Source organism: Ornithorhynchus anatinus, chromosome 4 (genome assembly GCF_004115215.2).
Source record: "Ornithorhynchus anatinus isolate Pmale09 chromosome 4, mOrnAna1.pri.v4, whole genome shotgun sequence".
In the NCBI taxonomy this organism is placed as follows: Eukaryota; Metazoa; Chordata; class Mammalia; order Monotremata; family Ornithorhynchidae; genus Ornithorhynchus; species Ornithorhynchus anatinus.
Genome location: NC_041731.1, coordinates 107,829,598 through 107,901,686, shown reverse-complemented (window position 1 = coordinate 107,901,686; position 72,089 = coordinate 107,829,598). Strand labels below are relative to the sequence as shown.

At 40.8% G+C, this 72,089-nt stretch overlaps 1 long non-coding RNA gene and 1 other non-coding gene across 2 annotated transcripts; one reads left to right on the top strand and one right to left on the bottom strand.

Annotated features, from left to right (window-relative positions):
• Positions 1-19,470: 19,470 nt before the first annotated feature.
• Positions 19,471-62,951, bottom strand: LOC114811082. The gene is made up of 3 exons (XR_003758784.2): positions 62,849-62,951; positions 24,010-24,158; positions 19,471-20,153 (listed from the first exon to the last, which is right to left on the bottom strand). It is a non-coding gene; the product is annotated as an uncharacterized LOC114811082 (long non-coding RNA).
• LOC114811456 lies at positions 44,310-44,447 on the top strand. Its single transcript, XR_003759159.1, has one exon. It is a non-coding gene; the product is annotated as a small nucleolar RNA SNORA7 (small nucleolar RNA).
• Positions 62,952-72,089: the final 9,138 nt, after the last annotated feature.

Below are 72,089 nucleotides of genomic sequence, written 5' to 3'. Positions count from 1 at the left end.
GCAGGAAGTGCTCAACTATCATTGATTGATGGATTGATGTGAAGAATGTAAATTTGTCATGGGCAGGGAATGTGTCTGTTATATAGATGATGATGGCATTTGTTAAGCACTTAGTATGTGCCAAGCACTGTTCTACGTGCTAGGGTAGATACAAGGTAATTAGGTTGTCCCAAGTGGGGCTCACAATCTTTCTCCCCATTTTACAGATAGGTAACTGAGGCACAGAAAAATGAAGTGACTTGCCCAAATTCACAGAGAGGACAAGTGGCAGAGCCGGGATTAAAGCCCATGACCTCTGAGTTTCAAGCCTGTGCCCCTTCCACTAAGCCACACTCCTTCTTGAAGTTGTGATGTGTGTTGTGTTGTACTCTTCCAAGTGCTTAGTACAGTGTTCTGTATATAGTAATTGCCCAAGAAATGCAATTGACTGAAATATGAGGAGATGAGGGCTAATCATGGAAGATTTCCTGGAGATGCTTTTCCTTCTTCCTCTTTCCTTTTCTTTATTTCTTTCCAAATTCTGCTCTGTCCCCAATTTTTGTCACAGTCTTCCTACTTCTCTCTCTTTCAGTCACTCTCATGATCCCATTCTGACCTATCCTGGGGAGAAATGCTATCCTTGGGAGATACAAAACCCAAAGGTCTGGACCCAGGGACCAATTTTTTTCTGTTCTCGATCACACACTTTCTTCTGTCCCATCTGCAGATGTAAGTTAATATATGCAAATAATTACTCATCAGATTTACACTGGCTCTGTAACTTACATGAACCCATTATAAATTTTTCAATAGCCACATTCCTCATTCCTAAACACCATAAGATAAAATATATTCGTTGGAAACAATAATCTAGCCGTGAAAGTAAAAATGGGTCCATATGCTCAGATTCAAAGAAAAATCAGAACAGGACTGAGGATGATTATACATCAGGACTTTCTGTGTTCTTTTTCTTTTGTACTAATGGTCGTTAATGGACTAGACTGAAAGCTTGTTACAGGCAGGGAACTTGTCTGCTACTACTATTGTGCTGCACTTTCTGAACTCTCTGAAGTTGCTAGTGATGCCTGTCTACTTGTTTTGTTGTCTGTCTCTCCCTCTAGACTGTGAATCTGTTGTGTAGGGACTGTCTCTATCTGTTGCCAAGTTGTACTTTCCAAGCACTTAGTACAGTGCTCTGCAAACGGTAGCGCTCAATAAATACGAGTGAATGAATGAAGTTCTTAATCCAGTGCTCCAAACATAGTCAGTGCTCAGTATAATTGATTAAATGGGTGGCAAGCCACTCCATGTTTTATTCAGCAATACCTTGTTGACACATATAGAATTTGAGTATTCAACCATGAACCTCTCTCACACTATTTTTCTTCCACTTGTGTTGACCTTAGCAGACTTTCTCTCCCTCTCAAATGTTCCCTCTCCTAAAGTTATATTATCCTAATAGTCCTGGGTTTGTAAGAGAAATATTAAGTATATTTTGGAAAGATAGATACACGTGTCCTCTCATTACTTTGATATTGAAACAATAAGAATATAGGGATGACTCAGAGGGTAAAAGAGAAGCATAAATTCACAGCACCAATAAATGATGACTGATAAATGTGAAAATGAATGCAAATGTTTCCAGGTGAAAATAATCTTGTTGAAAATTCTAGGGAGGATTGAGATATATAATTACAATTTTATTTGAAGGAATATAAATGCTATGACAAATAGAGGGAGAAAATAACCAAATGACCTCTGATGTTCAGTTGTATGGTTTTATGATCATATAATTTAAAACAATGACCGGATTCTGTAAATATGCTGCTGATCTGGCCATTCTTCATCTAGTTTATTGGCGAAGCAGAAGGCTGAGAGCTGAAACTCCAAACACAATTGTTTCGACATCCTTGTTTTTTTCCTTTTATTAAAACCAATTGCAGCATGTTAAAAGAAACCCAGATAAGACTGAAGGGAATAGAAACATTTTCTAACCTGGGTCACTTGTTCAAATGCCATCCAGATCAAGAGCATGCATCTGACACCTATTGAGCAATTGGGTGTGATTAATTAGGCTTCTTAGTTAAAGAGAAGTGCCAGTCATACTACAAAATCATTCCCTCACCCACATCTGCAACCCACTCTTTATGTTGCTGGCATAAGAAACAAAGAAAATGTGGGATGAATCTAGGCCTTTATTCGTAAATGCACTTAGGTTAGGATTGAGAGAGGGATGGGGCAAGAGGTAAACTTATCCTGACACTGCTTATGTTCTACCTTTCTGTGAGTTCAGTAATGTAAATATTCTAGGATTGCCAATCCAGTACCTTACTCCAGAAGTAAATTATTTTCTTAAACAATGAAAGGAGACCCTAATTAGATGGAAATAGCCTATTCATGAGTTTGGAAACAATTGTCTCTTCAATATCAGACTTGGCAATGACTAGAAATGACAGGATTGATTGATTGGTGGGAAACAACTCATCCATAATGCTCCTTCCAGGATTGGACAGCATTATGTAGATTGGCACAAGTCACTGAAAACAAAAAGTGTTTACAAAACTGCACTGTTGCAGTGAAAAATGAATAAAAGACCAGTGGAGATAGTTCCAAGGAAAGGAAGCAACCAAGGCCATGTAGAAGTCCTGAGTGGCAGTTACCTAAAATTAGGTTACCTCTGGCAAGAGGCGAGAGAAGGAAAGAGGCTCATTTTTTTCTAATATATACATTCCATTGTGCAGAGTCAGAAAACAGGATATAACCACAGTCCTTATTTTAAAAATTTGAGTAATTTTATCGTCAAATGGTATTTATTATGTACTTACTGTGTGCAGAGTACTACAGTAAAGGTTCGGGAGAATACAATATAACAGAGTTGATAGATATGTTCATTCATTCATTTATTCATTCAATAGTATTTATTTGGTGCTTACTATGTGCAGAGCACTGTACTAAGCGCTTGGAATGTACAATTCAGCAACAGATGGAGGCAATCCCTGCCCATTAACGGGCTCACAGTCTAAACAGGGGAGACAGACAGCAAAGCAGAATAGAATAAACAAGTAGTCTGGTGTAGATATCATAAAGATAAATAGAATCATAGATATATACACATCATTAACAAAATAGAGTGATAAATCATATATGCAAATATGCACAGTACTGAGGGGAGGGGAAGGGGGAAGACCAGAGGGTGGGAGATGGGGGAATGGAGAGGAGAGGAGGAGCAGCGGGAAAGCGGTGCTTACATTCTAGAGGGGAAGACTGGTATAAATAATTTATAATCTACAATTCATAGATATGTACACTAGTGTTGTGGGGCTGAGGATAGGGCAAATATCAAATGTGAAAGGGCACAGATCCACTTGCATAGATGATGCAGAAGGGATGGAAATCTGGGGAAAAGAGGGCTTAATCATGGGAGTCCTCCTGGAGGAGATATGACCTGAAAAAAGCTTGGAAGGTGGAAAGAGTGGTCATCTGGCATATATGGAAGGGGAGGTAGTTCCAGAATAGGGATGATGTGGGAAAGGGGTAGGCAAAGAGGTAGATGAGATGGGTCAAGGTAAGTAACTTGGAGCTAGAGGAATGAAGTTTATGGGCTGGGCTGCAGTAGGAGATGATTGAATTAAGGTAGGCACATCTCCTCCAAGAGGCCTTTTCCAATTAAATCCTTTTTTCCCTGCTTTGCTTTCCCTTCTGCATTATCTTTGAACTTCAATCTGTGACCTTTAAACATTTGATATTTACCCCACTCCTAACCCCATAGCACTTAATGTACAAATCTATAAATTATGCACTATAAATCATTTATTCATATTAATGAATGTCTTCACTTCTAGGCTATAAGCTTATTGTGGGCAAAGAATATGTCTGCTAATTTTGCGGCATTGTACTCTTCCATTCAGTTAGTACAGTTCTCTGCACATAGTATGTGCCCAATAAATGTAGAAAATACGAATGTAGAAAATACATTTTCTCCTGGTGCTCCTCTTATCTTTCTGGCTGTTCATTCTCGGTCTCCTTTGCGGGCTCATCCTCCCCCTCCCATCCTCTAACTGTAGGGGTTCCTCAAGGGTCAGTTCTTGGCCCTCCTCTGTTCTCCATCAAAACTCACTCCCTTGGTGAACTCATTCACCCAGTATCTACCCCAGTGCTTAGTACTGGTCTTGGAACATTCCTTTGTTTTTGCATTTAATAATTCCGATATTTGGTTTAGCAAATCAATTCCCCTTTATGCTACTGAATCTGTGAATAGTAAATATTTTTAAAACATTCAGAATTATGACACTGTATGAATGTTTTGATGTGCTTTCCTTTCCTTTTCTCCACAGCCTTCCTTCTCCCACAGTTCTGTCACTTTTGTTGTAGAAATTCTTTCTATAGATTTCAATTGTTTATTCTGAAAAATATTTTTTCCAAGACCCAAAATATAATAGTGCTCAGAGGCACAGTAAGTATTTTTTGGAAACAGAATCACTTCTCTCAGCAGGAAAGTTTACTCACCCTATATCCCCACAGTTCATTCAGAAACAAAAATCACAGTCTCATGCAATGCTGTAGAACACTTATTAGCTATTTAAATAAATCTAAGTATTCAATAACACAAAACATGGATTAAAAAACTACTCATATGTGACTCTAACCAGCAAAAGACTGTTTAGCAAACTTCAAATGGTAAAAGACAAAGTAAATAGAATTTCAGATTGATTGCTAAACTTGATCTTTCCACACATAGTTAGCAGCAGCATGGAAGATTTTTATCACTCCCTACCAATGTCAGAACAACAAGTCATCTATGGACAGTAAGCATCAACACCATACAGGGTGACAGATCAAACATGTAATTTTTTGGAAATATAAAGAAACCCTGATTGCTTTGTATTTGAGAATAAGTTCGGCTTCATTTCTCACCCTTCTCTAATCAATTTCAAAATTTGCACTGATTCTCTGAAATATCAGCTTCCACACTGACAGTTCTTCTGACTGCATCTCTCCCCCAGCCATTTGTAACTCAACTCTGCTTACCACCAGGTCTACGCTTCATGAGCCATGCCCTGACGTGGAAACAACCTGAGATTCACTCCCTATTTGCAGAACTGTCTCTGATATAAAAAATACATTCTCTTTTCTATAGTAATCATAATGATGATGATCATCATCATCATAATATTGTGGTATTTGCTAAGTGCTTACTGGGTGTGAAGCATTATGACAAACTAGGGGGTAGATAAAAGATAACCAGGTTGAATACAGTCCCTTAGACTAGGGCTAAATCCAAGTTGGAGATGAACAGGTACTTTTAAAGATTAAAAAAAAAAACTGAGTCAAAATGAAGTTATATCTTCCCTTTAAACTGTAACCTCCTCATGGGAGAGAATGTGTCTACCAGTCAATTGATCAATCATATCTGTAAAATGGGGATTAAAAGTGTGAGCCTCACATGGTTATTTGGTATTTGGTATTTGTTAAGCGCTTACTATGTGCCGAGCACTGTTCTAAGCGCTGGGGTAGACACAGGGGAATCAGGTTGTCCCCTGTGGGGCTCACAGTCTTCATCCCCATTTTACAGATGAGGTAACTGAGGCACCGAGAGGTTAAGTGACTTGCCCAAAGTCACCCAGCTGACAAGTGGCCGAGCCGGGATTTGAACCCATGACCTCTGACTCCAAAGCCCATGCTCTTTCCACTGAGCCACGCTGCTTCTCTAGTTAGTTCTCTAGTTCTCTGGTTAGAGAAGCAGCGTGGCCCAGTGGAAAGTGACCGGGCTTGGGAGTCAGAGGTCATGGGTTCGAATCCCAGATCTGCCACTTGTCAGCTGTGTGACTGTGGGCAAGTCACTTCACTTCTCTGGGCCTCAGTTACCTCATCTGTAAAATGGGGATTAAGACTGTAAGCCTCACGTGGGACAACCTGATTACCCTGTATCTACCCCAGCGCTTAGAACAGTGCTCTGCACATAGTAATCACTTAAATACCAACATTATTATTATTTATTAAGCACTTACTATGGGCAGAGCAATATACTAAGTGCTTGGGAGAGCACAATATAACAGAGTTGGTTGACATGTTCCCTCCCCACAATGTCTACCAACCCTACTGAATCACATGAAGGGCTCCCCTGTTCTTAAAATCTGATCTCTCTCCCAGCAGTGACCTGACCCATCCTTTCTCACTTCCTAAAAATGCTTGTTATCCACCCACTACCTAAAACCTCACTCTCCTCTGTCTACTTCCCCTTTGGTTTCAAAATAAACTCAAGTCTCTGCATTCATCAACACTATCACATTACACCATTTTCAAGAGTCATTCCTTGTTCCCAATTATATCCTCAAGTGATTTTTCCAACTCCCTGCCCACATTCAGGTCCAAATTTCATGAATAGGCTGCCTATAAGTACTGCCTTCAATTCATCTTTTTCAATTCTGTTTTCTGCCCCCTTTAATCTAGCATGGCTACGTGAAAAGAGCACTGGCTTGAGATCCAGAGGACGTGGGTTCTGATCCCTGCTTCTCCACTTGTCTGCTGTGTGACTTTGAGCAAGTCATTTAACTTCTCTGTGCCTCAGTTACCTCATCTGTAAAAATGGGGATTAAAAAATGTGAGCCCCACATGGGACAATCTGATTACTCTTTATTTACCCCAGTGCTTCAAACAATGCTCAGCACATAGTAAGCGCTTAACAATTCCATAATAATTAATAATCTCCACTAGCCTCCTTATGGTTGTTTCTTTTGCTGGTTCCTCTTCCAACTTTCAGTCTCAGTGAGTGACACTGAAAGGCTTTGAGTTGAGTCCCTTTCTATGTCTCTCTTTAATCACTCTCTTGGGTAACTCCAACCCATAAATTTCTTCAGGGGCTAAACGGCTGATTCTGAGCCAAGCAGAAGAGATCATGGTCCAAAGACTGGAAAAGTGACTGTTTCTCAAACTCACCTTCTTCTAAGGAAGTTCACTGCCAGGCCTTGACTTAGTAGAGAGGTTTTTTTCATGTGCTTCATTTGAGAAACAGCACAGCTCAGTAGAAAGATCATGGGATTGGGAGTTAGAGGTAATGGGTTCTAATCCCCACTTTGCCGCTTGTCAGCTGTGTGATTTTGGGCAAGTCACTTAACTTCTCTGTGCCTCAGTTACCTCATCTGTAAAATGGGGATTAAGACTGTGAGGCCCACGTAGGACAAACTGATCACCTTGTATCCTCCCCAGTGCTTAGAACAGTGCTTTGCACATAGTAAGCGTTTAACAAATGCCATCCAAAAAAAAATATTAAAAAACTGTCCCAGTTGATATCTAGCCTTTCTCACACGATCCCAGTTTGTCTGTCTTGTGGGAGCCTCTTCGCTCATCTTTCTACTCATTGCCCAATGGGGATATGTTGCCCAGGGAGGATATCCCACCCTGGAACCACCAGGCCATAGGCATCAGACTCCTCCCATCAAGAGATCTTTAATACTCACCCCAGACCCACAGTACTTACAAAAATATTCTTATACTCTACTATTTCCCTGCTCCCTAATCTATTACAATGTCTGTCTCCTCCTGTAGACTATAATAACATCTTTGTGAGCAGAGATCATGTCTACTAAATCTGTTATACTGAACTTTTTCAAGTGCTTAGTACAATGCTCTGCATAGAGTGTCAAGGTAAGTCCGGGTGAATGATAATAATGATAATAATTATGGTATTTGTTAAGCACTTAATATGTGTGAGGCACTATACTAAGCACTGGGGTGGTTACAAGCAAACTGGGTTGTTCACAGTCCCCCTCTCACATGGGGCTCACAGTATCAATCCCTATTTTACAGATAATAATAATGATGGTATTTGTTAAGTGTTCACTATGTGCAAAACACTGTTCTAAGCCCTGAGCACTGTTGAGATAACTGAGGAACCGAGAAGTTGTGGCTTACCCAAGGTCAAACAGCAGACAAGTGGCAAAGACAGGATTAAAACCCATGACCTAAACAACAGACAGAGGGCTGGAAGTTCCACAGAGTTGTTCCATAAGGCACTTATTGCCCCACTGCACTTGTGTATATATGTACATATTTATAATTATAGTTTTATTAATGATGTGTACATATCTATAATTCTATTTATTTATAATGATGCTACTGATGCCTGTTCACTTGTTTTGATGCCCGCTTCTAGACTGTGAGCCCTCTGTGGGCAGGGATTGTCTCTATTTGTTGCTGAATTGTACTTTTCAAGCTCTTAGTACTGTGCTCTGCACACAGTAAGCACTCAATTAATACAATTGGATGAATGAATGAATTATATATATGAAGGTCAAACACAAGCATTTCCTCAGTAGTGCTAAGTTCATCGATGCCAAGATTGATGAACAAAGTCTCAGATATCCAGTACTTTGAACAGATCAGCACCCTTCCCATGTTCAGTCAATACTGACTGACTGAAAAATCGTATTTATTGAGTACTTACTGTGTGCAGAGCACTGTATTAAGTACTTGGGACAGTACATTCCCAGTCCACAATGAGTTTAGTGTCTAGATGGGGAGACAGCCATTAATGTAAGTAAATTACAGACATGTACTTAAGTGCTATGGGGCTGTGAGAGGGGATGAATGAAAGGAGAAAATCAGGATGATGCAGAAGGGAGAGGAAGAAGAGGAAAGGAGTGTTTAGTCAGGGAAGGCCCATGCTCAAAGTCCTACTAAAATCATATTTCCTCCAAAAGACCTACCTGACAAATTCAGTTCCTCACTGTATTCACCCTCCCCTCTGCATCACCTAAGCAATTGGTGCTAAACCCCTCACACACATGATACTTACCCTCTCCCAGTCCCACAGCATGTCCGTACATATCCTCACGCTCTGCTGCTTCTTCTGTCTGTAATTCCTTTTAATATCCATCTCCTCCTCTAGACTGTAAGCTTCCTGTGAGTAGGGATCGAGTTTACTAACTTTATTTCATTGCACTTAGTACAGAATTCTGCACACATTAAGCACTTCAATAAATCCCACTGACTGATTGATTGACTCTGGTATCTCAGTCTATTGAATATTGCCTAATGCATGGTCTAGTGGAGAGAGCAAGGGCCAGGGGGGAATTAGAAGGACCAGTGCACTATTGCCGGCTCCACCACTTGTCTGCTGTGTGTCTCTGGGCTAGTCACTTCATTTCTCTGTGCCTCAGTTACCTCAACTGTAAGATGGGGAATAAAATAAACAGTGAGCCCCACGTGGGACATGGACTGTGTCCAACCCGATCAGCTTGCTTTTGCCATAGTGCTTAGTAAGGTACCTAGCAGCACATAATAAGTGCTTAACAAGTACCATAAAAATGTGCCTATTAAAATACTCTGCAGCCAGTAGGTGCTCAATAAGTACTGCTATTGCTGCTGATGGGCCTGTGAGTCTTGAGGAATGAAGGTTGCAGCCACTCAGAGAAGTCCAGAGCCACAGGTCCAAGTCTGTGCAAGTTCCATACTGGAGGATTCACATTATTGAGAGTAACAGTTTACAAACTATTCCGAGAAAATCAGGAAAGTCATAGTTCATAGAGGAACCTTATCGGCTTTAAAGCACTCAATCACCTTGTATCCTCCCCCTCCTTACCTTGTTACTCTCCAACTACAACCCAGCCCACACAGTTCACTCCCTTATTGCCCATCCTGCTCATTGTCAGCGTAGCTCGGTGGAAAGAGCCTGGGCTTGGGAGTCAGAGGTCATGGGTTCGAATCCCGGCTCAGCCATTTGGCAGCTGTGTGACTGTGGGCAAGTCACTTAACTTCTCTGTGCCTCAGTTACCTCATCTGTAAAATGTACTCTACACATAGTAAGCACTTAACAAATACCAACATTTTTATTATTATTACCTTGATTTCACCTATCTCACTGCCAACCTCTCTCCACATCCTGCCCCTGTCCTGAAATGCCTTCCCTGTTTATATCCGACAGATAATTACTCTTCCCTACTTCATAGCCTTTTTGAAGATACATTAAGCCCTGAATAAACCCTCTTTTCCTTTTCCACCACTTCCTTTCATATTGCCCTGACTGCCTCCCTTTATTCATCCCCCTACCCAGACAAACAGCACTTACGTAAAGATCCATCATTTATTTATTTATATCAATGTCTCTCTCCCCAGCTAGACTGTAAAGTCATCGTGGGCAGGGAATGTGTCTGTTAGATTGTTAAACTGTACTCTCTCAAGCACTTAGTTTGACATTATGCATACAGTAAGTGCTCAATAAATGTGATTGATTGTTTGATTGATCACCTCAGACCAGCATTGCTCCTACCACAGAGAAAAAGCAGTGGATATGACAAATGTGGCAAAAGAGATAAGAACAGTGGCAGTGAGATAGTAGATTGCTGACCTTCGGACTTCTCCCCTTGTCTTTTCCCATCTTCTCTTTGCTTCTCTGTCCTATAGCTAAAATCCTCCTCTTCCTCTCCATCCAAACTACTACAATTATAATACAGCACTTATCCTATCCCACCCTTACTACTCTATCAGCCTCTTTGCTGATCTCCCTGCCTCCTGTCTCTCCCCACTCCCGTTCATAGTCCATTCAGTTGCCAGGATCATTTACCTACAAAATTGTTCAGACCATGTGTCCCCACTCCTCAAGACACTCCAGTGGTTGCCCATCCAGCTCCACATTAAATAGAAACTCATCACTATCGGCTTTAAAGCACTCCATTGCCTTGCCCCCTCTTACCTCATTTAGCTACTCTCCTACTACAACCCTGTCCTGTGACCTCTTCATTCCTTTGATGCTTACCTTCTCACTGTTCCTTCATCTCATCACCTACTTCTTGCCTACATCCTGCTTCTGGACTGGAATGCCCTCTCTCCTCATATCAGACAGGCAATTGCTTTCCCCCTCTTCAAAGCCCTGTTGAAGACTTACTTCCTCCAAGAAGTCTTCCCTAAACCCTCCTCTCCTTCTCCCACTATATTGCCCTGACTTACCCCCTTCATTCATCCTCCCTCCCAGACCTGTAGCACTTATGCCTATATCTGTTTTATACCTATTTACTTATTCATCTATTTATATATATTAATGTCTGTCTTGCCCTCTAAACTGTGAGTATGTTGTGGGCAGGGAATGTGTCTGTTTATTGCTGTATTGTACTCTTCCAAGCACTTAAAACAGTGCTTTGCCCCCAGTAAATGCTCAATAAATACGACTGAATGAATGAATGAATTTTCTTACCTCTTGTTCTCCATTTCCTTCTGTCTTTCATTTTTCTTCTCTCACTTATTTTTCCTTTTCTCCCCCTCCTTCTTTCTGAACTCCCCACTCCCCTTTTCAGTGTCTTTCCCCCCCCCCCCACCTTTTTTTTTTTTTACTTCCCCAATGGTGATCAGGTTTAGTTTGACTTCCTGTATTCAATAGTCTTAGCTACAGCACTGTGCTTACAACCACTTAGTAAATACATGGTTATTATGTATTTACCTAAATCATTAAACAACAACAACAAAAAAAAACAACAAAAAAAGGCCCACTATCCTGACATAGGGCAACAGAATCAGAGTGAATAAAGCCAAACTCTTCTTAGACTTACAACTTTACCCAAGACATCCTGATCAGTGTAAGATTTAGAGGGGTCTTGCACTATATTGGCTAAGTTTTGGACTGAAGGGGAATCTGATCTACATCAAGCACACATATTAAAGATTTACTTTTAGTTAGTACAGCAAATTCTGTTCAGTTTATCGCTTCTGAGAGCATGTGGATAAAAAGTGAGCATCTCAACCTGAGGAACTTCCAGCTGCATGTGATCTAATTTTAGGCCATTGCCAAAAGTGTCAATTGGAGGCTGTTAATTCCATGAATCATGTCACCATTGGGGAGTAGCAAAGCCACTTGGGTTTAGTGATCCTTCTCCAAGTAATGACCACAAATTACTTTTAGAACAGAAAGAGCTAAAGAAAGACCAAGCATAAAGTGTAACATCTGGCTTGTAAGAGTTCAGCCTCCTTAAATCTTAAATTTCAGGACTATTTTATAGATTTGGTCCCTTCCTCCCTTAATCATGTGTCTGAGCTCGAATACTGGTTTATTTATTGGTTTTCTACTTTGGAATGGTATTCTTGTTAAAGTAGGGCTATATAAAATGAAGCTATATTTACCCATCCAATTAATCTGTGTGCAATTCTATGAAGAGCAAAGGGTTTCTCTTTTATAAATGGCGCTTATTTGATTTATAGGACACCTCTGCAGGAAGTACTAAGGCCTGGATAAATATGTTGCGATGACAGGTGAGCAGTACTGTTGGAATCCCCCTATGAAGTAGGGGTGTAATTTCTGTCTTAGGCCTTGGTTCTGTCACATGAATTACTCCATCAATCAGTCAATGACTATTTATTGAGCACCCCAGGGAGCGAAGATTTGCATTGGTCTAAAAGAAATCAGATTAGTGAGCCTAAAGTAAATTTAATTATCTCATCCACTCTATTCCTTCGCCACTTTGCTAGTCATTCACGAGGATTCATTTGGGGAGGAATGTATTTTAATTGGGGCCCAAGGGTCAAAGAAAAGACTGGGTGTAAGTAGCAGAAATAGTGGATGGAGTGGGTAATATGTGCATAGTGTCAGTGCTAATTGTGCAGCTGTGCCCTCCCAAGTACTTAGTACAGTGCTTTGCATGCAGTAAGTGCTCAGTAAATACAATTAACAATTAACAATAATAATAAGTGAATTTTTTTTGACGATATCAGGGATGAGCAAAATAATAGTAATGATGATAGTGATAGTAGAAACAGTCTTCATAAAGTATACATTATGTGCCAAGCTGCTGGTTGCTTGTTACAATGCAGATTCCACTTTGTCATCCATTTTTCCAAAGTCTCTGCATCATACAAGAGCTGTATATATGTTCAGAGGTGCTGAACATACACAATATTGCCCCATTCACTGTGCTGGCCCCCTCTAAAGTCCCAACATAGAAGAATTTGACACTGTCTGAGCCTGAACTGACAGAAATCATATCTAATAACTCTGTTACATTTTCCTGAGCGTTTAGTACAGTGTTCTGCATACAGTAAGTGCTCAATAAATATAATTCATCAGCATTGCCTTCAATTATATTTATTGAGTACTTACTCTGTGCAGTGTACTGTATTAAGCACTTAGGAGAGTAGAATACAACAGAGTTGTATGTAACCTTCCCTGCCTACAGCGAGTTTGCAGTCTAGGGGGATTACAGACATTAATATAATTTATAATACATAATTCATAGGTACATATGTAAGTGCTGTGGGATTGAGGGCAGGGCGAATATCAAATGTCCAAAAAAGCATTAATTGATTGATTCAATGAGTAGGGATTTTGTCTGGTCTGTTTCAATACAGTTCATACTTTGGGGACACATACTTTTGGGACACTCAGGTAATCTGTGTGCCAGACTGACTCTATGGCTGAGATCATTATAAAAATTCTAATGCAGCCATGGTAACTATGCCTTCAATTATTTACGGTAACAGTTACAATAATAATAATGATAGTAATAATAACATTTGTTAAGCACTTACTCTGTGTCAAGCACTGTATTTAACGGTAGGGTAGATATAAGATAATCCGTTTGGACACAGTCCCTGATCCATATGGAACTCACAATCTAAGTGGGAGAAAGACCAGTTATTTCATTCCAATTTTACATATGAAGAAAATTAAGGCACAGAGAAGCTAAAGTGACTTACCCAGGGTGACATACGGTGAAGCTAGACATATGGTCAAGCTAGAATTGAAACTCAGGCCCCCCGACTCAACCCCGTAATTTTCCAGAAGGCTTTTCATGGAGGCCCACTCCATGAGGACAATGGGGTGGAATTTATCTCCACAGCTGTTTGATCAGGAATTCCAAGTCAGTGACAAGACTTGAGACATTCCAGGCAGAGCTGAAAAATCAAAATATGGCTTATTTATTACCTCTTTGAAGTTTGTTCTATCCTCTCCCAGTTCCTAGCTCCTCTAAAATCACTGCCCCTTCTCATCCTGATGCTCAAAATTGAAAGTGTGCTCCATTTCCTTTGGGTAGGGGAGAGAAAAAGAATTGGTTAATCCTGAGAGAAATCTCATTATAGTGCATCAAAGATAATTTATGAGAATAAAAGAGACACATTGTGGCATGGCAGTAAAAGCACTGGCCTCAAAGTTAAGAGACCTGGATTCTAACCCTGCCTTTGCCACTTTCCAACTGCTTGACCTGTGGCAAGTCACTTAAATTCTCTGAGCCTCAATCTTTTAAATGGGGATTAGTATCTATTCTGAGCACTCAATACAGTGCTCTGTACACAGTAAGCACTGAATAAATACAATTGACTGCTTAACCTATGAGTCCCATGTGGGACAGGGATTGGGTCTGACCTTATCATCTTGAATCTACCTGAGACTTAATATATTGGAAAACCCTTAAAAATACCACTATTATTATACAACTTTTGCAAAGAGCATCTACATATACAGCTTCATAAATAAGGTTAGAGAGTGGACAGTGAGCTCAATCTTTCATTAAGAAATTCAAGTCAAAAGAATCTTAATAGTAGCCCCATGCCTAAATTATCCAGGCAATTGCATCAATTCCAGCTCTTTCTCTGAGGATGCTCCTTAAGGCTTGGATTCAAAAAGAAAGCTTCCATTATTAAGATCTCATGCCAATATTTTTCCTCACTTAATAAATAGAATACCAATCCACTGACAAGCTGGCTTTTTAAAAACTACTCAACATTTGTACTCCATATGTCTTCCACGAATATTATGTTCAAACTTGAAAATACTAATCCAAAACTGAAACCCATCAATTGCAGCTGGGCTCTTTCCTCCATGTAGAATCATTTTTATTTCCCTTTAGTTGTAGGAGAAAATTCTACTGCAAACTGTTCCTTTAATGTGCTTTAATACATGCTGGGTTATGGGAGGGAACAGGGAAGCCCTTTAGCTTTACTTAGATCTTTTCATTCAACTAGTGATACAAAATTACTTTCAACTTTTTGAATATGGTGGCCTTCCTGGGCAAAGCTTGCTTCCTCCAGTGTGCCATTTTATTTTTTGCAGTATTTGTTAAGTGCTTAAGTATTTGTCAAGCACTTTTCTGATCTGACTGCTAGGGTAGACACAAATTAATAACACTATATCTGGCCTGATTATCTTGTGCCTATTCTAGTGCTTAGAGCAATGTTGACAAAGAGTAAGCACATAACAGATACCATTAAAAAAAGGGGAGAAGTCAGGAGGAAGCATGATTCACCCATTATGGCCATTTTCTTTGAGCAAACCGAAGACAATTTCATATCCCTAGATGAGTGAAAATACGAGAAGCAGCATAGCTTAGTGGAAAGAGCACGGGCTTGAAAGTCAGAGGTCGTAAATTCTAATCCTGGCTCTGCCACTTCTCTGCTGTGGGACTATGGGCAAGTCACTTAACTTCTCTGTGCCTCAGTTACCTCATCTGTAAAATGAGGATTAAGACTGTGAGCCCCCCATGGGACAACCTGGTTACCTTGTATCTATACCAGTGCTTAGAATAGTGCTTGGCACATAGTAAGCGTTTAACAAATACTATCATTTATTTTATTTATCTAAGATTTAGAGGGTTCTCTGTTCCCTTCCACAATCCAGCATGTATCAAAGTACATTAAAGGAACAGCTTGTAATGGAATTCTCCTTTCAATCGGCATTTAAATCTTCAAAATATCTTTGAAGCCCATCTGCTGTAGTGTTTTCTTTAGAATGAAAATAGAATTAGAGAAACATAGCTAACTCTATACCGCAGGCCTTTTCTACAGTGCTGGCTTGTTGATCCTCAAAGGACCCTATTTAAATAGGACTGTTTTGAAAAGCCATTTATAAGAATATGAGTGAGTTCCAATACAGTTGTATTATAGAAATCACAGAAGTTGGAGAGGAAAGACCTCTTCAATGTATTGTCTCCTGTCATTGTCATTTTCTACAACATGCCGTCTAGTTTAATAGATGGCTGTCTCATTTACTTCAATATAAATATCTGTCCATTCAATATTTGTCATTGCTTCCACACTTAATGCTGTTTAACTCAGAAAGTCATTTGGAAACAATGTGACTGAGATTGTAGGTCCCGTTTTCGTTGATCATGCATATCATGAAGAGTCATATAGCATGCATAAGTGAATTTCAGTTACAGAAATATTTTCATGTACCAGTCAATGATATTTATTGAGCACTTACTATATGCAGAGTACTGTACTAAGGACTGGGCAAAGTTTGATATAGTATTGTTGGTAGACACAATCCCTGCCACAAGGATCTGCGGTCTATGTTGGGAGGCAGACATTCAAATACAATACACATAGGGCAAATATTAATCAATCGTATTGACTGAGGACATACTGTATGCACAGCACTATACTAGATGCTTCGGTAAACTTTGCCCTGTGTCCAAAAAGATCTTAAAGTTCAGGTAGAGACTAATAATATAAATGAATGAGTTAAAGATATGCATGTAACTCCTCTGAGGTTAGGGTGAATAAAGGGTACAAATCCAAGCACAAGGTCAATGCAGAAAAGTGAGAGACTATTCATTTATTCAATTGTATTTATTGAGCACTTACTTTGTGCAGAGGACTGTACAATTCGGCAACAGATGGAGACAATTCCTGCCCAACAATGGGCTCATGGTCAGGTTGATACCTGTCTACTTGTTTTGTTGTCTGTCTCCCTCTTTTAGACCATGAGCCTAAAAGAGGGAGACAGACAACAAAACAAGTAGACAGATATCAATACCATCAAGATAAATAGAATCATAGATATATACACATCATTAATAAAAGAGTAATAAATAATATATACAAATATGCAAAAGTGCTGTGGGGAGGGGAAGGGGATAGAGCAGAGGGAGGGAGTTGGGGGAATGGGGAGGGAAGGAAGGGCAGAGGGAAAGGAGGAGTTCAGCCTGGGAAACCCTCCAGGAGGAGGTGAGCTCTAAATTGGGCTTTGAAGAGGGGAAGAGAGTTAGTTTGGCGCATATGAGTAGGCAGGGCATTCCAGGACAGTGGTAGGATGTGGGTCAGGGGTCAATGGCAGGTCAGGCGAGAATGAGGCACTGTGAGGTGAGCAGCAGAGGAGCGGAGTCTACGGGGTGTGCTGTAAAAAGAGAGACGGAGGTGAGGTAGGAGGATTCCAAGTGTTAGACAGCTTTGAAGCCAAGAGTGAGGAGTTTTTGTTTTATGTGAAGGTTGATAGGCAACCACTGGAGGTTTTGAGGAGGGAGGTGACATGCCCAGAGCGTTTCTGTAGAAAGATAATCCGAGCAGAGGAGTGAAGTATAGACTAGAGCAGGCAGAGACGGGAGGAAGGGAGATCAGAGAGGAGGTTGATGCAATAATCCAGTCAGGATATTATGAGAGCTTGTACCAGCAAGGTAGCAGTTTGGATGGAGAGGAAAGGACAGATCTAGGCAATGTTGTGAAGGACTGGCAGGTTTTGGTGACAGATTGGATATGTGGGGTGAATGAAAGAGCAGAGTCAAGGATGACACCAAGATTGCGGGCCTCTGAGACGGGTAGGATGGTAGTGCCATCCACAGTGACGGGGAAGTCAGGGAAAGGCCAGGGTTTGGGAGGGAAGATAAGGAGCTCAATCTTGAAAATAATAATGATGGCATTTGTTAAGCACTTACTCTCTGCCAAGCACTGTTCTGAGCACTGGTGTTGGGGGGGATACAATATGATCAGTTGTCCCTCATGGGGCTCACAGTTCCCATTTTACAGATGAGGTAACTGAAGCACAGAGAAGTTATGTGACTTGCCCAAAGTCCCAATCCTGTGCTCTTTCCACTGAGCCATGCAGCTTCTCAAGGTGTAATGCGTAAGTCAAGGTGTAACGTATAAGTCAAGGGTAAGGTGTAAGTTTTGAAGGTGTAAATCAGTCAGTTAATTATATTTATTTAGTTTCTCCACTGAGGAGAAACAGGGGTAGAGAAGGCAGCAAGAAGGCTGATGGAGCAGTCAAGATGAGGTATATGTGCTTGAATAAGCATAGCTGCAGTTTTGATGAAGATGGAAGGACAGTTCTAGAGATATGTGAAGGTAGAACCAAGACAACTGTGTATACATATGCACACAGGAATTTATATATACAGACTCATATATGCACACTCATACATTAAAACATATGTTCTACAAGTAAAAATTAAGAAAAAGAATAAAATAATTCATTTCACAATCTTAGCTTTGTAAATATCATAGATATATTGTTGAGCTTGTTGTTCCAATTGTATAAATGAGCCTAAAACGTGAATTTACCATAGAGGAATCTGCAAAGATTTGTGATACTGCTGACTCTGCAAATAGTTGAACCAAGGCATTTTGAAACATATCATATAGTGAAAATGAATCTTTAACTACGGATAAACACTGAAAGAAAATGTTTTATTTCATTGAAAGGCATAAAAATAAAATTCACAGAAGTGTGACATATAGGCTAATCTTTTCCACATTACATACTTCTTTACCTTTTCCAGGGGTTAGAGTTCAAGCCTGTTGTCATTTTTCTTGGAAAAGGAGTGAGATAATGTGGAGAATGTCCCCGTTGTACTGATCAAACAAATAAAACAGCAGGGATAGCACGGGTATGACAATGATAACTCATGTGGCTCAAAAAAATTGACTGTTGATGGAAGTATTATAGACACTGAAGAATATGGGAAACTAAGCAGAAAGGCAAGCAATAACATTTATAATGTCTTCATTGCACAAGGTGAAGCCAAGTAGTATCTCTTGTATATCCATTTTGAATAGTTTCCATAAATATGTTTAAGGATCAATGCATAAACTTACTTTGGCCTGAATTTTCCAAGTAGGTTAAACTATACATGGCACAGAGACACATGAAAAAGGGGAGAATCAAGAGTTATAATTACATTCACATGTTGCTTAATTGGGCCCTTAGGGGCCTACTTCCTAATTATAAGAGGGCATGCAAGGAAGAAATATCACCGAAAAAGCTGGTGCATATAGAATGGGTATGAGTTTAAATGGGCTGTACTGGCTATATAAAAGCTGTAAAACTTGATAGGAAAGGAATGTTGTTACTTGCCAAAATCACTCATAAAGAAATGAAAAAATAAAAAATCCTAGCCTTACATTGGTGTCATTGAGAGAATATGGGAAAAGGTTGTATTTGGTCTAAGGAGAACAAATCTTTAATAGCAACACGTCTACGCCTTCACTTTCACTCCTACGTTTTATCGCTTTTACAGCTTTAGAGAAAAATTCTACACTCAGAGATGTCCTGGGGAACAGAGCACACATTTCTCCACAAACCCCTGCTAAATAAGAATTTGAAAGGAGGAACGTTTTAGAGACGATTCCTAAAGGAAAAACACAGCCTACAAAAGTGGTTGCCTGACACCTTAAAAAAAAAAAAAACAAAACCAAAAAAAAAATCTTTTAAGATTCATTTATCATCAGCTTCAATTCCAATTTTTGTCAAGCTGAGCAAAAGTTTGAAAATGGTATTTTAATTAGGATTTACTTTTACCTTGAAAATTCAACTGTTATCTTTCTCTTCCATACCTCTCAGGAATCTTGGGTGGTAGAGGTAAGCAGGCCCACATAAAAGTAAATTAGAGAACTTTCACAAGGTCATAATTCACTTTGTTTTCACATCAAGAGTTATCTTTCTGACATATCTATGAAAGTCTGAATGTTTAGAATAGATGTGTATGTAATATTACATTACACCTCATAACAGAGATAAACTGGAAAGACCCCTAAGGCTGAATCAGAGCAAGATTGTCTTTATCTCTTAAACCTGTCATTTTAATTTTCCACTCTGGATGATGGTGTATAAGCAGGCTGACTTTAAGTTTGTGGTGGCTGTTATATCACAGTCTTGTAATGTTTTGCATTTAGTACCTAATCAAATGGCTTTGCTTTTAGTATTCTTATCTTGATTTATATGGACGCGCTCCAAAAATACCCGAAGGAATAGTGTATTTTACAGCGTTCTAAATGCAAATTCCACTTTCAAATTTATGCCACGGACAATGTAACCATGCCATTTGAAAAGACTTGAAAATTAAATGCAGAAAAATTGAGATGACAATTTTAGTGTCAGAAATCTTGAGCCACAGGACCCATGTTCCAGTGAGCTGCTTGTGACTGATCCAGAAGTCATGAGCTGGGAGCATTCAGCGGCTTGCAATTTCAAAGTGTACTTTCTGTGGTGTTGAAATTAAATGCCCAGTTAATACAAAAGAAAATTTCCCTTGTGCAAAATCTAATCAAATCTAATATGTCTATATTATAACTACCATTCCTGTAACTATTATAATTCAAGTTCCTAATTATGAGCTCAGTTCATAAAAAGAAAATTGGCTTTTATTTCAACAGAATTTTCACTCAGAAATGGAAATGTACACTTAAGTACACAGGTTTGCAATTCATTAATTCAATGTCCATTATGGGTCCAATTCTACCCTCGGTAGGGATGCCCGATTCCAATCACAAGTCAGTGTGGCACAGGCATTTCTTAGGGACTAATCTGATAAAACTTAAGTAACAAGAGAAAGGAAAGGGGCAGGGTTAAAAAAATCATAACTGTCTAAACCTAGAGGCTTTGACTACTATTGTCTGAACTAAGGCTAAGTGTGTAAAATCCAGTTATGAATCTCCTTTCAGGTTTGGTTAAGAAAATAATCAGGTCCCTTATGTCAAATCTATCTCTTTGTATATTAGCTCAACTCTGGGTGAGTTCTGAGACAGGTGAATTTGAAAGGAGAATTTGCTTAGAAGTACATATTACATCAAGAGATCCACAGCTGTATAGGAGAATTAAACATGACCCCGTGGAACGAGCACAGGTCTAAAAGCTGGAGAACCTAAGGTCTAATCTCTGTTGCAGTACCATATCTTCTGTGTCATTATCAACAAACGCATTAATAATAGTGGTATTTGTTAAGTGCTTACTATGTGCAAAGCACTGTTCTAAGTGCTGGTGGAGGGGAGGAATACAAGGAGATCAGGGTGTCCCAAATGGGGCTCACAGTTTTAATCCCCATTTTCCAGATGAAGTATTAGAGGCACAGAGAAGTGAAGTGACTTAACCAAAGTTACACAGCTGGCAAGCAGCAGAGCTGGAATTAGAACCCATGACCTCTGACTCCCAAGCCTGAGCTCTTTCCACTTAGCCATGTTGCATTAAATTAGTCATTCATTCAATTGTATTCACTGAGTGCTTACTGTGTGCAGAGCGTTGTACTAAGGGCTTGGAATGTACAATTCGTCAAGAGATAGAGACAATCCCTGCCCAACAATGAGCTCACAGTCTAAAAGGGGGAGACAGGCATCAATACCATTAAAATAGATAAATGGAATCATAGATATATACACATCATAGAGTAATAAATAAATTATACAAATATACAAGTGTTGTAACAAATTCCCTGCCCACAACGAGCTTATTTGTGCCTCAGATTCCTCATCTGTAAAATCAGGATCAAAAAACCTGGCCCTTTTCACTTTTATAGGGTGGGATAGAGACTGTGTCCAATCTGATTATTTTTACCTACTCCAGCACATAGCATAGGTCCTGGAGCATAGTAAGTGCTCAATGACTACCATTAGTATTCTGGGAAAAAAAACCCCAAGACATTGTGACATTGCAAAGAAACAAAAAATGTTTAGTAGAGCTTTGGCACTGTGTTTGAATAAAACAATACATTTCTACTGTCTCATAGAGAATAAAGAATATATTTTGAAAAACTGTCCTATGGTTTGTTAATGACGGCAAAGCTGTCACTCAAATCTCACGAAGATCAGTCAGTGAAGTGCTGACTTCCTTAAAGGTGCCAGCGCAGTGTAAGTAATTAAATGGTATATTGGATAATTGGTCAAGAATCATTTTCTTCATGTTTCCTAATCACTAGATTTCACTTGAGGGCAGGGATTGTGTCTACAAAAACTCTATTGTGTTGCATTTCCCCTTAAGCGCTCAATAAATACCTCTGATTAATTGACTGATTAGTCAGATTCTGTCTACTTTGAGAAAAGGAATAGGAAGGCATTAACTTCTGTAAAAAGTATTTCCCAGTCATGCAATACTTGTTTGCTTGCACATTTATTTTGTTTACTTGGAAGTTTTTCAAGACTGTTGTCTTAAACCAACAAGGTCTCCAGGGCCTAGTCTCAAAGACATTGATAGGAGATATCATTTACTTCTAAATCAATTCAATTGGGCAACACTTAGTAGAAGAGCCTTTCTGTGCCTCTCTGTCACTCTCATTCTCTCAGGGCCCCTAGAAAATAGCTTGGCTTCCATTTGCAGACAGACATATCAATAAGCCTAAGGATGATCCCGGGGGGGAATGAAGAGTATACCTCCAAAAAACTAATGTAGGAAAATGGACTCCACTTATCCCTAAACCACTCAGGCCAGGTCAGTATTTGACTGAAGGTATGTTGAGTAGTTCCATATGGTAGGTCGGCACCCAAAGTCTCTTCTGAGAATACTGGTGTGTTTACTTAAGCCTGCTCTCCTCCCTTGTTCTTCTCCAGGGGAAGTGGGGGTGGGAAGTGTTGAGCTGATGATTACTGAGTTCTTTTCTTCCCTTTCAATGGACCCTCATCAGCTGATTGAGAAGAGAGCTCTTCCCCTTTGAAAGGTGCTCGGTAATCAGATAACTCCATATGGGGTGTGGAACAAGATGAGAAATGGTTTAATTATTATTATCATTATTGTTGGTGATGCTACAATTGAGAAAAACACTAATCGACAACAGTTATGATCAGGCTGCTGATTTTACTTGATTTGTAAAAGTTTCATCTTTGTAGCACATCTTCATGCTAACTTTTATTTGGGAGTCAGTGGGAAGAATTCACTGCAGTTAAGCAATGCTTAATTAGAGCCCTCTTCATTGTTGATATAAAAATGGATAACCTATTGCTGTCCAAAATCCTAAAGAAATCTTTTATTTACTCTTTCTTACTTGAAACAATTTCAAGTAATGCACTAGAAGGTCTGACATCCTCTCTAAATATATAGGTATGAATCAGGAAGCGTTACATATTTTTATAAACACATGTCGCAATTCTGAACTGAGGAAAAAAAAGAGTCTAGAAGAAATGTATCATCTGCTTCTCTTCTGCTGCCAAAATTCTCCCTGGGACCATGTAGAAAAGTCTCCGTGTGTGTTTGTGTGTGTGTCTGTGTATGTGTGTCTGTGTTTTCCCTGAGTCCTAAGTTTCTATAGAAGTGACAAATGTTTTCATTTTTAATAACATTCTGATCCTTTAATATCATTGTGATTCTTTAAGAAAATTCCATACGTTTGCATCAGATAGAAGAGGAATAACTAGCTTAGGTCTCACTCTTCCTGTACTTTGAATGATATAACAAAGAGTGTTCTTGTGCAAGATGTATCTATTACATGCCCCAGTGATGTACATCATTATGTGGGGGTGGACATAGGAACCAGCTGTGGACAAGGTATGGTGATTTGGCTTTTAGCAGACCTATCCCCTCTCCAGTACTGTAGTGATGATGGGGTCAGAGGAGAAAGAATATCAGCAGAAGGATGTCTGATCTTCTTCACTGCCAGCAAGGGCCACCCTGTTGCAAAGCGACTTCCTCCCTGGCATCTTCAACTGGTGCAGCCTTTACACAGCTCCTAATCCTAATTTACAATGCATCCTAATCCTGATCAAGCAATCAATGAATCATTGGCATTTATTATACCATAATTATCATCATTTTTTGAACACTTACTCTCGCACTGTATTAAGCACTTGAGAAAGTAAAATACACTAGAGTTGGTAGCTGTGTTTCCTGCCCACAGGGAGCTTACAATCTATGGGAAGAGTAGAGCTCATGAGCCATAGGCCCTGTGGAGGCTTGGAGAACTCAAATCTGTCAAGGGTTTCTACGCAGGCCTGCAGCCATCAAGGCATACTAGGTCCTTACTCTGTACAGAACACTATACTAAGCACAAGGAAGCATACAAGAGAAGCAATAGACACACTACCTGCTTTTGAGGAGTTAATCTAGTCAGTATAGTTCTGGACTACTCTCTGACCCACCTTCTCTTTTTAACTGCATGGATTTCTGGAAATTCTGGACAAGTTCAGCTGGAGCTGTATCCCCACAGTGCTGCATCTGAATCTATGATCTGGGGTGCCTAAGCCTGTGATCATGCTGCTGAAATCCACACTCGCCAACAACTCTGCAACTGAAAGAACAGTAAATTTGCTTCAGTCACAAAATCATAAAGGTGCGCAGTGAAATTGTGCAGCTTTCTGTGACACCGGGTGAGTAACTGGGGTACCTACCAGTTCCCCTCAACTTGAGTTAAGTAATACCATGCACTGGCAAGTGGCAAATCCCAAAGATGACCTTTCACTAAGGATAAAAGACACGGGAAATACTGTATACAGAAGCAAAGCTTTGGACAACGAAAGCTAAAACGGATGGTTGTTCAGAAGGAGTCTTCTGTACCTCAAAGCTGAAGTAGTCATGGTTAGAAATGTGGTCTATTTGGAAGAGAGAGGAAAAGCAGATAATGAAAAGGCTCTCACTCAGATGAATTGCATATCTTGGGAGTTCATATCTCAGTGATCATAGCTACTGACAAAGGGCCCTAGCCATGTGGGAAGATATAAGAGTTGCAGGACTAACACCGATGGTAATTTTGTGTCTCTGGGAAGGCCGCACATTAGGAAACAGGAAATAACAGGAAAGAAGAAAATATCACATTCAATAACTTCAAATGTTTTTCATTCCCTACACGTTGCTACAGCAAAAATTATGTGAGTTCTCTGAAAAGACGTCTGTGACATTACTTCTCAGAATCAGATGTGTTTTAGTTTTTTCTTAATAAAAGTTTGATTGAAATTTAATGTTATACTGCTCAGTAGAAATACAGCAAAGGCATCGCTTGGCACCCTGTGCAAAAAATTACCATCAAAATCTCTTCCCAAACTGTGACTTCGAGTGTGAGCCCCATTTGGGTCAGGGACTGCATTCAACCTGATGAACTAGTACCTACCCCACTGTTTAGAACAGTGCGTGACATATAGTAAGCACTTAAATATCCTGATTATAATGTGTCACAAACAGTAATTGTTATTTACTGAGTGCTTACTAAGTGCAGAATACTGTACGAAGACCTTAGGTGAGTACAGTGCAACAAAATTAGCAGGTATTCCCTGCCCATAATGATCTTAAAGTCTGGAGGTGGAGACAGACTTAATATAAATATAAGTAATTTATAACATATAATTCAAAAATATGTACATAAGAGATATGGTGATGGGGTGACTATCAAATGTCCAAAGGTCACAGGTCCAAATGCATAGATGATGCAGAAGGGAGAGGAAGCCAAGGAAAAGAGGATTTAATCAGGGAAACCTTCTTGAAGGAGGCATGACCTTAATAATGAGCTGAGCTGTAATAGATCTGTGAGGTGAATTAGGATAGGGCAAGATGATTGAGTGCTTTAAAGTCAATGGTAAGGAGTTTCTGTTTGATGCAAAGGTGGAGGTTCTTAAGGAATGGGAAGACATAGACTAAACGTTTTTGTTGACAAATGATCCACACAGTAGAGTGAGTAGGAGTTTGGATGGAGAGGAAAGGGTGGATTTTAGCAATGTTGTGAAGGTGGAACCTACAGGATTTGGTGACAGATGGAATATGTGTGTGGAATTTAAAAGTGGTAGGATTTACCTTTCATTCCTTAGGCACATTCAGCTGAGAGCAGTGAGAATTTCAGATTCTAATGGTGCCTCTAGTAGTTAATTTGAAGAGTTAAGACAAGTGCCCTCAAGGTATCTCCTAGAATACTGCAAATTGAAGAACAGACCCTTCTCAATTTGCTATGGGTTTGAAGAAAGCACATTTGTTTATCCAGTCAGTAACATTTAATCAGAATACAGATAATAGGGACTTCCACGTGAGCAGGACGGCAGACCAGGAACTGATTTTGCCAATGCAGTATTTCTATCCTGGTTTATAGGTATACTGATAAACACTGCACCTGTTTTCCATTAAAGTGCATTAGAAGAAAGACTTTTTAAACCTATATGGAAAATGCATTTTGTAAATGGCTCTGAATGGCATGAGGCCATTTACAGTTGGTCCCACATAAGGTAAAGGAATTTAGATGTGATGATCTATATCATCCTCTACATCACTCTAAAATTTTCTTCCTGTTCTTAGGAATTTTTGTATTCTGCATTTCCTTTAACTTTTTTTTTTCCTGTCTTCAGACGTCATTTAAGAATAACTAAAGTTATCAATTAATAGATATTTTTGATTTGGAAAAAAAATGTATTTTTCAGGCTTGACTATAAACTCCTTGAGAACAGGGCTCTCATCTCCTAACTCTATGATACACTTCCAAGTAATTAGTATTGATTGTTCAGCACACATTAGACTCTCAATCTATACTATGGATTAATTGATTGAGAAATGGTTAGAGTTCTTTTCAAATATTCATATAGCAATGGCTTTTACTGGGATTTTTCTGGAGTTTCAGCATGGTCTAGTGGATAGTGCGCAGGCCTGGGAGCCAGAAAGACCAGGGTTCTAATCCCAACTCTGCCACTTGTCTGCTGTCTGACCTTGGGCAAGTTACTTCCCTTCTCTGTGCCTCAGTTATTTCATCTGAAAAACAGGGATTAAGACTATGAGCTCCATGTGTGATAGGGACTGTGTCCAACCTGATTATTTTGTATCTAGCCCAGCACTTAGTATAGTGCTTAGCACATAGTAGGGGCTTAATAAATACACTCATTTTTATTATTATTCTGACTCTCAGGCCCGTCCTCTATCCACTCTGCCACACAGCTTCCCCATGGTACAACTACCACGTTAGTTCAATCACTATACTAATTGGATTACTGCATCAGCCTCCTTTCTGACCTACCAATCTCCTGCCTCTCCCCACTTCAGTCCATACTTCACTCCGCTGCCCGGACTATCTTTCTACAGAAACATTCAGGTCATGTCACTGCCCTCGTCAAAGATCTCCAGTGGTTGCTTATCAGCCTCCATATCAAACAAAAACTCCTCACTATTGGCGTCAAAGCTCTCCATCAATATGTCCCTTCTTACTTCACCTCCTTTCTCTCCTATGTCCCAGCCCGCACACTCCGCTCCTCTGTTGCCAATCTTCTCACTGTGCCTCCATCTCACCTGTCTCACTGTCAATCCATGGCCCACCTCCTACCTCTGGCCTGGAACTCCTTCCCTCCTCAAATCTGCCAAATAATCACTTTTCCTGCTTCAAAACCCTGCTGAAGGTGCACCTCTTCCAGGAGGTCTTCCCAGACTAAGCCCCCTTTTCCTCAGCTCTCCCTCCCTTCTATGTCACCTCAACTCCCTCCTTTTGCTTTGCCCCCTCTCCCTGCCTCACAGCACTTATGTATATATCTATAATTCTATTTATTTACTCTGTTCACTTGTTTTGATGTCTGTATTCCCTCCCCCCACCCCCTCCACCCCCAGACTGCAAGCCACACATTGGGTAGGATTGTCTCTCTTTATTGCTGTATTATACTTTCCAAGCACTTAGTACAGTGTTCTGCACACAGTAAGAGCTAAATAAGACAATGAATGAACGAACTGCCCACCTGTCAGTCCAGTTAGCTCCTGCTGGACCCTGGAGGCAGAGATTATACAAGACCGGAATTTAGGCAAGGAGGCACAACTATGTCCCAGTTACTCATCCACACACTGGGTTAAGCAGGATTCAGCCATTTACTATTGCTTGTGGAGACAGAAATTCATATACAAAAGTAAGAAGTAACAGGACAAAGGTCCCCAGAATGTTTTCTAAACTGCAAAATGGAGATTAAAACAGTTAAACCCACGTGGGACAAGGACTGCATACAACCTGATAACCTTGAAACTATCCCAGCGTTTAGAACAGTACTAGGCACAAAGCACTTAAATACCAACATTATAATTAAATGCATGATCTGTCAGAAAGATCATGGTTCTAGAAGTCAGAGGATCAAAGTTCTAAGCCCAGTTTCACCACTTGCCTGATTGTGTGACCTCAGATAAGTCGCTTAACTTATCCATGCCTCAGTTTCCTCCACTATACAATGTGGAGAAATTCCATTGTTCTCCCTCCTACTTATATTGTGAGAGTTCCTTGTGGGACAGGGATTGTGTCCAACCTGATTCATGTGTATCTACCCTAGTGTTTAGAACAGTGCTTGGCATATAGAAAGTGCATAACAAGTACCATAAAAATTGCCAACATGAAATAATGATGTATCAATCAATCGTAGTATTTACCGAATGCTTTGCTTACAGCGTGTAGAGAGCATTCATTCATTCAATCGTAATTACTGAGCACTTACTGTGTGCAGAGCACTGTTCTAAGTGCTTGGAAGGTACAATTCGGCAACAGATAGAGACAATCCCTGCCCAACAATGGGCTCACAGTCTAAAAGGGGGAGAAAGACAACAAAACAAAGTAAGCACTGCCCTAAGCACTTTGGACAGTACAATACACTGTAGTTAGTGGTCACATTCCCTGCACAAAAGGAGTATAAATTGCTATTTGCAAGGCAGCATGTTCTCATGGAAAGAACATAGACCTAGAAGTCAGAAGATGTAAATTCTAATCATGTTTCTGTCATCTGAAGGCTGTGACCTTAGGCAAGTCACATAATTTCTCTGGGCTTCAATTTCCTCACCTGTAAAATGAGAGTTAAATAGAAGCAGCGTGGCTCAGTGGAAAGAGCCCAGGCTTGGGAGTCAGAGGTCATGTGCTCAAATCCCAGGTGGGCCACTTGTCAGCTATGTGACTGTGGGCAAGTCACCTAACTTCTCTGTGCCTCAGTTACCTCATTTGTAAAATGGGAATTAAGACTGTGAGCCTCACGTGGGACAACCAGATTACCCTGTAAATCTCCCCAGCGCTTAGAACAGTGCTCTGCACAGAATAAGCACTTAACAGATATCAACATTATTATTATTATCCTTAGATTGTGAGATCTATATGGGGTAGGGACTGGGTCTGATTCAGTTGCACTGCACTTACCCCATGTTTAGTACAGTGCTTGGCACATTCATAGTAGGCATTTAACAAGTAACACACTTATTATTAAAGATTTCTCCAGTAACAACTGGAAACAGCATTGCATGTCCTGAATCTTCCTCTCCTTTATGGTCTGTAGCTTTCAGTTCAATTCTTCATCCATGCTACAGGGTGTCTAGGCATGTTCATCTTTTAACTTTGAATTCAGCCTTAGAGAATAAATCATCATCATAATCATCAACATCATGATATTTGTTATGGGAACTTGCAAAGACCAGAGATGGGAAGGATGGGAGAAGAGGAAGGAGTAGGAAAGGAAAGGACACCCCAAGACACTCTAAGGATTTTTTATTTCCAGTGGAAATGAGTAAGTGGGAAGGTGGTTATGACAGCCACATCATGACATTCACCAATACATTGCCCTAGACATTCTCTTGTTCACAGGGGATGAATATCCGCCCTTCATAGTGAATGCAATTTAATTTTCTGCTTTACTCACCTCTAAAGCACACGTGTTGCAGCTGGTTACTATTCATAGCTTTAACTCCATGCCCATTAAGAAATCCTATAATAATCCTAGTGGCATCTAAAGGTGTAATGTGTGCTCCGTCCTAGTTAACCATTTGCAAAGTATGCTGGGTTTATTTTTTGTCGGTTTTTGAATGGCATCTAGAATATGCTTTGCTTGATGTCAATATTTTTTCCATTAAAAACTATAAAAATTTTAAATAAAAGCACAGAAAAATAAAAAAAAAACTTCAAAGAGCAGAAAAACAAATGGAAATTATTGATAAAATATATACATCTTGTGGCCTTTGATGTCTATATTCAAGTTGTGAGCATGTGTGGGTGTGTGTGGTTATGTTCAAGCATCAAAGCAAAGGAAGGCATATTTGAGCCATAATTTTAATTTGCCTTTTGTCATTCTGAACTCTCAAAATTCTTGATTAAACTTATAGTTTAATTAATTTCAGATATCATAACAATCCACATTTGGAGAGCCTAGAGTCCCCAACACATGTTTTGTGAAGAAAACCTTTAAGGGCTAAGAATGAAAATATCCTTATTAAATGCATAGTATTCAAAAACTGAATAGACAGACTGTTGCAGCAGAGTGTGTCATATAAATGCACCAGGCCTCCTGAAAACTGCCGGCAGCTAGTCAGTTAACCCCTGACTGCATTGCCAGTGGCTGGAAGGTCAACCATCACCAGCCTTGGGCAAGACTCCAAACTCCAACCTCCCTAGGGATGGACTGGGACATAAACCTACCTTGGAGTTCAGAATGCCCAGTTTAGCAAAAACGTTTCCAACAGGACCAATGTGGCCCTGAGAGCCTGGGAGACAGCAGCAGTATCTAGACACTAGGGATAATAATAATAAAAAATAAAAACTGTGGTATTTGTTAAGCACTTATTATATGCTTAATTTTCTAAGCTCTGGGGTAGACACACATAATCAAATTGGACACAGTCCCCGACTCTCGGGAGTCTCCAAGTCTAATAGTGAGGTACAGCTACTGAATCCCCATTGCACAGATGAGAAAACTGAGGCACAGAAACATTTCAAGACTTGCCTAGGTCTCCCAGCAGGCAAATGGGAAGCCTGGAACTAGAACTCAAATATTCTGACACCTAGGCTTGTGATCTTTCAGGTAGGCAACACTGTTTCTCACTAGGTGACAAGAAATGGACACACTCTCTTATAAAAATAATAATGATGTTGGTATTTGTTAAGCGCTTACTATGTGCAGAGCACTTTCTAAGTGCTGGGGTAGATACAGATACAGCCCATGTGAGGCTCACAATCTTAATCCCCATTTTACAGATGAGGTAACTGAGACACAGAGAAGTTAAGTGACTTGCCCACAGTCACAAGCTGACAAATAGCAGAGCTGGGATTTGAACCCATGACCTCTGAATCCCAAGCCTGTGCTCTTTTCACTGAGCCATGATGCAGCTATCACCACACTGACATGTGTTAGAGAGTAAAGAATCAGATCAAGGGTACTTTTGGAATGTAAGTCCATGTTTTGCTGTAATACTTTAGAAAAAAGCATTAACATCCTACCATTTAACTGGGAAGTGTGATATATTGATGCTTTAAGGAACAAGCCCCTTGGTGATTGAACAAATGTATTTAAAAGGTTGTTTCAAAGTTACAGTTTTGAACACCACTATAAAAGTGTTAAACTGATTAATACACAATTGTATACAACTCCTAACTTTGAAATAGAACAACTCAGTATTGATGAGGCCTGAGTGAGATCTTTGCTTCTTAAATTCCAGTATCATGGGTTCCAAATTCAATGAATCAGTGGTATTTACTGTTCACCTACTGCGTGCTAAGCATTTGCGGCTGTAAAATAGAGGTTAAAAAAAACAATTCCTGCCCTCAAAGAATTTTCAATCTAAAGGAGAAGACCCAAATTAGGAGAAGGGTAGGGAATGGAAAGATGGATAGCTGAATAAATAAGTACATACATATTAGAATTACTAAATCAATACATATTTAAGTGCTACCGGTGGCTGTGAGGACATAAGAGCTGAAGGGGCAATTGGAAGGATTGTCCGGGGAGAAGAAATAGCCCTAAATACAAGACCATTGAGTCTATGGGGAAAGTTGTGGTAGAAAACTCACCAGCCACTGAGGCCAGAGAAGGAAGAGAGCCAAGACCCAGTGCCCTGTCAGATCTATACTCCTGCCAGGTCACCATCTTACTGAGAGGGACAAGGGGAGCCCACATACATCTTCCTGCCTTGTCCAAAATCCTGCGAAGGTGATGGCCTCCATCAGCTTGCTTAGAGTTGGTGCGTCTGACCAAGATCAAGGTAGGACTTCTAGAAATTGCAGAAGTTGATCAAAGTATAAAGGAGCTTTAAAATAGAATGATTAAAAAAAGGAAAAAGCAAATAATTTAAGATAGAGTCCACTTCCCACATGAAGCTCACGGTCTTAATCCCCATTTTACAGATGAGGTAACTGAGGCCCAGAGAAGTTGTGACTTACCCAAGGTCACACAGCAGAGAAGTGGCAGATCCAGGTTTAAAACCCAGGTTTTTCTGACTCTTAGGCCCGTACTATCAACAAGTTCACTTACATCTTGCTTTGAGCTATTGAAAGCCTTAAATTTATTTAAAAACTCAATACATTTGTTGCCTTTCCCATGTCCCACTGACTTCTGGGAAGTAAAGACAAACCAGTCCCTTAGTATTCTGGAACATATAGGTTTTCCCTTTCCTTCCCTGCAATTCCCTTGCAGGCTTTCAAACAGAACTGCCTAGAGGGATTTTCCAACAAACTACTTTGACAGTGACCTCGGCATTAACAGTAATATATTTTGTAGGAGGAAGAGACAGAAAGAAGAGAGAAAGTTTCAATTTCTAGGAAATTGGGAGTTAGCTTCAAACAATAATCCAGGACTAGTTCAGGAAAGAGAAATTGTCTCTACTGGGCCTCAGATTGACCTCAAATGTCACATACAAACTTCCCACTATGCTCTGAAATCGCCTCTTTCAGAATTTATTGTGCTTTTCCCTTCCTCTCAAGAGCAATCTATGCCTTTGACATTTCCGTCTTTCTCCCTCATATTGCCGATGCAAGGGATACCTGTCAGTCAAATTAAGAGCACTTTGCCTGATTCTGGTACCTGGCAAAGTAAATGAACAGATCAGTGTTCCCTGAACCCCAAATATCAGTCTAATATTAGAAAGGTTCAGACAGGCAAATTGATCTTTCTCTTGCTATGGGGGTTGGGGAGAGAGTGGAGGAGAATCACATATTTTCTACAAAGACTGAAACTCTAAGAAGTTATACAGCAGGTGCTTTAAATTTCCCTCATGTAAGAAAAGAGAGAATAAATGGTGGCCTCCTTACCTTCATGCCTCTTGTGTTCTACTACAACTCTGCTGTTAAGTGCCCAAATGTCACAAAGCAGGTCAAGGTCAGAGCTGGAACTAGAACTGAAAACTTGTAGCTTCCAGAACCATGTTGTTCATCACTAATAATAATAATAATAATGATGATGATGACAACTGTGGTGTGTGTTAAATGCTTACCATGTGCCAAGTAGTATACTAAGCCCTGGGATAGATACAAGAAAATCAGGTTGGACCCTATCTCTGTCCCATGTAAGTCTTAATCCCCATTTTTCAGATAAGGGAACAGTAGCCAGAGATGTGAAGCGACATCCAAGATCATGAAAAAGACAAGTGGCAGATTTGGGATTTGAACCCAGATTCTTCTGACTCTTGGGCCTGTGCTCTATCCACTAGGCCATGGCTGTCTCCTTTCATTTCCTCTCAGGATGACACATGGGCCTGATATCCCCACGTCACTCCCTTAAACCAGAAATAACCCACTGTGGGAGGACATGAGCCAAAGAATTGCCACCTTGAAGAATGGAAAGGTTAACACTCCTTTCCTACCTTCCTCCTCTCTGCCAGACCTGCTCTGGGATTATTCTGCATGGCTTCAAACTGGGGAACACCACTGGGAATAGGGCCCAGTCTTTGATTGTGTTTTCTCTCCAGATATGCAGGGCGCTGTGAGTTCCTGGACTCTGTCACAGCATGCTTCAGTCTTCCCTAAAACCACATGGTGATAGATTAAACCCACTAGATAATGCATTCAAAGCAATGGCAAGACACAAAGCTAGCTAAAATGGCACTGATTTAATAGAATTGAATGATGGGGTGAGATTGTGGCTTAGAAGAATTAAACTGATCCTTTCATTCCTGCATCCCCACCACCTTGAAAGAAAGACAGCCCCTACCACAGTTTAAACAAGAACCTGGATTATGTGCCAGATTGTTCTGAAAGGGTGGAGATTTTGCCTCCTAAACTATTCTTTGGTAATATTTTCTAAGAACTGAAGGTGGAAAAAGAGACAGTCTGGAAATAAAAAAGGATTTTAAACTGATCCATAGTACATGTGCATACCAAGGTAATCTGCATGACAATCTGAAATAAGACAAACACAGGATCTGTTAGGTTCCTATTAGTCAGTCAGTGGTAAGTAGTGAGTGCTTACAATGTACACATCAGTGTTTTAAACACTTGCACCCAAAGCCTTATAATCTAATCAGAGAGTTGGGTGTTTAATTACAGATGAGGTAAAGCAGAGTACAAAGGATGTATACAATAGGTGCTGTGGGGCTGGAGGTAGGGTATTAAAGTGCTTATGGGTCTATATAAGTGCCTATGTGGGGCCAAAAAAGAAGGTGAATAGAGTGGGAAAATGATTGATTAGTCAGGAAAGGCTTCCTGAAGGAGGAGATGTGATTTTAGTAGGACTTTAAAGAAGAGTGTTGTGCATGTCAGATATGAAAGGGGAGGGAGTTCTTGGAAAGAGACTGGACACGAGCAAGGAGTCGATGGTGAGAGAGGGGTGATCGGGGACAGAAAGTACTTTGGTGTTAGAGTAGCAAAGTGTGCCGGCTGTATTGTGGTGCAGAGGAGTGCAGTTAGGTAGGAGGGGTAGAACTGATAGAGCATCTTAAAGCCAGTGGTGATGAGTTTCTCTTTGAAAATTCAGTTCTCGGTGCCCTTCTGTTCTCCATCTCCATCTACTCCCTTGGAGAATTCATTTGCTCCTATTGCTTTTTTTTTAAAAAAAAAAAAAAAAAACAACAACACAAAACTGTGACCTCTATATGGATGATTCCCAAATCTACATCGCCAGCCCTGATCTCTTTCCCTCTCTGCAATCTCACATTTCCTCCTGTCTTGAGGACATCTCTATGTGGATGGACTGCTGACACCTCAAACTTACCATGTCCAAAAGATGGACTTACCATGTCCATCTTCCCACCCAAACCCTGTCTTCCCTCTGACTTTCCTGTTACTCTAGACAGCACCACCATCCTTCCTGTCTCACAAGCTCATAACTTTGGCATTATCCTTGAATCATCTCTCTCATTACACACACACACACACACACACACACACACACACACACACTCTCAATCTGTCACTGAATCCTGCCAGTTTAACCTTTACAACAACATCTTGATTATTCTATGAAAGCTCCTTGATGACTTCCCCACCTCCTGTTTACCCCCACTCCAGTCTATACTTTATGATATTTCCTAGATCAATTTTCTACAAAAGCCTTCAGTTCATTTTTCTCCACTTCTCAAGAACCTCCAAAAGTTTCCCATCCACCTCCACACAATAATAACTGTGATATTTGTGAAGTGGTTACTGTGTGCCAAGCACCGTTCTAAGCACTGGGGTAAATACCAGATAATCAGATTGTCCCTTGTGGGGGACACAGTCTCAATCCCCATTTTACAGATGAGGTAACTGAGGCATTGAGAAGTCACAGGTCACAAAGCAGACAAGTAGCGGAACCAGGATTAGAACCCACGACCTCTGACTCTTAAGCAGGTGCTCTTGCCACTTGGCCATGCTGCTCCTCAAACAGAAACTCCTTATAATTGGCTTTAAAGCACTCAATCCCCTTGTCCACTCCTAGCTTACTTTGTTGCTCGCCCACTACAACTCAGCCTGCACGCTTTGCTTCTCTAATGCCAGTGTGTACTCTACCTTGATATCGACTATCTCACTGCCTACCCCTTGTCGACATCCTGCCTCTGTCCTGGAATGCCTTCCCTCTTCAGATCTGACAATTACTCTCACCACTTTCAAGGACTTATAGAAGGCACATCTTCTCCAAGAGGCCTTTTCTAACTAAACCCTCATTTCCTCTCTCCCCATTCTCTTCTGCATCTCTTTTGCACTTGGTTTGCTATCTTTATTCATCCCTCTCTCAGTCCAACAGCACTTTTGTACTTAGCCTTAATTCATTTCTTCATATTAATGTCTGTCTCTACATCTAGACTTTAAGCTCATTGTGGGCAGATAAGGTGTCTACCAACTCTGTCTTCTTGTATAATAATAATAATAATGTTGGTATTTGTTAAGCACTTACTATGTGCCGAGCAATGTTCTAAGCGCTGGGGTAGACACAGGGGAATCAGGTTGTCCCACGTGGGGTTCACAGTCTTAATCCCCATTTTACAGATGAGGGAACTGAGGCACAGAGAAGTGACTTGCCCACAGTCACACAGCCGACAAGTGGCAGAGCTGGGATTCGAACTCATGAGCCCTGACTCCAAAGCCCGTGCTCTTTCCACTGAGCCACGCTGCTTCTCCAGTGGTCCCAAGTGCTTAGTTCAGTGCTCTGCACAGGGTAAGTGCTCAATAAATAATGATAATATTAATAATGGTGGTACTGTTAAGTACTTACTATGTCCCTGTCCCCATGTGGGAGTGACAGTCTCAATCCCCATTTTACAGGATGAGGTAACTGAGTGAAAAAGAAGTGAAATGACTTCCCCAAGGTCACACAGCAAACGAACGGTAGAGACAGGATTAGAACCCATGACCTTTTGACTCCTGGGTCCATGCTCTAGCCACTATGCCATGCTACTTTTTAAATATGATTGATTTAATGATTTGGAGATGGATGGGCAGCCACTTGAGGTTTCTGAGGTATAGGCAGATATGCACAGAACAGTTTTTAGAATTTTTTCTCTTTTATCAGTACAAACATTAGTAATCCTATTTCAACATAGTAACACATTGTTTCATTCAGTCGTATTTATTGAGTACTTACTGTGTGCAGAGCATTGTACTAAACAGTTGGAAAGTACAATTCAGCAATAAATGTGTTTGTTAACTGTTTGTTGTCCTATAGAGCACATTCTGATCAGACACAGTCTTCTATCCCAATGAGACTCACAAGCAAAGGGAGAAGATAACATATTTAATCCCAATTTTAGAGCTGAGGAAATTTAGGCATGGAGATTAAGTGATGTGCCCAAGGTCATACAGCAGCTACACATGGAGCCATGTTTCAGAACCAGGTCTCCTGACTCCCTGACCTATATGTTCTTTACACAAGGTCACCCTGCTTCTCTGAAAAGTTATTAATAATAATAGTGTTTGTTAAGAGCTTCATATGTGCTAAGTACTGTTCTAAGCACTGGGTTAGATACAAGCTAATCACGGTTGAAAACGGTCCATGTCCCACATGAGGCTAACAGTGTTAATTCCCATTTTACAGATGAGGCAACTAAGGCACAGAGAAGCAAAAAGAGGTTGGAAACGGTCCATGTCCCACATGAGGCTAACAGTGTTAATGCCCATTTTACAGATGAGGCAACTAAGGCACAAAGATGCAAAAAGACTTGCCCATCCAAGGTCACAAACAGACAAGTGGTGGAGCCAGGATTAGAACACAGGTCCTTCTGACTCCCAGGAGCATGCTCTATTCACTAGGCCATGCTGCTTTGTTTTCTTTCTTCCAGGAGGCCTGGGCTGGGTTAGAATGAGTTTAAGCAATTATGCTGAGAAATGACACCTTTACATGTTTCTCCTTACTGCAAGTGGACTGATGGACCTGTGCTGTCTGTACTGAGACCACCTTCAGCCCACCAGCGGACTTCTCAGATTGTCCTGAAGGAGGGTTTGACCCTGCATAGCTCTGGAAGCAATGGGAACTCCTCTGGGAACAAGGAGCACAAATTTCTAAACTTAAAGTGTGGAGGTTGATCAGTCGATCAATCCTTATTGATCGCCCTACTATGTGCCAAGCCCTTGGAAGAATACAATAGAACTGGAGGGTATAATCCCTGACCTCAAGTAGTTTACAGTCTATCAGTGCAGAAAGACCCAAAGTAATTCAAAGATGAAAAAAGAGAAAACATGAATGGATAGGTAAGTGCTAAATCAGGAGGCTATTTAAGTCAGTTCCTGCAGAAGTACTATGGGTGAGTGAGAGTGCATAAGTACTTAGGTGGAGAAGTGATCGGGTGATAGTGGGTGAGAATGACTAGGGAAGATTAGAAATTAATAAAGTGAAGCCCAGCCCCTGAAATAGATTAGATTTTAGAAGGGGTGTGCCACTGGGGAATAGTTTACATCCTCTTTTTTTATTTAGTTTAAGGTGTTATTTTCATTTAGAATTGTAATTAGATAACAGTGGGAGGGTTCATGTTTACCAGTAATGAGCATGTTGGGTGGGGTGAGGGTTTTCTATGGGCACTGGGCCTAATTAGTCTTCATGACATCAAGGGACTAAACATTTAAATCAGTCAGTCATATTTATTGATCACTTACTGCCTACAGAGTACTGTACTAACTGCTTGGGAGATTATACTATTACAATAAACAGACACATTCCCAATCCTTGTAATCATTCACCTTCATTTGTTTACACTTCCAGGCTCTCTAGTTTAGTGGGTGATTCGTTACTTCCCAGAACCAGGTTTCTCTAGCATTTTTCTAGCATTTTACACACATGGAACTTGGGGGTTGGTATAGTTCATTATATTAAAATCAGTTATCATTTAATTTTTTAAAATTAGACTTGGGTTAGGTACAGCTGTGAGGAGGGAAGATACCAAGGCCGAGAAAGGAGGAAACCTTGAATTCTGGATAGAACTTAGGCAATCAGTAAAATGTACTGAGTGCTTACTTTGTGCAAAATACAGTATGCAGTGCTTGGGAGGGTAGCAGCATGGCTCAGTGGAAAGAGCCCGGGCTTGGGAGTCAGAGGTCATGGGTTTGAATCCCAGCGCTGCCACTTGTCAGCTGTGAGACTATGGGTAAGTTACTTAACTTCTCTGTGCCTCAGTTGCCTCATCTGTAAAATGGGGATTAACTGTGAGCCTCACGTGGGACAACCTGATTACCGTGTATCTGCCCCAGTGCTTAGAATAGTGCTCTGTGCATAGTAAGCGTTTAACAAATACCAACATTATTATTATTATTATTATTATTACAATACCAGAGAGTTGGAGGACATGCGCTGTGCCCATGAGGAGCTTACAGATAGGATGGGGAGGCAACAATAAAATTAATTACAGATATGTACATAAACACTGTGGGGCGATTATCAAGTGTGCAAAGTGTTCAGATTCAAGTGCATAAATGATGCATAAGGGAGAGGGAAAGGAGAAATGATGGCTTAGTCTGGAAAGGCCTATTGGAAGAGATGAGATTTTAGAGGGGAAGGAAATTCCAGGCTAGAGGCAGGATATGGTTGTGAAATTGACGAGATTGAGGTACAGTGAGTAGGTTGGCATTACAGGAGCAAACCTAAAGGCCTCTACTCTATCCTAATCTTCCTCGATCTCACAGCTGTCTTCGACAATGTCAACTGCCCTCTACTCCACTAAACATGATCTGAACTTGGTTCACTGACACTTTCCTGGTTCTCCTCCTTTTTCTCTGGCTGCTTATTCTCAGTCTCTTTCAAGGGCTCCTCCTCTGCCTTTCACCCCCTAACTGTGGGAGTTCTGAGTGTCCTTCTATTCTCCATCTACACCCACTCAATTGGAGAACTCATTCACTCCCATAGCTTCAACTACCGTCTCTATGAGGATAATTCCCAATTCTAAAACTTCAGCCTTTATCTCTCTCCTCCTCTGCAGTCTTGCTTTTCCTCCTGCTTTCAGGACACTTCTACCTGGATTTCCCACTGATGCCTCCAATTTAGCATGTCCAAAACATAACTACCCACCCAAACCCTGTCCTCTCCCTGAAATTCTCATCACTGTTTACAATGCCACCATTCTTTCAGTCTCAGAAGCCCATAACCTTGATGTTTTCTTCTATTCTCACTCAACCAACCCACCTATTCAATCTGTCCTCAAATCCTGGTGGTTCCACCTTAATGACATCGTTAAAATCTGCCCTTTCCTCTTTATTCAAACTGCTACTACACTGATACAAGCACTTATCCTATCCTGCCTTGACTACTGCTTCAGCTCCTTACCGACGTCCCTGCCTTCTGTCTCCTCTCTCCAGTCTTTACTTCACTCTGCTGGCCAGATCATTTTTATACAGAAAGCTTAATCTATTTCTCCCCACTGCTCAGGAACATCCATTGGTTATCCATCCACCTCTGCATCAAACAGAAACTCCTGACCATTGAGTGCTTTTAAAGCACTCAATCAACTTGCCCTCTCCTACCTTAATCTACTGATAACTTACTACAGCATATCCTCTAGCACCAACTTGCTCCCTGTCCCCGATCTCATCTATTTTTCCATCGACCCCTTTCCCACAATTTTCATCTGACCTAGAATATCTCTCCCGCCATACAGCATGGTCTAGTGGCTAAGACATAAGCCTTGGAGTCAGAAGGATGTGTTGGTCTAATGATAACTCTGCCACTTGTCTGCTATGGGACTTTGCTCAAGTAACTTAACATGTGGGACAGGGACAGTCTCCAACCTGATTCATTCATTCATCCAATCGTAAGTATTGAGCACTTACTTTGTGCAGAGCACTTTACTAAGCACTTGAAAAGCACAATACAGCAATAAAGAGAGACAATCATTGCCCACAGAGAGCTCACAGTCTGGAGGGGATAGGGTGGGGGATGGGGGGGGGGAAGCCAGACATCAATACAACTAAACAGGCATCAGTATAAATCAATTTATAGATATATGCATGTATACATAAGTGCTGTGGGGCAGGGAGAGTAGGGAAGAGCAAAGGGAGGGATGCAGGGTGTTGCGGAAGGGAGTGAGAGCATAGGAAAAGTGGGATTAGTCTGGAAAGGCCTCTTGGAGGAGGTGTGCCTTCAATAGGGATTTGAACTGGGGGGGAGAGTGATTGTCTGGTGGAATTGAGGAAGAGGACGTTCCAGGCCCGAGGTGGGACTTGGGCCAAGGTCGGCAGCAAGACAGTTGAGATCGAGGCACAGTGAGACAGCATCAGAGTAGCAGACTGTGAGGGCTGGGATTTAAAAGGAGAGAAGGGAGGTGAGTAGGAGGGGGCAAGGTGATGGAGAGCTTTAAAGCCAATAGTGAGAAGTTTTTGTTTGATACAGAGGTGAATAGGCAACTGTTGGAGATTTGAGGAGGGGGGGGACATGCCCTGAACGTTTCTGTAGAAAGATAATCCTGACGATCTTGTATATACCCTAGCACTTAAGAGCTTAACAAATACCCATACTATTATTATTATTATTATTATAATACATCCCAGGCCACCACTCTTCCCACCTTCTAAATTTTATTGTCACATCTCCTCCAGGAGGCCTTCTTCAATTAAGCCCTCTTTCCTCCCCACCTCCCTATCCCTTCTATATCTCTATGAACTTGTCTCTGTGACCACTGAACATTAAATGTTTGCCCCACCCTCATCGCTGCCGAATTTATGTATAATCCTATAAATTGTATATTATACATTTATACGAATGTCTCTCTCCTCCTCTAGACTGTAAACTCATGGTGAGCAGCGAACATCTCTACAAACTCTGTTGCATTAACAATTATATGAATTGTATTTACTGAGCACTTACTGTATGCCAAACACTGTACTAAGCACTTGGGAGAGTTCAATATAACAGACAGACTTTCCTCCCTCTTCCAAGCACTTGCTCTGCATACATTAAGCACTCAACCAATTCCAATGATGATCTCGATGATGATGATAATGATTTCCACCAGCAGTACTCCTCAGCTCAAGCATTCATTCATTCATTCATTCATTCATTCATTCAGTTGTATTTATTGAGTGCTTTATTGTGTGGAGCACTGTACTGAATGCTTGGGAGAGTACAATGAAACAATAAACAGACACATTCCCTGCTACAACGAGCTTACAGTCTAAAGGGGGAGATGGACATTAAATAAATTACAGGTACTTTCATAATTACAGCTGAAGAATAGAGGAAGTATATTGGAGATGACCCAGAGTTGCAGATTAGTTGAACAAGATCAGTAAAGCACAATCTGCTGTCATAAAATATTTCTGGCCCTCTATCTTCAAGATCTGTGCTCTTTCCAAGGTGCATCCCTGATTCTGTGCCATTTAAAAGTAATTTTAGCTCTCAGAAATTAAGTACATATGCTTAAAATGAAAAATCTGACTTCTAAGCCCAATTCTGGTCCCCCGTTATGCATTGGGTAGGCTAAGGTTTCTTGCCATCTACCTTTCTTCCCTGTATAAAGCCTAACATATATGCATAAGCTTGTTAAGTTGCCATAAATTTCATCTTTCGAACCAATATGGTTGTTACATTTATTCATTATTAAGTAATAGAGATAGTCACATAAGTGATCTTATTCATTCAGAAGTATTTATTGAGCACTTACTATGTGCAGAGCACTGTACTAAGCGCTTGGAATGAACAAGTCGGCAACAGATAGAGACAGTCCCTGCTGTTTGATGGGCTTACAGTCTAATCGGGGGAGACAGACAGATGAGAACAGTGGCAATGAATAGAGTCAAGGGGAAGAACATCTCGTAAAAACAATGGCAACTAAATAGAATCAAGGCGATGTACATTTCATTAACAAAATAAATAGGGTAATGAAAATATATACAGTTGAGCAGACGAGTACAGTGCTGAGGGGATGGGAAGGGAGAGGGGGAGGAGCAGAGGGAAATGGGGGGAAGGGAGGGTTAAGCTGCAGAGAGGTGAAGGGGGGGTGGTAGAGGGAGTAGAGGGAGAAGGGGAGCTCAGTCTGGGAAGGCCTCTTGGAGGAGGTGAGTTTTAAGTAGGGTAGGTGAGTTTTAAGTAGGGTATAACCAAGTTGCACTGTTGCACTCATTTTTGAAAAATCAGCTCTATTAAAAGTTAGACCTTTTCATCCTTCAAATTATTTATGGAAAACAGGAAGGATGTGATATTTAGTGTGAATAAGTTAATTTTTGATTTGGTTATTTTGAAGTGCACTTTGCAGTAAAACATTATAGAGTAATTCATTTGTTGAGTAACAAAATATAATTTGCTCTGGCTGAAACTGATGTTACAATATTGAAGTTCAGGAGCAGTTTAGATTAAAAGCTGTTATATTCACTTAATCAGATATAAACCGGATGAATTAAAGGAACACTGGAATTCATGGCTGCAAATGAGATGTAACAGTGAGATGTATTGATCAGACAAAACATTAATTTTATCCTCAAACAATTAAATGAAGAAGAAATGATACAAATCTCTATAAATGCTTTGGTAAAGGATAAAATAAAAAGAAATATTAAGTATTAAAAACTAGTTAAAACTGTAAATTATGGGATATTTGGGGTTTAAGGTTTAAGATAGTATCATCCTCATTTAACAAAGAAAGAAAACGAGGAACAGAGAGTTTATGTGTCATCTCCAAGATCATACCTTAGGCTGGATGTAAATACCTTAGGCCGGACGTAAAGCTTTGATTTGAACTCAGGTGCTCTGACATCCTATCCACTACCTAATCTGTCCCAGGAATCAGCTAATGAATTATAATCTTCCCTACGTGGTCTGGCTGTATCTCATATTTAGAGAGGGTAACGTAGATAGAACTCAGATCATGTGAGTAGTTTAAACTATTATCTTGAACTCATTCACTAAATTTGTCTACAAGATCGAAGAATATCATGTTATTTGTCCCAAACTGTCTTTTTCTTAATTTCATTTTTATTGCCTGCACATCCCAAAGAAACCTACTGCGAAAATACAATTCAATTATCTTCCCATTGAATGCAGCAGCCAGCAATATGTTCGCTCTGAATCTGCTGGCATGCTGATGTCAGAGCCTGCCACTTGGTTGATGAAATTTTTTACCCTCTAAGATATGAACGGATGAATGGCAGGAGAATTGAGTATCCGTCCCAAGCACTGACCAGAACTGTTTAGAGAAAACTGCCCCACCGACATTCTTTTCTGTCAGATGATCATTTTTGCAAAAATCATTCCAGGTAGAGGATTTAAGGTCAGGGATTATGTAAACCAAGGACCATAAAGCAAGTCTTTCCTTGGGCACCACCACCAGGCTGACAGAGATGTTTTGTCCCAAGATTAACTCCACCCAAACTGCAGTCTGCTGACAACACACAATTCTCTCCTCCTGGCATTTTGTGCTAGTAATTCTTAATCCATTTATACTAATGTTGCCTGGGTATTTACCTTTGTCTGTAGTAACCCTCCAGTCCATATGCCTGGGAGACTGTTAAGCAATTCAAGGGCATGTATTACATATTTGCTGTCTAACTGTACCTCATTGCCCTCTTTCCTGTCCCCATCCCTTACTCGTGCTGTTCCCCAGTTTAGAATGTCTTACACAAATCTGAGAGACCGCAGTTTCCCCATATTCAAAATGCTCTTTAAATCACACCTCCTCCTCCATAAAGATAAGAATTTCCCAACGAATTCCCAACACTGATATAAAACCATCAGCCATCTCTAGCACTTAATCAATCAATAGTATTTATTGAGCTGGGAAGAGTACCCTACAGCAGAGTTGGTCCACATGTTCCTGCCTACAAGGAGCTTTTGAACTTATATTTTTAATGGTATTTATTAAGGGCTTATTACATGTCAGGCCCCTCTCGTGATGGCACCTGGAGAGTTTCCAGTACCCTACCAGTCTTGGCTATGGGAGGGAAAGTCAAGGAGAGCCATACCCATTCCATTCCTAGCTTGCATAGTAGCTAGGGAGTGGAAGGCAATATGCTACAAGTCAAAACTCACTTGTGCAGGGCAGCAGTGGCATGGGAGAGAGTCAAGGGTGGAGTCTCAAGTTTACTGCATGGAAGAAGGCAATGGTAAATCACTTGTTTTTTGTTTTTTGTTTTTTTTTTTTACCAAGAAAGCTTTATGGATGCACTCTCAGAACTATTGCAGATGGAGGTGGGGCATTTTCGGAGAGATGTGTCCATGGTGTCTCTTTGGGTCAGAGGTGACTTGACAGCATAAGACAAGACATGTCAGGAATTATACTAAGCACTCAGGTAGATGCAAGCTATTCAGATTGGACACAGTCTGTGTCCTACTTGGGGTTCAAAATATAAATCCCTATTTTACAGATGAAGTAACTGAGAAGCGAAATGACTTGCCCAAGGTCACACAGCAGGAAAATAGAACTGGTATTAGAACACAGATCCTCTGACTCCCAGACCCATGCTCTTTCCACTGTGCTCATGAACATTATCAGCTCTTGCTGCATATCATTCAGTTTCACATTCAAATATTTATCTTGACTACACTATTTGTACATATCTTTAAACCTAGGGTAATAAACTTCTGGGGAACTGGGAATGTGTTACTTCTTGGCACTCTAATTCCCAACTGTTTATTACAGTGCACTGCACCAAGAGGGTGCTCAAAAAATAATCCTACTGAATCTGTGCTTGGGGTGTGTTTTGCCACAAAGACTTTTGGTTGGCTTGAAAAATTGCCTGGGTGTCCTATCAATTCTATCAATCTGGAAGCGAAGGCATAGAACCGTTGTCGAACATAAGGCAGCTGATGTCAGCTAGACAGTCAGTCAATCATATTTATTGAGTAGAGACTGTCTGTCTTTTGCCAAGTTGTACTTTCCAAGTGCTTAGTACAGAGCTCTTTAAACAGTAAGCGCTCAATAAATACGATTGAATGACTGAAAAATTAATGAATGGAGCATTTACTCTTTGCAGAGCACTGTATTAAGTGCTTGGGAGAGTACAATATGATCAACAGACATGCTCCCTGCCCACAGTGAGCTTACAGTCTAGAGGGGTGGATGGACATTAACATAAATAAATTACAGATATGTACTTAAGTGCTGTGGGGCTGGGAAGGGGGATGAATACAGGGAGCAAGTCAGGGAGATGCAGAAGGGTCTTGAAAAATCAAAGAGGGCTTTGTCAGAAGAGGCCTCTTGGAGGAGATGTGTTCCCCAGCCCAAGTCATATGATGCAATTTGACATGAGCCTGGTACTGACCCCCCCGGCCCTTTGTGTATGGATGCAGTGTTCCTCGGTCTGGGGGGATGCGGTCGTCTCTGTCTTGGACCACAGCTGGCCTGGAACAATTCATTGTTGGTCTTTTTTTTTAAAAAAAGAAAACAAACATAAGCTTTCCAGTTTCACTTCCTCCACCTCCACCCACCCAGGAGGAAAATAGACATGGGCAGCGCATGCCACATGGAAAGTCCAGCCCAGTTCCCTCTCCCCTGGCAGTGCCAAGCATGGCGGGGATACTGGACTAGCAACTCTCTTCAAGATCATAGTGATCCGCTCAGAAAATGAGCCAGGTCAGAGAAGGGAAATACATGTTCCTGTCTCCCTTCCTACAACCACTGCCCCAAAGCCTGGGAAAATGAGCCAGGACAACAGAAGATTCCACCCATACCCAGTTAGCTTGCGTTCTTTCCTTCAGAGCTTTGCCTCCCTCTTCCTTGGCACCTCCCTCTGCTTGCTAGATTGGGCAAACCAGTAATCCCTACTATGCAGAGAGGCAGCCAGGAGGTTTCATAATGTACTCTTTATAAGATCAATCAATCAATCACATTTATTGTGCACTTACTATGGGCAGATCCCTGTACTATTCAGAATACAACAAAATTAGCATACATTCCTGCCCATAATGAGCTTATATCTTGAAGCATCATCATCATTATTTTACCTGATTAACATTTTGTAGACCAAAAATTGCCTCACTATCGTGGATCCCTCCTACCAGCATCACTAGTCCTACTTGCTTATGAAAATACTTTGTCTCCAAATTCAGAATTCAGTTGGAAAAAGGGAACTCTCTGCCAGATCTCTATTTCCTGAGCGGCAGAATGATTTGGTTCACACTATTTCTTCAACTTATGTGTTCAGGGCTCTCCAACAATCTAAACTTTTTTTTGGTCAGAGTTTCAGATAACTTTCAAATCTGATTTGATGAGAATAATGAATAGATCAAAGAGAAGCAAGAGCAGCAGCATCAGCACCTTGCAACTCACAAATTGGCAAGCATGATGGCTATAGAAACCTACATTATGGAATGGAGATCAATTAAAGCAACATAAAACTAATGGTGAGCCTGATGCTTCGCAGATGCCCCCATTAAAATAAAAAAAAAAACCCTTATACATCTCTCTACTGCCATGGTTCTATTAAAGTAGATGCTCCATCCGCAACACAAAGAAGGAATCCACTTGGATTGAGAAATTATACTTCAGTGATCTTCTTAGCTCCACTTCCACAAGTAGGGAGGTCCCATGGAAAATAGAGGACCTGAAGGGAAACACACATGACCTCTGGATCCACTGTTGGAGTCCTGAAAAGTGGCAGGGATCCAGATATGACAGTACACCATTCTGAAGTCTACAAACTGGAAGAGGTTGTTCTGTTCCTACACCTTAAAAGACCTTCCATAATGGATAAGACTTGGATGAAATGCCATACAATTTCAAAGGAGGCCTAAGTCATCATCGTTATCACTGACAAGAAGAAATAATGTCTTGGCCTCAGCCCCCTTCTACATGGTGTCCTCTATCTTGTTTCCAAATTTCAGAAGGGTGGAGCAAGGAAACACATAGTCACTCAGGCTGTGTCTTCTCGTACACCTCCCAGCTGGGATATTTCTTAATTTTATCAACTTCGATCCAGGCTCTGAAATGCCAGTATCCTAGTTTAACCCAAAATAAATGATAGAGCTATCTTTCTCTGCCTGATTTCAGGTGTCCTCTGGAAGATATTAGACTCCAATATTCACAGGACCCTTTAACGTTGTCTTGTAACAGTTTAGATTCATTTAGGATCTCATGTTTAAAAGAAACATTGGGAAGGAGGCATGGTTGCTAAATAAATTCTTACATGTGCTTTCTTTTCTACAGAGAAATGTTTTTCTTGATACTATGAAAATACGAAACAAGTACTACAAACAAGTATAGTTTCTGTTTTAAATTGAATCCATATAAGCAGGGAAACCATCTTTAAATCAACTCTTCATTTATTGTTATCATATGGGGCTCTTCATAAGGTCAATTTGGTCACACATTGAACAGTTATATATGGTGGATAGGATTAGCCTCTATAAAGTAGATTTTTAAAAAAATATTGAACACATAAATTGACCTAGTAGGTCACCATACTTCCTTATGAATCAGCTCACTCTGTCCACCTAGTACAAACATGAACATAATATGTATATGGATGAGGTTTTGTTGGAAAAATGTTACACAGACCTTTCTAAAATTCCCAAGTCTTCTTTGAACTCCCCTCCCTTATTTCCCCCAAAAGCATGAATCACTGTCTAGTGCCACATTTTATTTGAAACCAAGAAATTCATTTTTGAGCCTCAATACATCGGATACAATTGTTGAGATTGAATCATTAAAATTACACATCCTAATGTCATTTATGAAAGGGGTATTTCTTAATATTTCTATAAAGAATAAAATAAAACTAAAGTCCCTTTTCCTCTTTCTGCCAGATCCAAGTGACTTTCCCTTCCTAGGTACAAGCCAAAATTGCCAGTAAATTGAGGTTTGTGAAGAAGCATGCTTGCAATCTCCCAAATAGTATTACTGCTGCTTCCATGAAATGGGCTTTATTCACTGATACAAAACAAATCCATATCAAGAAATACTGGGAGGAAAAAAAAAACACACCAGAAGCATGATTTTGATTCATTTGGAAATGTTCCATTCTCTTTTACTGTAGCAAATGTTTGAGTTAAAAACAGCTCCAAAATAAGATTAGGTTAATAAAATCTGTATATAGTAACTACTCAATTTCTCTAAGTAGTTTTAGAGATTCAAAACCCTGTTGGTGTTTTTATCTGCTGGTAATACACTAAAAACTGCAAGAATTTTGCTTTTTTTATAGCAAAACTATTTTTGTGTGAAAACTCAGAGTATGACAATAAGAGTTTGAAATGCAGAACTATGTTAGCAGAAATTCAGCCACCAAATTTTTCTTGAGCAACAATAAAGTGTAGGACTTTGACTAATAAGAAGTTGTAGTCAACATCTTGATGAAATTGGTAATGAAGAATGAGGAGCTGTAGCCTGTAACCAGAGAATTATAAAGGTAGCAGAAAAGGACTAAATTTTGTGTACTCAGTACCATTTATGAGTGAAACAATTGCAGACGATGGGAGGAGGCTAGAGGGACGGAGATATCTCTATGGCTCACTAAGGAGGTGTGTCTATGGCACACTAAGGATTTTTCATCCTGTGTGTGCCTGGTGGAGAGCTGGCAGTTTAATTTGTAGATAAAATGTGTGGGCAGTGACCGCTCTGTCTCCCTGTTGAGTGCAGGGTGCTCTGTCTGTAGGCACAGCTTCGTCTGTCAGCAGGTTATGTGAGAGAGAAGGAGGGAAAATTCAGCACAGCGATTTCACAGTGTAGGGAAAAATCCACACATCAGGCTGAGGTGGCAGAGAATTTCAGTCATCACCAGGAGCACTATCAAGAAAAATGAAAGTGCTCTGTTGGATTGTGAGAAACAGCTTGAAGTGGCCTCCACAAAGACAGAGAATAACTCAAATTGTCTGCCTACGATGAATTAGACAAGTTACTCCTGTAATGGTTTCAGAACATTCAGTCATCAGGCCTTTTGGTCAGTGGAATGCTTTTAAAGAAAAAAAAAATGGGAGCAGTCATTGGGCATCTTAGAAAAGAACATTTTTACAATTTACGGAGGTTAGGTTAGTTCAGAAATAGTTGTGGAACTACAGGCCTCTGGTAGCTGAAAGTGCTTTTGTCATAAAATAAAACTCTGGAGGAGAGAGAAACAGGTGCCTCTATTCCTGATTTTACCATCCCAAATAAAGCCAAAAAAAAAAAAAAAGAATCTTAATGATCTTTGGAACAAAGTTGACTTCCTGAAAAAAAAGATGGAGTCTACTAATTTTAGTGTACTTTCCCAAGCGCTTAGTTCACTGTTCTGCAAAATGAAAGCACTCAATAAATGCTACCATTTGAGTAAAGAAACCAGAGCAGATTTCAAGCAAATCTATAGCTTTTTGTTCGGTTATGTGACATGAGCTGCTTATTAAATCAGCAAAGTTTCCCACAGAGCAAAATGTATTACCATCTATGGAACTCAGGAGCAGTGAAACTAAAGGTGAGGTTTCTGGATTGACTAATGAGTATAAATGTGGGGTTTTTCAGAGTGAATAGGTTTAGAGTAAGCCATAACAAATCCACATATATTGTTCCCTTTTACTTTTAATTCAAAAGGTTCATTACTCATGCATTCATTTAGCACACTCTATGGTGGATTTTGGTATTCTATGTTTTGCATGCTCCTAATACAAAATCAAGTAAGGATGTCATTAAAATTTAAAAAAAGTATTATGAAACCCATCAGCTACCTGACATTTAATTTAAATCAGACCTGCCATTCATTTTTAATAACATTTATGAATCTCTGAGGTGGAAGAAATCAATACACATTTTTAGAAAAACAAAATCAGCAGGAAGTAGTCCCTCAGCAATACTTTGATTTTCTTCTGAAAAGATGTTGTTTAGTTGTTCCTGCTACCTAATGTTCTGGAATGTGTTTAGGCATACATTTTTTTAATAGGGAAATATTTTACTAAAGGCTTCAAAGGGATTGTTATTGAAGTGTTTCCAAATTTCTCAGTTCCCCTCCATCTATCTTTTCTCATTTACACTCATCTAGAAAGACAAATGATATTATATTAAAAGTCTCAGGCCTTTATTTTTCTAAGAATGTTGGGCACCAACTAAGTGTACCAGCACTGATAGGCAGGAACTGACCAAAGGAATAAAAATAAGAGATCTGGTCAAAAGTAGACGTTTATCTTCACTGTGTAGCAGCAGTAAGTTTCTAGAAGAAGGCAGGTCTTGTACTGTGTTCTAAGGACTAAACTGAGGGTGTGCTGCACAGATTAAGAGCTCACTAAATGCCACTGATTGATTGATTTGAGTGGGACTAGTGAATTGAAAAAGATAGGTTTGCTGATACATAGAAAGTCTCTTCAGAGCTTTTATGGGGCAGAGATAAGAGGTCAGAGATTGCTTTTTAAGAGTTGACTGGAATAGAGGCTGGGTGTGGTGAAGGGTTGAAAGGAAAAGGGTGTTAAGAAAATATGACAGTTGGGTAAGAAGAGTCAGTGAAAAGCTATTTTCATTTGATTTAGACAGTCAATGAAAGCCACTCTGAAGAACTGAACCTGGTGTTGTAGATGGGGCATTGAAAAAGTGACTATCCCATAGTATTTAGGGGGATTAGACTAGAAATGGCATAGTGGATAGAGCATAGGCCCGCGAGTCAGAAAGTTGTAGGTTCTATTCCCAACTCCACCACTTGTCTGCTGTGTGACCTTGGGAAGTCACTTCACTTCTCTTTGCCTTGGTTACCCCATCTGTAAAATGGGAATTGAGACTATGAGCCCCATGTGGGATATTCATTCATTCATTCAATAGTATTTATTGAGCGCTTACTATGTGCAGAGCACTGTACTAAGCACTTGGGATGAACAAGTCGGCAACAGATAGAGACAGTCCCTGCCGTTTGACGGGCTTACAGTCTAATCGGGGGAGACAGACAGACAAGAACAATGGCAATAAACAGCGTCAAGGGGAAGAACATCTCGTAAAAACAATGGCAACTAAATAGAATCGAGGCGATGTACAATTCATTAACAAAATAAATAGGGTAACGAAAATATATACAGTTGAGCGGACGAGTACAGTGCTGTGGGGATGGGAAGGGAGAGGTGGAGGAGCAGAGGGAAAAGGGGAAAATGAGGCTTTAGCTGTGGAGAGGTAAAGGGGGATGGCAGAGGGAGTAGAGGGGGAAGAGGAGCTCAGTCTGGGAACGCCTCTTGGAGGAGGTGATATTTAAGTAGGGTTTTGAAGAGGGAAAGAGAATCAGTTTGGCGGAGGTGAGGAGGGAGGGCGTTCCAGGACCGCGGGAGGACGTGACCCAGGGGTCGACGGCGGGATAGGCGAGACCGAGGGACAGTGAGGAGGTGGGCGGCAGAGGAGCGGAGCGTGCGGGGTGGGCGGTAGAAAGAGAGAAGGGAGGAGAGGTAGGAAGGGGCAAGGTGATGGAGAGCCTTGAAGCCTAGAGTGAGGAGTTTTTGTTTGGAGCGGAGGTCGATAGGCAACCACTGGAGTTGTTTAAGAAGGGGAGTGACATGCCCAGATCGTTTCTGCAGGAAGATGAGCCGGGCGGCAGAGTGAAGAATAGACCGGAGCGGGGCGAGAGAGGAGGAAGGGAGGTCAGAGAGAAGGCTGACACAGTAGTCTAGCCGGGATATAACGAGAGCCCGTAATAGTAAGGTAGCCGTTTGGGTGGAGAGGAAAGGGCGGATCTTGGCGATATTGTAGAGGTGAAACCGGCAGGTCTTGGTAACGGATAGGATGTGTGGGGTGAACGAGAGGGACGAGTCAAGGATGACACCGAGATTGCGGGCCTGCGGCACGGGAAGGATGGTCGTGCCATCCACGGTGATAGAGAAGTCTGGGAGAGGACCGGGTTTGGGAGGGAAGATGAGGAGCTCAGTCTTGCTCATGTTGAGTTTTAGGTGGCGGGCCGACATCCAGGTGGAAACGTCCCGGAGGCAGGGGGAGATGCGAGCCTGAAGGGAGGGGGAGAGGACAGGGGCAGAGATGTAGATCTGCGTGTCATCTGCGTAGAGATGGTTTATGTCCAACCTGATTTGCTTGTATCCTCCCTAACACTTAGTACAGTGCTTGGCTTAATGAATACCACAATTATTATCATTATTTTTATGAATAATGAATGTGTTAAACATTGTTGCAGACCAGAAATTTTGCTATGAAACTACAAGAAGGGAATGTCCAAACTAGTGCACTGGATAGCCAAGAAAACAAGCAAAGGAGAACTGAGAAAATAAACAAACATTTTGACAACCTACCCAAAGCAAGTAGCTTTATCATCAGGTAGCTCAGTTCCAGCCCATCAGTGGGTGCCAAACACAGAACTGAGCTTGATTGTCTCATGCTTAGTCAGGTCCTGATTTTCTCATCCCTCACTTAACCTCTGCTGCATTTTTTATCTGAAAGAAATAGGGATTTGAGAGGCCAAATCCTCTCCCAAATTGACTCATTTCTGATATCATCAAGTGGGCAAACCATTTTAAGTCCTAGAAATTATAATGAATTGAAAAGAATAAAAAATGACACTCCTAGAATGCTTAAATCTATCAAAAAGTCCTGACCATTTAAAGAGACATTTAGAAATTCATTAAGATCACAAATGTTAAGCTGCTGCTCTTACTCTTTGTAAAACCATCTCTGAAGCTAATTTTAAGAAGAAATATAAAGTCTTGGGATAAACTAGTCTCTAAATGTAACCTTGAAATTTTCATTCCTTATGAAACATACACATAAGATAGGACTGATCATCACTATACCTAATTCACTGCACCTAATCACATGGCAGCGACTCAGGATGTGTGACTGAAGCAATATCAAGGGAAGGAGAAAAGGAGAAGGGCGCCTGGGTTGAGCAAGTAGAGGCTTTGGATGTGATGGGTTTTAGATCCATCTCAGTAGAGAGAGAGGCAGAATAATAATAATGTTGGTATTTTGTTAAGTGCTTACTATGTGCAGAGCACTGTTCTAAGCCCTGGAGTAGATACAGGGTAATCAGGTTGTCTCAAGTGAGTTTCACAGTTAAGCCCCATTTTACAGATGAGATAACTGAGGCATAGAGAAGTTAAGTGACTAGCCCACAGTCACACAGCTGACAAGTGGCAGAGTCAGGATTCAAACCCATGACCTCTGACTCCCAAGCCCGGGCTCTTTCCACTGAGCCGCGCCGCTTGAGATGAAGACTTTCCCTAATCCAAGTTAGTTCATTAATGCTGGTGGCTGTTTAAAACTGAATGTTCAATTTTAAAAGTGTGTTTGGTTTTTTTGAAGGGCAGTCGTGTTCTTGAGTGATGAAATTTAATACATGAAGCTGATGTGGCTATCAAGTTTTATTTTAGGAATTGTGGTGTCAGAAGAAGCCAGACAATGAAAGCTTGGTAAGGGGCATGACAACACCCTAATTTTCAAGGAAGAATTAATTTCCCCACATTTTACCGACACATTCAGTGTCATGAAATCCTGCTGGTTCTACTTTCCCACCGTCTCTAGAATCCACCCTTTCCTCTCCATCCAAACTGTCACCATTCTGATCCAAGCATTTATTTCCTGTCTTCAGACTCATTCCTTCAATCATATTTATTGAGCACTTACTCTGTGCAGACCACTGTACTAAGCACTTGGTATGTACAATTTGGCAACAGATAGAGACAATCCCTACCCAACATCGGGTTCACAGATACTCCTAAACATCAGCTTTAATGCATTCGATCAGCTCTCTACATCCTACCTTGCTTCACTGATCTCTTACTACAACCCAGTTAGGCACACCCCACTCCTGGAAGGCCAACCTGCTCTCTATACCATAATTTTGTCTATCCTACTACTAGCTTCCTTGGGCATGGAACTTCTTCCCCTTTCAGTCAGTCAGTCAATCATATTTATAATAATGTTGGTATTTGTTAAGTGTTTATTATGGTCAGAGCACTGTTCTAAGCGCTGAGGCAGATACAGGGTAATCAGGTTGTCTCACGTGAGGCTCACAGTTAATCCCCATTTTACAGATGAGGTAACTGAGGCACAGAGAAGTTAAGTGACTTGCCGACAGTCACACAGCTGACAAGCGGCAGAGCCGGGATTCAAACCCATGACCTCTGACTCCCAAGCCCAGACTCTTTCCACTGAGCCACGCTGTTTCTTACTCTATGCGGAGCACTGTATTATACACTTGGGAAAATTGACTATAAAACTAAACAGGCACATTTGCCTACAACATAAACATTAAGACCCCATCAAGCTTACCGTCTAAGGGGACTTCATGTATGACAGTCCACCACTCTCCCCACCATGAAAACTCTCCGCAGATCATGTATCCTCCAAGATGTATTCAAGACTAATCCTTTATTTTCCCTATCCACCCTCTCCTTTGCATTGAAGCACTTGGCTTTGTGTCCCTTAGGTACTTTGATACTCACTCCAACAGCACAGCACCTATCCAAATACCCTTGTACTCTATTTCCTCTATCCATAATTTGATGTCTGACTCCCTCTTTTGACTATAAGCTCCTTGTGGGCAAAGATGAGCTCTACTAACTCCATCATATGGTACTTTCCAGAGCACTTCCTAGAGAATTGTGCACACAGAAAATGCTCGGGAAATACCATTGATTGATTAAAGGTAAGAATGAGTTGAGCTGGGGCACAAAGGACTTATAAGTATCCAAATGGTTTCAGCCTATCAATCACGTTGGGGAACTTGGACCTTCAATGAAAAGGTCCCTACAGGTTCTATTGGCAGAATTGTCTTCAGAGGCTATATCCACCTTGCTCCTGATCCTTCTAACCCAGGCCTGGGAAGTCCTCCCAGAGGGTAGCCACTGAAGAAACTTTGCCACTTCTCCCAATAGTTTCCCACAGATTAGAATATTTTGGGTTCCAAAACATTAATCAGGTGAAATCCTTCAAGACGCAATGAGTGGTTTTTAATGTCTGCTGATTGATCGTCTTGGAGTTTAAATTATTAGATCACCTGATCTTCTGCGCAGTTGGCGGCACCCAGGAAGAGGGTGGCAGAAGTTTCCAAGAAGCACAGGAAGAAGGAGTCCAGGCTGATTGCAGGTGCACAGTTGTCCATTGGGAATGTGAACACATGTTTTCATCCACTGTCCAGGCTCATCAGCTCAGGTCTAGTGTGGGGAAAACAGAGTTGTTGCTCTGCCATAACTCCCACTCCCAGGACTGAGGCAAGGGTGAGATTTGGGTTTTCTCCCATGTTCACCCAGCACTGAACCCAATGAGGGCCAGTTCATGACTTGTGACCCAGCATCACTGGCACCTACCCACATCCATCCAGCTTCCCAGATGTGCCCAGGGAAGAGGGGGATTGGGGAGGGGGACAGCCTCAGGCCAATATCAGTTTATGTCACATGACAGGCAAAGAGAGGCATCCCATGTCAGGGTCACACTTCAGCCCCTTTGGTAGATTTAAGATGCCCAGGTAAATTAATAAGCCAACCAAGGCCTCTTACATAAATTGCATCCCTTCTGTAACCCCTCCCACAGACCCTTAACATCTGTACTGCTACAGAGGAACTTTCACTCAATCTTTTTGAGCGCTTACTGTGTGCAAAGCACTGTACTATGTGCTTGGAAAGTACAGTTCAATATAACTTCATTCCTCTCTCAAGGTTCTATGAAGCCTGGTACTGCATCAGGCAAGGGACTTGGCAGGAAGATATACTGTGTAGTGGTCAAAATAAATAGTCATCTATACACATATGCTAAGAAGGGTGCAAATAAGTTCATAATTGCTAAAACCAGTTAGAGGGATGGAATGGCTCAGGGTACTGGAAAATTACTTAAGGAAAGCAACTCACAAAAAGGTGAAATTTTCAGAGGGATTTGAATGTGGGGAAGAGCTGAAGTCTTTTCTTATGTAGTTCTAAACCAGAATAACTGAATGACCAAGGGGATGGAGGTGGGAGGATCAAGTGTGAGGAATGACCAGATGATTGATTTGGAATGAATGAGATTGAGTGAGTTTGAGATTCAGGATGGGTACTATTTGTGTCCCTACTGGGCTCTAGTAGGGTTTATTCCTATTTCCTCTAGACCTCATGCCTTCCAGGATTCTACCCCCTTCTAGACTGTAAGCCCGGTGTAGGCAGGGATTGTCTCTATTGCTGAATTGTACTTTCCAAGCACCTAGTACAGTGCTCTGCACACAGTAAGTGCTCAGTAAATACGACTGAATGAATGAAAAACTGTGTGTAATAAAACGCTGCTCCTAAAAGCCATTCTCAAGCCATCAAGTCCTCTTGATATCACAGTTTCAGGCTCACAACTCAAAATGCCAAATCAGACCCTGGAAGTAAACTCAAACAAATTATCCAAAAGGACTTTTAGCTGAATGCAATTCTCTCCCCAGATAATGTGAAGATAATTTTTGTATAAACATGATAGAAAGTATTATTCTTATATTAAATTGTGCAAAAAAAAAATTCAGAAAATGTTAGTTAAGAATTGATCCTTGTATGGAGATTTTCCAACAAATTAAAGGAAAATAGACTACAAAACACATATTGAGATAAAAGTTATAACTTCAAACCTGGGTTTACAAGATAATAATGTTTGCTGTATTTGAGCCATCTGTACTTTAACCAATCTTTCTTATCCTGAAGACTTGCAAATTCTACTTTGCATTTTGAAATTCTGTAAACAAGAGGAGAAACAGTAAGAGACAAGGCTAAGGAGAGATTGGAGTCAGAACACAGCATCCAGGACCCTGAACCTGGCTGCAATAAGATGACACTGATCCTGGTAAGCTGGAGGGAGAAGGGATGAGAGACTGGCATTTTTTTCAGGTTCCAAGTGGCGTTCTTGGTTTTTTAGTTTTTTTATTCCTCAATTTAATGTCTCTATATGAGGATTTTCCTCATGATGTAGTTGTTTCAGGGAATATTGTGAAAGTAATATTAAATTTAACAAAAAACACCCAGAAAGCCACAACTCCTGCTCTCCCCTCTCCCTCAGTTCACTAGTGTCCAGGCATGAAAAAAATGGAAGTTACCACTACTATGTAGAGTGAATAGATTACGTTTATAATGTGGCACATCTACTGGCTTAAAGTTAGCCATAAATATATATTAAATCTTCGGTCACCAAATTGATTAGTCCAGGCAGCTAAAATTTAACTCAGATAAATGAATCATTCTTTGCTCAAAATACGTAAGAGAAGATAAATTAAATATCACCGTATCAGGTAGGTGGCTGACGCAATTAAATATCAGTACTTTTTGAGGGGTGAATGGGGATGGGTTGAGTTTGAAAGCTTTGTTTTGTAGCTTGTTTGCTCACGTGAACAAGTATAGGGGAGTTCTAAGAGTGACGTGGTTAGATGCAGGGGGCTAACGTTTACTTATACTAAAGATTTTTCCTCTTCCAGCCAGGCTCAGGGAAAGGACCAACTAACATGTTTTTATCAAGTATTTTTCTGTGTCGTTGTTGGTGTTGCTGAGAAACAGTATGGCGTAATGGATAGAGCACAGGCCTGGGAGTCAAAGTCTGGCTCCACCACTTGTCTGCTGTGTGACCTTGGGCAAATAACTTCACTTCTCTGTGCCTCAGTTACCTCATCTGTAAAATGGGGATTGAGACTGTGAGCCCCATGTGGGACAGGGACTGTGTCCAACTCAATTTGTTTGTATCCACCCCAGCGCTTAGTACAGTGCCTGGCATATAGTAAGCACTTAACAAAAACCGTAATTATTAACATTTCTCTTCTCCCAGTTGAAAATATTTTCATTACCTTTATTATAAAATAAAATCTGTGTTTTCATTTACTGATAGATAAGAGAACAGTAAGGGAATAGCTTTGTCCCACTCCAGGAATCTCCACTATCACTTATGTGGGCCATTTCCTTTGATTGACTTTCTCCAATCTCACCTACAGGCAGAGATTTCTGATCACCTAACCCTCAGCTCACCAATGGTGAGGTTGAAAATAATGAAAAGCATCCTTCATTGTTCTTCTGAGAGCAAATGTTATTTAGTTATTTGGTTTAAGGTGAACAGATGCCCCAATTTAGACAAGGCAATATTTGAATGGAGTAGTTTGCCCTGCTGTCTCCCAGGATGCCAATATGTACTCATTTAGTGTTTTCTTGGCAAGAGGAGCTTTCTGTCTGTGTTGTGTGCTGTGTGCTGGTGCAAGTTAGGATTCTGCTCCTCTTCGGTCAACTTTTCAGTGCTCTCATCTTATGGTTCCACCCCTCAGGATAATGGTTACAATCATTGTAAGATTATGGGAAAGGACAGAAGGCTTTAAGAATGAGTCAAGATCCCTTAAGTCATTTTTCTGTCTGATTAAGTCAGAGACATCTAAATTTAAACCAAAGCAATTTAAGCTCTTACTATTCCAACCAGAGCAATCACTTTGTTCAGGGGGAGCTAGAATTCCCTTCAGGGGCCTGATTTTGTTGGGACCATGAGCTACATTCAAGTCAAAACTACACTGCTAGGGAAAGGCTGCTCAGCAAATCAATAATTCAAACTGCTTAGTTTGAAGTTACGATAGTTAAATTAACACTTTATTACCTGGGCCAGCCACTTAGATGTAGAGTTAACAAATTGTATCAAGGAGAGGTTGGGGGAACAAGCACTTCCTCTTCAGCATTTGAAAGTTCTGTCTTCATCACTGATTGGGCCAAGCTCTTCCTAGCCTCTCTATTGGCAAGGCCCAGCTGTTCCAGAAGATTCCATTCACTTTCCTCCCTGATGTTGATGCTTCCATAATATCTGTAGAAGCTTTTGCAGCAGGTAGTTTGGGTTCATTCTGGTGTTCTACAGTACAGTGACTTTTAATATAGCTCAATACATGCTAGATATCTCCAACTAACAGGGGTTAGTGAAGAAGTCTTAACAGTCATAGCAGAGGGAGCCAAGGAGCAGAAGAGCTTTGGCTTAGGTCAATGCAACCCCTAATCTCCTAGCCCTTCCTGCTCGCAATCCTGAAAAAGAAGTTTATGGTGCCTTTTCAGTAAGGGGGAACCACCAATATATACCTGAAATTTGTGCCTATCAACCTCCACTCGAAACAAAAACTCCTCACTCTAGGCTTCAAGGCTCTATATCACCTTGCCCCGTCCTACCTCTCCTCCCTTCTCTCTTTCTACTGCCCACCCCGCATGCTCCGCTCCTCTGCCGCCCACCTCCTCACCGTCCCTCGGTCTCGCCTATCCCGCCGTCGACCCCTGGGCCACAGCCTCCCGCGGTCCTGGAACGCCCTCCCTCCTCACCTCCGCCAAACTGATTCTCTTCCCCTCTTCAAAACCCTACTTAAAACTCACCTCCTCCAAGAGGCCTTCCCAGACTGAGCTCCCCTTCTCCCTCTACTCCTTCTACCACCCCCCCTTCACCTCTCCGCAGCTTAACCCTCTTTTCCCCCCATTTCCCTCTGCTCCTCCCCCTCTCCCTTGCCATCCCCTCAGCACTGTACTCGTCTGCTCAACTGTATATATTTTCATTACCCTATTTATTTTGTTAATTTTGTTAATGAAATGTACATCGCCTTGATTCTATTTAGTTGCCATTGTTTTTACGAGATATTCTTCCCCTTGACTCTATTTATTGCCATTGTTCTTGTCTGTCCTCTCCCCCGATTAGACTGTAAGCCCGTCAAATGGCAGGGACTGTCTCTATCTGTTGCCGACTTGTTCATTCCAAGCGCTTAGTACAGTGCTCTGCACATAGTAAGCGCTCAAATACTATTGAATGAATGAGGTTGAATAATCATTTTATTTCAGGGGGAGACAGAATTCTTTTAAGGGTTCTGAATTCAGAAAGCAGAGGAAAAAGTTCTTTGAAGTTAAGAGCCCTGGAGACCTGCCGCTTTCAACTGAAATGAGAAAATGGGAGACAGTGGTGTACAGTCCTGCCACTTTAGCGAGACTATTCTCTGTCATAATCAAGAGGGCAAGAGAAGAGTGTGAAGGGATATAGAATGGATAGGGATATCTTTGAGTCTAGACCAGTGGAGGGAGTGAGGGGTCAGTGTGAAGCTTTCAGAAAGGTAGGAGAAAGTTATTGGGAATGGTTATCCCACCTTGATTAGTTACTACATCAGCCTCTTTGCTGCCTCCTGTGTCTCCCCATTCCAGCCCACATTTCACTCTGCTGTCTGGAACATTTTTCTACAAAACCATTCAGTTCACGTTTCTTCACTCCTCAAGAACTTCCAGTGGTTGCCCATCCACCTCCACATCAAAAAGAAACTCCTTATCATTTGCTTTAAGGCATTGAATCAGCTTGCTCCCTCCTACTTTCTATCACTACATTCCTACTACAACCCAGCCTATACACTTCACTTCTCTAATGTCAGCCTACTCAATGCCCCTCAGTTTCATCTATCTCACCACTGATCCCTCTTCCACATCCTACCTCTGGCCTAAAACACCCCCCTTCATACTTCATTGATCGGGTGACAGAGGATCAATATCCCCATCTTCAAAATCTTAAAACACATATCCTCCAAGAGGCCTTCCCTAAGTTCTTATTACATTTTTCATTCATTCAATTGTATATTAATAGTAATAATAACAGTATTTGTTAAGTACTTGCTATGTGCCAGGCACCATACTAAGATAATTGGGTTGAACACAGACCCTTTCCCACATGGGGCTCATGGTCTTAATCACCATTTTACAGATGAGGTAACTGAAGCACAGAGAAATGAAGTGACTTGTCTAAGGTCACACACCAGACAAGTGGCAAAGCCAGGATTAGTACCCAGGCCTTCTGACTTCCAGGCTTGAGTTCTTTCCACTAGGTCACTATACTATAAGCTTTTCCAACACTCACAAGGTTTTTGAGAACTAACATACTTTAAAAGTAAATTTCCCAAACAAAGTCAATATTTATTCAACTGAAGGGTGTTACACATCATTTAATAGGAAGCCCATTAATTGGCACCACTAATTCAAAAAGATAAGTAAACCCCCCCCCAAAAAAAGGTAGACCACCCCAAAAGACAAAAAAAGGGATAAGGCATACAGCTTTCTATTATACTTGCTAAAATAGGAAATTGTTGCCAGCTAGAAAATACAAAATATTACAAAATATTTTGGCTTTCCTCTATGAGATAATATTAGCAATTGACCTTAATCCAGATCAATCAACTAACAATCAACTACAATACTAATAGTAAGAACAAAACAAAAAGCTCTGCTTACTGTATGCATAACACTGGACTAAAGGCTTAGGAGAGTACAACAATAAGCAGACATTCCCTGACCACAAGGAGCTTAGAGTCTAGAGGGGGAGACAGACATTAATGTAAATAAAATTTTATTACACAGATATAAGTGTTGTGAGACTGGAAAGGGGGAAGAGCAAAGAGAATAAGTCAGGGTGATGCAGAAGGGAGTGGGAGAAGAGGAAAGTGGGGGGCTAAGTAAGGTAAGGGTTCTTGGAGGAGATCTGCTTTCAGTAAGGTTTTAGAACTGGGGAGAGTAATTGTCTGTTGGATTTGAGGAAGGTGGTCCAGGACAGAGGAAGGTTATGGGCAAGGGTTTGGCAGCAAGATAAATAACACCGAGGTATAGTGAGAAGGATAGCATTGGAGGAGTGAAGTGTGCAAGCAGGGGTGTAGTAGGAGAATAGCAAGGTGAGGTAGGAGGGGGCAAGGTAATTTAAAGCCAATGGTGAGAAGTTTGTTTGATGAGGACAACCACTGGGGCTTCTTGAGGAGTGGGGAAACATGTCCTGAATGTTTCTGTAGGAAAATGATCTGGGCAGCAGAATGAAGAATGGACTGGAATGGAGGAACACAGGAAGCAGGGAGGTCAGCAAGGAGGCAGATAATGGAATCAAGGAGGGAGCAGATAAGTGACTGTATTAACGTATAGCAGTTTGGATGGGCTGGAAAGGGCAGGTTTTAATGATGTTGTGAAGGTGGAACCTACAGGATTCTTCTTTGTCCACTCCCTTCTACATTTACCATACACTGGGTTTGTATCCTTTATTCACCATCTCTTATCTACATAGAACTTATGTATACATCTTTAATTAATTTATGTCTATCTCCCCCTCAATACTATAAGCTTGTTGTGGGGAAGAATTGTTTCCACCAACTCTGTTATACAGTACTCTCTCAAGCTCTTAATACAGCATTCTGCACACAGTAAGTGCTCAGTAAACATAATTGAATAAATTGAAGTGCTCTGCACATAGTAAGCACTCAATAAATACTATTGAATGAATGAATGATGACTCCTGCTCCAGCTGATTGCCACAGGTAAAATGCCAATTCAAGTGAACCAGTCAGTCACCGATATGAATTAAGTCCTTCCTGCTTGCAGAACACTGTATTAAGCACTTGGAAGAGCACAAAAAAGCTTATAGACATGATTCTTGTCATAAGCCCCCCACTCATCTTGTACCAACCACAACCTTCCTGGACTGGTGAAGGCTTGGTGACATGTAAAGTCACACCACATCTCTGATCACCAAAGTTTACCATGGAAAAATTTTTAGTTAGCTTTACCAACAAGCAAAAGAGTGACATATACACACACTCACTTATTCACTCCATTCCACCAAGGTCAAGGGAGCCCATTCTGCTAGTGCTTCTTTTTCTGCTTCCAACTACTACTCTCATGCTTGAATCCATTCTGCTTCTAAAGCATATACCACCCCATGACTTAACATTACCACCTTTTATATGCTTTAGGTGTTGCAGCTATGGCTTTCCATGGCAGTCATTGATTGGTCCAGGCCCAATACTGAGTAAAACAGGGAGAGAAAGCCACGCCTCCCTCCATGCTCAGCCCCCACAGGCCAGCAATCACCTGTCCTTAAGTAGAGCCCTTAATGAATCTCTTCCTTGTTGTTGTTTGCAGAATCACAAACAGTTACTAATAAAGCAGCTTGCTGTGGGCTCAGCACAATTTCTTCCCTCAAAGAGTTTAAAGTCTAGGTGGGGAAACATATGTTAAAATCAATTCCAGTTAGGGGGAACCGCAGAGGACAAGGCTATGTACAGAACTATGGTGCAGGTGAGTATTAAAGTGCTTAAGCTATAAGGATCCAAATGTGTTGGTTACACTGAAGTGGGTGGTGAAAGGGTGGGGAAGTCAATTATTAATCAGGGAAGGCTTCTTGGCAGTGGTTTGATTTTAGGAGGGCTTTGAAGATGGGGAGGGTTGTTCTGTTGGTTAACAGTAGGATTGATGTTAGGGAAGGAAACCATCACCATCTCCCTCCAGATATTCTGTGACTGTTGGAGACAGAATACTGGGTTGTCTGCCCAGTAATGCAATTTTATAGGCAGCTCAAATTCTGACTGCCCTTCAGTTGTTTTAGAGACCACTGGAAAGGATCCATATATAGTGGGTGTGAGACGTGTGTGCTTTTTTAAAAAAATTCAAATGGCATTTCTAAAGCGCTTACTATGTGCCAGACACTTTGCTAAGCACTGGGGTGGATACAGGGTAGTCCAGTTGGACACAGTTCCGGACTCACATGGAGTGTGGTTCAGTGGAAAGAGCACGGGTTTGGAGTCAGAGGTCATGAGTTCTAATCCTGAGTTCACCACTTGTCAGCTGTGTGATTTTGGGAAAGTCACTTAACTTCTTGGTATCTCAGTTACCTCATCTGGAAATTGCAGAATGACTGTGAGTCCCACGTAGGACAGTCTAATAACCTGTGTCTATCCCAGTGCTTAGAACTTTGCTTGACACATAGTAAGTGCTTAACAGATACCAAATTATTTTCCCCCATTTAGACTGTGAGCCCATTATTGGGCAGGATGTGCCTCTATCTGTTGCCAAATTGTATACTCCAAGCACTTAATACAGTGCTCTGCACATAGTAAGCGCTCAATAAACACTATTGAATGAATGAATGGAGCTCACCATCTTAATCCCCATTTTACAGGTGCGGTAACTGAGGCTCAAAGAAGTTAAGTGACTTGTGCCACGTCACACAGCAGACAAGTGGCAGACCCAGTATTAGAACCTAGGGAAAACCCACAAGGAAACACTTACCCCTCCTCTTTTCCTTTCCTTTCCTTTCTTTTGCTATTAAAGCAATGAAGGGAAAATTAGCAAGGAGGGTGGTCTTTTCTCAGGATTATTTGTAACAGTCACACACAGGACCTGTTTACTGTCCTTTTTACAGTAAATATTTATAGGGTAGCATCTCCAAATTATCATTTAGTTGCAACTGCCTGAGCACCTTAAACAAACAAATCTCCCAAAACAGCATTGGATGCTGACCTTCCAAGGGCAGGGAAAGGAGTTGAAATTTAAATGATCTAAATTAAAACAGCAGCCCCAAATTTTCAAGTCAGGGTTCCCTTGTGAATTGTTTTGTGACAGAGGCAAAAGTACCTAGTTTAACAGAAGAATTGTTGGAATTACGTGGAGTGTGAACCCCAGATGTTTCAGAAACTCTCAATCTTCTCAGCCCAAATTGAAATAGAAGCCCCCTCAATCTGGCAGCTAAAATCCTAACAGTTGGCATGAAGCCTCTTTGAGACTAATGAGAGAGACTAGTATGACAATAATACTTTGCACTTCTATTTCATTATTCATTCCAGGCTCTCAAAGGAGGCTTTACAAACATTAACTAATGCTTAAAAACATCCCTAAGAGGTAGTTTAGCAGTGATATCTTCATTTTATGAATGTGGAAACTAAGGAACAGGGAGAGATGAAGTGATTTGGGTAAAGTCATGTAACAAGTTAGTGACAGAAAGAACCAAGAGCACAACTCCGGGTTCATAAATTCCAAACTCGTGATTTAAACCTTGTAACATATTTTCCTTCCTACTGAATGAAATGCATTTCCAGGGCTCTAGTCTTCCATTTTAATGGAGCAGTTGCCAAGGTAAATAGTCTCAAGTTTGGGCAGCACAGCAATCGCATAAACCTAGATAAATTTGCCAAGTAAGTCTGACAAATGCTGGTTCAATAATCTTTGGGAATAATGTGCTTAGTATTTTCCTGTGTGACTTAGACATTGGAGAGATTTATTAATGACTTCAGTCCAGTAAGATCATTTAGGCTCTGTCTCCATGAGGGAAGCATATCATAGCATTTGGGCCAAATACATTATATGGTCCAAAGTGACAGAGACACAATGCAGAAAAGGTCACTCTCATACACCTAGCCAAATAGATTTCACAAGTCCCATTTTAGTTGTAAACTTCTAGTGGTCAGGAACTGTTCTAGTTTGACTTATTTTGTGTGGCACCTTGAAGAGAACTTTATATATCATGCAATTCTAATGTTTCTTCAATGAGCATCTTGAACTTCATGACACCCTGAGTTTACAAACATTAACTAATGCTGAAAAAAACTGAAACGGACCAAACATTTTCCCCTGGATTTTCAAGTGAGACTATCTACAAAGCCCAAATGAGGTGAAAATTGGTAATGACCAACATAATTTTATCAACAGCAGTTTACTGGAAGCACATTTGTTAGTAGAACTACCTAAAATTTGAGGAATAGTTAAGGTTAAAGTAAATTTTAAAGAGAAATTATTAACATGGCTTGTCCCATTTCAAATTCATCCATGCAAGGGAAACAACGTGGCCTGTTGGAAGGAGCATGGGCCTGGGAGTCAGTAGTTGTGGGTTCTACTCCAAAGCTCTGTCATATGTCTGCTGTTTGATGTTGGGCAAGACACTTAACTTCTCTGGTTCCCTCTTCTATAAAATGGGGATTCAGACTGTGAGCCAGCCCTATGTGGGACAGGGATTGTGTCCACCTTGATTATCTTGTATCTACCCCAGTGGTTAGAACAGTGTTGGGTGCATAGTAAGCACTTAAATACCACCATTATTATTACTGTTATTATTATTAAGAATTCCACATTAAGCTCCTTGTTGGCAGGAAGTGTGTCTACCAACGTTGTGGGTAGATAATCACTTACTACAGTGCTCTGCATACAGTAACACTTAGTAAATACTACTGACTGATTGATTAATTTTGCTAAAGAGAAATGTCAAGTTCAGCAGGCTGGGCAAAATAACAGCCTTGTAAGAAGCAGTATGACCTAATAGAAGAAACACAGGCTTTGGAGTCAGAGGACCTGGGTGCTAGTCCTGACCACCACTTGTCCGCTTTGTCGCCTTGGGGTAATCACTTAACTGCTCTGTGCCTTAATTACCTCCTCTGTGAAAAAATGATGAATTAAGACATTGAGCCCTAGATGCAACATGGACTGTCTAACCTGACTGGTTTCTATCTACCCCAGAGTTTAGTACAGTAGCTGGAACATAATAGGAGCTTAACAAATACCATTAAAAATAAAAACAAAAATTAAAAGTAAAAAAAAAAAAAAAAATTCACGCTTACATGTTTCTCATCAAAAAAAAAAATCCTTCTGTAGTCTTATGTGATAATTTTTCTTCATTCCAGTAGATGGTACAAATCCTCACCCTCTGGAATCTGTTGAGAAAATTACATGGAAGTATCTGCCTCTATAATATTCCATAATGTTCACAGAACTCTGCAGTATGTAATCAATTACTTAATGCACACAATAGCCCTATGAGGTAGATAAGTATGGTTATCCCCGCGGCTGAGCAGAATGAGAGGTTAAGTGCTTTCCTTGGGGCCAAGCAGTAAGTCAGTGACAAAGCTCAGATTAGAACTCAAAGTTTTTGACCTTCCACTACTGGGAAGCTTTGCTATCTGCTATTAAGCAGCCTCCACCTCCTCTGGAAGAAGTTCAACTTCTGAAATGGGTGAAATAATTCCTCAACTTGAAATTATTTTCCCGGGCTTCAGAATCCTATAACATGAAGAAAAACTGGAGTAAGATATTTGTATTGATTACAAAAAATCCCAGGAATTCATACATTTCATTCAAAAACCAATAACATTTATAATGCCTGCTCACTTATAGGAAATATTCATGAATATATGCATTTTGTCCCATAAAGCAACTTAAGTGCATAAAATGTCATTTAAGACATAATACAGGTTTGGAAAATAGCAAGCTAATGTTATGGCAGGGAATCAATTCACACACAGGATTGAAGAAGAGATTAGTACATGAAGACCAGCTTTTCCTTTTGGTCCTCCTTTATTTCTACTTTATTTCCATATTTTTATTTCTGCAAGACACCTTACTGGTGGTCAGTGAATTGCACTTCATCAGTTCACAGTCCAAACTTCCCTTGGTTGCCATTGCATCAGCTTTCCACCCTGTCAATAAATTAATCAGTCAATAGTATTGAGCACTTACTTGGTGAAGAGCACAGTAATAAGCACTTGGGAAAGTACAATACAATGAGGTTGGTAGACGTTCTCTGCTTACATTCTAGAGGGTAATGCAGACATTAATCTAAATTATGGTCATGCATCAAAGTGCTGTATGAAGTAAGGACTGGAGTGAGGAGAGATGGGATGCAGGGTGGTGTCGCAAGCCCCCCTGGCTCGTACCAACCAGGGGCCTTTCGGACCAGGGAGCCTCCTTGGTGACACGTAGTAGAATCAAACCACACCACCAACCACCAAGGTTCCTTTGGAAAGTTTTTTACTTAATTTTACCAACATGCAAGTGAGTGACACATACACACACTCACTCCACCAAGGATCCAATACCAGTCTGCTGGTCAAAGGAGCCCATTCTGCCAGTGCTTCTTCTTTCTGCTTCCAACTGCTTCTGCTGCTTCTAAATGTGGCTCTCAACGTGCTTCCTTCTTCTCTCCAGGTCCTTCAGTGCTTCCTTTTTTGTTCCTCCTCACAATTCAAAATGACTGCCTTTTATGTGTCTTAGATGTCACAGCAGTGGCTCTATGTGGCAGTCATTAATTGGTCCAGGACTGTTACTGGGTAAAACGGAAAGTCACCCTCCCTCCATGCTCCACCCACACAGGTCAGCAATCACCTGTCCTCAAGTAGAGCCCATCAGTGCGTTTACAAATCTCTTCCTTGTTGTTGCCCACGGGATCACAAACAGTAACTAAAAAGGCAGCTTGTTGAGGGCTCACTGTAGGTTGGCTACAAGGAAGCTGGTATTGCAGTCAAAGCAGGCTTTGATAAATGATTGGACCAGAATAGTAGCAGTCTGGATGGAGAGGAAATGGTGGCATTTAGAGATGTTATGAAGGTAGAACTGACAGGATTTTGTGACACTGAATATGTGGTTTAATTGAGAGAGATGAGTTGAGGATAATGCCAAGGTTATGGCTTTTGGATAGAGATGACAGTGTTGTTGCCTACAGTACATGGAAAGATGGTTTGGATGGGAAGATGAGTTCAGTTCTGGACATGTTTATTTTGAGGCATCAATGGGACTGTCAAGTAAAGATGTCTTGAAGGCAGAAGGAAATGTGAGACTACAGAGGAGAGACATTAGAGATGGAGATACAGATTTTGGAGTCATCCATGTAGAGATGGTAATGGAAGCCATAGAAGTGAATGAGTTCTCCGGGGGAGTGGGTGTAGATGGGGAAAGGAAGGGGACCAAGAACTGAAACTTGAGGACTCCCACTATTAAAGAATAGTAAAAGGAGAAGTCTGAAAAAGTGATTAAGAATGAGTGATTAGAAAATTAGGAGAACCAGGAGAAAGCAGTGTCAGTGAAACTAAAGTTAGATAAGCTTCTTGGAAAAGGGACTGGTCTATAGTGCCAAAGACAACTGAGAGATAAAGGATGATTAGGATGGAGTAGAGATCATTGGATTTGTCAAAAGGGTCATTGGTGATCTTAGAGAGAGCAGTTTCTGAGGAATGAAGGAGATGGAGACTAAATTGAAGGGGATCAAGGAGAGAATTGGAGGAGAGGAACTGGATAAAGCATGTGTAGACCTCTCATTCAAGAAGTTTGGAGAGGAAAGGTCTGAGGGAGATGGGGTGGTAACTGAAGGGAACAATAGGTTAAAAGAAGGATTTTATTTTTTCGGACAGGGATACATAAGCATCTTGAAAATGGTGGGTAAGAATCCATTCAGAAATGAAGAATTGAAGATGGTGGTCAGGAGGGAAGAAGGAAGGAGGCAAATGTTTTGATAAGGTGTAAAACAATGGGATCAGAAGAGCAGTCGGAGGGGAAAGATTTTGAGAAGAGGCAGGATATCTCCCCTTGAAATACTGTTAAGGAAGATGGGAGAGTAGAAGATGGGGAAGGAGGAGTAAGGGACTAGAGAGGAGCAGAGGAGATTTTAGGAAGATCACAGATGATAGTTTCAATTTTATCAATAAAATATGTGGCCAGCTCATTAAGGACAAGAGATGGAAGGCTTGGAGAGAAAGGGGAATTTGAGGAGGGAGCTAAACATTTGAAACAGCTGATGGGAGCAATGAGCAGAAGAGAGAAGCATAGAGAAGAGGGCATAATTAAAGTAAGTGAGCATTAATTTGAGCTGTTCAAGAAGGAGAGAGGCAAGAACTGGACAGGTGTCTGAATTTCCACCAGAAGGGCACCTCAGTTTGAGCATAGGAGCGCAGGAAGCATACTGTGGAGGTGATCCAAGGATGTGGGTTATTCATACGAAATTGGTGGTTGGAGAGAGGAATGAGAGTTTTTTAAAATTATTTTTTGAAGTCTATATTTCTCCTCCAAGACATCTCCATTTAAATGTTTGATCTTCTAAGTGAACATGTATAAAGCCAGCTCATTCTCCTCTACCACACCACTTTCTGTACTTGGGTAGTAATTTTTAGTTTGAATGTGTACTTTCTATGTGAATGTGTTCAAAATTGTTCTGCCATCCAAACGTACATTACAGCCTTGGGCTTGGCAAGGCAGTCAATTCCTTGAAAAATGAAAGACTTTGGGCCACCTTTCTAATAAGATTCACAAGAAGACAGAACTACTTGTTTCCAACATGGAGTACCTCCAACTCCAGATATGATTGGTTGTCCTGCCCATTCTATTTGCAAATTGTTCCTCCACCACAGATATAATTGACAGGCAACTCTCCCTATGCTCACTCTGTCTTAGTGGAGTCCTCCCCTAATGGTTATGTTTGGTCCTGGGTTCCCTCCCAACATAGTTATCCCCTGCTCCGGGGCAAGAAAACTTCTGAAATATCTTGTGAGAAGCGGAATGGCCCAGTACAACCTGATTAGCTTGTATCTACTCCAGTTCTTAGGACAGTGTCTGACACTTAGTGCTTAGCCTCCTGCGGGACAACCTGATGACCCTGTATCTACCCCAGCGTTTATAACAGTGCTCTACACGTAGTAAGTGCTTAACAAATACCAACATATATAACAAATACCATAAAAAAGTTTCAATGACTTAAAACTTTAAGGAGGGAACAGGAAGTTCTGAACCCTAAAATACTCTGACCCAACACAGTAACTGTGAATTGAAATGTGGTGCTTTAATATTTAATACTATTAGTGAGAAATCAGAACCAATGAGTCATGCAGTGTGTGATAAACCAGAAATCTACAAATGGAACAATTGGAATATTCAACAGAATGCTTATTTCATTACATTATACAGGTGAGATCCCTATTTTCTTTGGACTATGGTGACAAGTATGTTATCTAACTTAATGTCACCTCTATGCAAGCCACAGCATGCCTTTCTATTATTTCCAATGTAATCTGGTTGGTCAAAGTCATGCCTTAGAAATTCAGTCCAAGCCAGACTGCCATAAAATAGTTCTATCCATGTGACACTGGTATCCTATATGCATCCAAGCCTGATGGGGACTTTGAGTTTGGTGTCTGAGTGGGAAGGATTCAAATCCCTGACTTTTCCTAATCAATACACCCTCTGTTATTCTAAATTGGGGTTCAGAGGGGTCAGGGTTCAGAGTTCCTCTTCTTGCTAGTAGATGTTATAGCTACATGACTTACTTGAATTATAATCAAAGTATTTATTGAGTGCTTACTCTGGGCACTATACTATACTAAGCACTTGGGAGAGTACAGTGCAAAAGAATTGGTAGATGTTTTCCCTGCACACAAGAAGCTTGCAGTCTAAAGGTGGAGACAGCCATTAATATCAATAAATGAATTATGGGTATGTACATAAGGGCTGTAGGGCTCAGAGTGGGGTGGAACTGAGTTACTGGGAAGAGGCTTGCCCAAGGTCACAGACTTGAGAAATGGAAGAGCCAGAACCGGAATCCTGGACTCCAGACCTATGCTTCTAGCACTAGGTCATGCTGCTTCCCATTTAGACTGCACAGATAACATACGAAGGCAGAAAAACATTTTAAAGCTGTCCAATTGTCAAAAGTTTTGCTTTTCAAAAGTGGGCCAAGGACTCCTGTCATGGAATTTAAAGGGTGATGTGATGAATTTTTAATGATATTCCTAATTTGGGGATTTTTCACACACACACACACACACACACACACACACACACCCCCACACACACACCAACACACACACCCCCCTCCCACCTTGTATTCTTTGAAATTTAGTATTTTCTTTGTGTCAAGAATTTATTCACTGTGGCTTTAAGCTAACTAGAAGGGAATGTCACAAGAGAAAAATCCTGAACTCTCATAATCCCTTAGAGGAGTTATAGTTGAAGATATTGGATCGGCTACATTTCTAAAGGGCCAATAACACTTAACAAGAGAAAATAGTAAAGCCTAATGAATTTTGAGACCCCTTATGTAATTAATGGTTTGAAGTGTTGTCTTCTGGTGTCTTTCTTATTGGTTTTATTAACTTCATTAAAATTATTTACCTGCTTTGCATTTAAATTGATTTTTACTTATCCTCCTCAACCCCCTCCTTCTTTTTCTCTCACTCTCACACACACAGCTGTTTTAGGGGATGTATTGAGAATAATCGAAGGCACCTGCATTGTAGTTGTAAAAATATCACAAATAT